General features: G+C 49.4%; 1 protein-coding gene across 1 annotated transcript; it reads right to left on the reverse strand.

The window, feature by feature from the left end:
- Positions 1-7,560: 7,560 nt before the first annotated feature.
- On the reverse strand, positions 7,561-48,627 carry Vwa5b1 (von Willebrand factor A domain containing 5B1). The gene is made up of 21 exons (XM_051173662.1): positions 48,463-48,627; positions 46,406-46,549; positions 44,559-44,829; positions 41,892-42,037; positions 40,932-41,063; positions 40,335-40,459; positions 35,915-36,091; positions 30,809-30,919; positions 28,557-28,759; positions 27,992-28,106; positions 27,484-27,669; positions 25,248-25,419; positions 23,787-23,977; positions 18,802-19,003; positions 18,247-18,561; positions 15,780-15,917; positions 12,666-12,800; positions 11,421-11,495; positions 10,677-10,743; positions 9,745-9,862; positions 7,561-8,290 (listed from the first exon to the last, which is right to left on the reverse strand). Exons 1-21 carry the CDS (start codon positions 48,599-48,601, stop codon positions 7,781-7,783), a joined length of 3,672 nt encoding a protein of 1,223 aa, XP_051029619.1. The 5' UTR covers positions 48,602-48,627; the 3' UTR covers positions 7,561-7,780.
- Between the last annotated feature and the right edge of the window lie 22,556 nt (positions 48,628-71,183).

Consider the following 71,183-nt stretch of genomic DNA (forward strand, 5'->3'; position numbering starts at 1 on the left):
ATGACTCTTAGTGACCAAAAAAAAAAAAAAAAAAGTGAGTCCTCCCAGTCCATGTGAGAGATCTTGTATGTCAGTCAGACTGAGTTTGGATTTTCCCTCCAGAGGCAGTGGGAGCCATAGAGGGTGTTTGAGGTTTCCCTGGTGGCAGTTTGGAGGCTGGATACAAAACTATCATCTGCAGGCAGGGAGAATAGGTAGCATAGGAGTGCAGGGATGTGAGCAGAGTGAGGTGACTGTGGGTGGAGATCTGTCAGGGAAGAGAGAAGGATGGTACACATAGGAGAGTCAGGCTCTCCACTGTTAGCATTCCATCTGTCCCTTCCTTTTCTACCCTTACATTGGTGACGTTTCATATGTACAAGTCATCATACTCCATGTGCAAAGTCATGGGACTTAGATCTTTCAGATCCCTTCTTGAGTGAGTGATAAAGAGGCTGTCCCCAAACTGATCACTGCCGGCAGATAGTGCTTAAACGGGTGCTACGGGAATTACAGAAGCTCTGCCTGGAGGACAGACAGTCCGATGGAGGAGACAGAGAGCTCTATTTGAGAAAGCCCCTGTCTGATGGAAGACATAGGAGCCCTGCCCTTGGAAGGCCTCCAGTCTGATGGGAGCAGGATGGTACACAGCACTGGACAGGTACACTTGTCCTGAAGGATTTCCCTGACTATAGAAAGCTGGGAGGTTCCAGTCCAATGGAGGAGACAGACTCTCCCTATCCTGTCCCCAGTGAAATATGAAGTTGCTATTGAGAAGATCTAGGAAGCTCGTCTGAAAGAAGCAGGCATTGCACGAGCTTGTGGGGAGTGGTGCAAATATGGTGGAGGAGGGAAATAGGGGTGGGCCAAGCAGGCAAGGACCACATGGCCGCAATGTCTTTTCCGGGCATACGTGAGCCGGCTTGGGGTCTGAACGCACAGCTGAGTACATACTGACTGTCAGGGGACTTCTGGGCTGCTACGAAGTGCTCCCCCTACCCCTGCCAGAGACCTTTGCCAGGAACAGCTTGGGTTGCTGGCCTCCATCCCTGTGCTTGCTCCTCAGTTCCCACATCCAGGCTGGTACCGGGGCCCTGGACCCACAGCAGTGCGCACCCACAGCGCCCTCTGCTGGATGTCAGGATGACACTACCAACTTGAATGTCACAGGGCCCCCTGCCTTCCTGCTGCGGAGGCCCAGGTTCTGAACCCACTGGTGCTGGGTACACAGGGAATGGGTTAGGACCTGGGAAAATGTGTGTCTGCTCTCCAGAAGGTCTGAGGCTTTTCTGGGACCAGTTTGTTTTAGGATGGATGGCTGAGAACGCCAAAATAAACAAACTCCCTACTATCCCCTGAGCTGGGTTTAAGAGTGGGTTCTGGCCAACATCCTAGGTATCTGGGATAGGAAAGGACCCCTTGCCATCACATGTCACTAAGATGACTCAGGGTTCATTGTACAATAGAGGATGTGCTGCCCTTTCTTCCAAGCTGGACTTAGGATGTGTGTGGACTGGGTGTTCCCGGGAGAGGGGCGGGGGGTGGGGTGAGTGCAGATGGTTTTCCAGTAGAGTGATGGAGTGGGCTGGAATCCACTTGGCAGATCAGGGTGAGGGTGATCTGAGAGTCCCCGGCAGCTCAGGCTGTGGAGTGAGTGACAGGGCAACAATGCCCTGTAGACAACAGGCTGTCTCAGGAGAGGGACACAGCAGACCCAGAATCCAGGGTGTGGCCACTTCCTGGAGATAGCCCAGGAGTCCCTATTATCCATCAGGACATCCCTTGCAGTGTGAGGGGCTGGGAGGTCCTTACTGCCCTCCTGGCCTTTACAGGAGGGTCCCAAAGGCAGAGGTGGGGTAACAGGGGCTTCAAGTGGAAGTGGGACAGTGTGGGTCTCACTGAAAGGTGGCTCATGGCTGGCCAGCAGGGTGCTGGTGACTACTTTAGCTCAGCCTGCTGGCATCCCACACTGTCTGCAGAGACTGGTGGTGCCTTATAGCGATGTTTTTGGGGAGGGGCTGATGGGAATTCTTATTTTAGGCAACCATTTCCCCTGTAACCTGCAAAGGGGTAGTATTGATCCCATTTCCCGTCGCCATGACCAAAACACCTGCCGGGAAGTGGGGGAGTTCTCTTTGGCTTTCAGTTCCAAGGGTATACAGTTGATGGTGGTGAGTGGTTTTCATCACTCTGGATCCCAGAATTAGGATGAGGGTCTAAAGCCATGGCAGTAGCCTGAGCAGCAACTTCTCTTAACAGTGATGTTCCACCTTTCTGTTTCATCCCAGTTGGATGTGGCTGGTGCCTTGAAAAACCACAAAGGAAGTGATGGCCCCAGGTGGCCCTCCAGTGATCTGGAGGGTTAATACTCCCACAGGAGAGGGGGTGGGGAGGCTTGGGAGCTCTTCCTTCTAAGGTCCTTCCTTCCCTGAGGTTATAGAAAAGATAAACAATTGCCTGGGGAGCATTCAGGGGCATAGCTTCACCCCAGGGACTTCCCCTTTGTCATCCATGCCCCTGTATGTAAACCCCAATATACTCATTGGCTCATTGAACTGGGCTTACAAACTCCCCCCTTTCCCTATCTGGGGGGGGTGAATATATATTTCTGGGATCCCCAATTAAACCGTGTGTGCGCGCACGCACAATTTATACATATTTCTGGCTTGGCTTCTGAGGAAGCAAATTCTATTTAACCATGACTGTCCAGTTTTAAAATATCCTGGTGACCTTTCAGTCCCAGGCAAACCTAGACCATTCACTGGTCACTCTGAGACACCCTCGCCAAGACAGATGCAGCTCACCAAGGAAGATGAACTCGTCCCTGTCCTGCTAGTTTGGGCTCTGAGAACAGAAACAGGAGACACAAGTATAATCTTGTCACATTGACAGTTTTTATGAGCCAAGAGCCTGTAGGAGGACAGCAGCCACCACGGCAAAGCAGCAATTCCTTTGAAAATAGATACATACACACAATCCCAGGGTAGGGATGGCTAAGTGTTGGTGGAATTAGACAGCTGGTATCTAGGACCTCTGCAAGCATCAAAGTAACAGGCTACCCCAGGCAAGACAGTAATGCATGTCCTAAGAAGCAGGAAGTGCCCCAGGCACTGTGGGTCATTGGGGCAAGCAGAGAAAAACACAGGGCAGCATGTGATAGGCACTTGAGGCTCTGACACGGACAAGCACCGGCCATGCCACTTGAGCCAAAGCCACCTGAGCAAACAGTTGAAATTATACCACATGTTACCACATGAACGCACGGAGGCAGGTGATTTGCCCTATAGAAGCAGCTTGTAAGCCCTGGACAACTGGATCAAGTCCCTGGGAGAATTTCAGCGTCACCTGGAGACTTCTCACTATCAGGTCACCTGGGGAGCCAGTGCTGGTATGTGAGGCTAGAGTCACCAGGCCAGGGCAGAGGTGGGCACAGCAGAGCACTCCCCAGCAGGGAATTGCAGTATTGGCTGGGCAAGGTTACAAAGTCCATGGCCTGGGGACAGATCTCTGTGGATCAGCTTACTCAGTTGTGCAATGTCACCTATGCCCCTGTTATTTTTGGTTGCACTGTGGAGCCAGCCATGTTACGATGGAGGGGTGTGACTCTGCCTCTGCTGTCCTTAGTTCATGCTATGAGATTTCTCCCAGGTGCCGAGGCAATGGACACATGCCCCATGCCTTCCCTGACCCACCCCAGGGCACTGAGGAAGGATGATACACTTCTGCCTGGGGTTACTCTGAGAGGCTACAGTGTGTCCAGAAGTGAGGCAGGATTTAGAACCCCAAATGACAAGTGCTGGGGTGTCAAGCTGATTCCAGCCAGGCAAGGATATGGGCTAGTCAGTCTCTGGGGAGGGACCACCATGCTCAGGTGGAGCAGACCCTTTTTTATACTCTATCCTTTAAGGGTTCCCGCCAAGGCGGAGGGTGGAGGCAGTAGCCAGTAGAGGAATCCTGGCCCTCAGATGAAGATGTCAGTAGGGGAGCAGGCAGAATTTAGAGGAAACTTCTAGAAACCTTTATTGATGGGTGAACCAGCAAGCAGGAGGATGGTGGAGGTGGTGGCAGGGCTTGCTTTTTCACTCATCCAAAGAGAAGATGAAAATTACCAGCAGTTGGTATTGGCAGTGGCTGCGCCATTCATCAGCCACAACCATGCCAGCTCAGGTCAGGTCACCATGGACACTCATTTTGCTTTCAGGAAGGGGACTGATTGGAAACCAAGACCATATATTTACAAGTGCAGTGTGAACAGTACTGAGTGTGCGCCTGAGCTTCCCCGCTCTCTGGAGTTGGGCTCCTCAGCTGAGGAGCCTTAGAGACACGGTCTGCCTGTGGCAGGAGGCAAGTCCAAAGGGCATTCTGTTGCAGGCATTCCCTGCTCCACCAGGAAACAAAATCCATGGTGGGTGCTCTGCTCTGGCTCTTACCGTGGCTAGCTAGCTCATACCATCAAGAATATTCCCGTGCTCAGAGATCTACTGATTAGTGTCAGCAGCGCCCAGACTGTGCTCAGCTGAGGCTTTGCTCACACACGGCAAGACCATGGGCTGGAGAATGGTCAGTCAAGACAAACCCAGCCCTGAACCAAGGTGTGCCAGAGGGGTCATGGGAAGTCTTCCAACACTCCTTGCCAAACTCCAAAGGATTGGCATCCGGTGCGCTCACAGGGACACTTCACTGCAAGCATTCCATAAAGGTTGTTTGGATATTAGTACCAACTCCAGGAAATGCCCAAAGATCAGAGTTTTTTTTTTTTTTTTTTTTTTTTCAATTGGCAATTGGGTACTTTTGAAAGAGCTGCATGCTGGGTGACCTCCTTGGAAAGTGGTGGTGCCATTAACCAATGTGCTTTCTTGACTGCATAAGGCTGTTTTCTGGGGGTTTTCCCCAGTGTGTTCGACACACAGAAGTTTCTTGTAGGTGAGCAACAAGCTTGGAAATGTGCATCTAATAGAATCCTGTCATTCTACAAACAAACAAACAAACAAACAAACAAACAAATCAGGGCCTTGGAGGAAGACAGAAATTCGCCACAAGTCACACAGCGCAGTGGTGGCTGGGTTGGGTCCAACCCACAGGTTCCTCAATTCTTGGCCCATGCTTTACCACTAAAGGCAGTGTAGAGGCTGGATGGACAGTCTCAGTGGGCAGTTCTTCACACAGTGAGGGCATCAGTGTCCCTTTGACATGACCTTGAAAGCAAAGCAGGCTTAACAAATGAGCTGAATTCATATTCACATATCGTAGGAATAGCACTGTACCCCTTGATCTTTGTACCACTTTAGTTTTTATGCACATACTCAGTACTTAGGGCTCTTTTCCTTAAGGTCAAACCCTTTGGCCATGTGCTTGAGCCAGGCAGTGGGTTACTGAGGCTGCACATCATCTAAATACCACTGGAGCAGTTTCTTTTTCGGACACTCCCTCCCCACCCCCCCCAGTCCTTGGGTTATTGATACCAAGGGATCTAGATGTTCCTTGATACTGTGGAGCTGGGAGAGGGAGTCCAGGGTTACAGAGGTCAGTGGTGATGTGTGACGTATGCATCAAACAAACCATTGAGCTCTGGCTGCAGATGCTTGGGCATGTCTTTCTAGGCATCTCATAGTGCTAATTCCATGCTGGGTGAGAGCTGGACTGCTCTAAGCCATAGCCACGGTCCTTTCCAGGTTCCGAGGTCCCAGGATCAAACTCATGGGCAGATGCTGGCTAGGCAGTTCAATTTCCTCATTGCTAGAGGAAGAGAGACACCTGGGGCGCAAACACATGTCCAAAGCTACACGGAAGTCCAGCAAAGCCATGTTTACCAAGAGGGAATTTGGGAATGTTAGCCAGAAGAAGCACATGAGCTCTAGAATGCTAAGAGTCACTGTCAGTGGGAGCATCGAGACTGAGATCTGAGTCTACTTGTTCTGACTCACAGTCTGACCGTTTCTCCTCTCATGATGACCAAATAGGGGATACTACCCTGGCTGTCCTGGAGGATTGAGGGCTGCTGGCTTTGTAGGGAAAGTAGTGGGAGTTTTGGTGGAACAGGAGAGTTGACAAGTCTCTCCTCATTATCGCCTTGGGCCCTCAGGCAAGGCAATCTACATTCCTGTCCCTCTTGGTCATACTGATATTAAGCCAATGGCCAAGGTTTCGTTCCACCCTGAGGCCAGTCTGTTTTCTCCCCAGAGGGTGAATTAGAAGCTGACAGTCAGTGAAATAGGGACTTGCCTCTTCAAAAGGGTTGTTCAGAAAGGGATGGGCCCTCTGGGAAGTTGCAGCAGTGTAACCAGAGGCAAGGCAGGGCATGAGGGCAGGGAGCAAGCACCCAGATCTTGTTGGGCCTGTCGTCTCTGTCCCTTCACTCAGCTGGTGTTCTGGGGAAGCATCCCTACTTCTAGCTCCTTAGAATCCCTACTTCTAGCTCCTTAGAATCTCCTTGGAGCTGTCACGTGGCTCACATCCCATAATCTGTGAGTTGGTTTAATCAAGATTTGTCTCACTGAAAAGGAGACATAGGACTTCATATCAGGGTCTTAGGGACACTTTTTGGAGACATATATGAGGTGTTAAGACCTTAGAAAGAGGGGATTTATAGGGCCCACAGATCCTGTCTAGGGTCCCGGGCTAGTGTCCTTGGTGAGATCCACACTTCTGGGGAAGTGTGAAGGGGGAGGGGTGGTGCCTAGACAGTCAGACATTGGTCCACAGGTATCACCTGGTGCTCCTGGATTGAGGGAACCTGCACAGCTCCTGCTTTGATGTTTCAAGACCCTTTTATTCCCTCCCATCTCCAGACACACTGCAGCCAAACCTGTTGTTCTGCTGCAGTCAACTTTTCTCTCTGCCTGATAATGTGGTGTGGTCACATGGACAGAGACCACACTATCCCAGAATGCTACGCACACAGAGGCACTCTATCACCTCCTTACCAATGGATGGAGTCACTTCATCCAACAATGGAAGTCATGCAAATTATTTAAGTCTGGTTTCTTCACTGACTCCTGTGAGCTCGCCTATTCTAGACTAGATCTGCAGACTGCAGCTGCTACAGTCTACTGTTTTGGCTGGAAGGGAGCCTATCTCCCCATGGTCGTGTCCACATCTTCTTAGATAGGAAGCCAAACTTAGTACCAACCATGTAGTATGCAACTACTAGGAAGAATCTTTTGCAAAGTCATGGGAGGGATAGTTCTTTAGTTGGCTTCCCAGTGGGATTTGGAGCCCCTGGACTGTTACCATGGAGACACAAACCTATCCCACAATGCAATAAACAGAGGAGGTTTCTTGGTGCCTGAAGCAAGCATGTGGTTCTGGCTGTTTATCTTTGATGGATTTTCTTATCTACCTTTTTACTGGAGAGGGGCATTGCATTCCCAAGTGCATGCTAACATGGTATTTCTCTGGGGAAAACTCAACTCTTCTCCCTGCTCCCCCCCCCCCCCCCCGTGTATGTGTGTGTGTGTGTGTGTGTGTGTGTGTGTGTGTGTGTGTGTGTGTGTGTGTTTCTCTTGCCATGCCCCAGTATCAGCAAGTTCTGGAGCTGCCTGAAGGTCTAAATGAAAAGGGATATTGGGTCCATTAAAAAAATCTAGTAAATGGCGGTATTTCACCCTCTTGTTTTGTAGATGGGAAACTAAGGCCCTGGTGGGGCAGTAACTGATCTACAGTTAGTAGATGGTAGCAAGGTTGGGATTGAATTCAGGCCTGCCCACTGCCAGTCCAAGGCTCTTTCTAGTAACACTATATTGGCTACAGCTTTCAAAAAGTTCCCCTACCAACCCAAATGGCCCATCCTTCTCCCTGTCCCCTACACATAATTGGGGTTGTAACAGAGCATATTGAACTCCAGGTTCTCATTCCAGTGTCGCAGAAGCACGAACAGCTGGCGAGCTGTGGCCTTGAGTGTGTTTGGTGTGCGGCCCTCGGGCACCTCCTGCTGCTCCAGCCACGAGCTGGCCTTAGCAGCTACCAGCTCCCACTCAATGAAGTAGGAAGCTGAGTTGTGTTCCAGCCACGCCAGTGCCACCACGGTGGCCCACAGCTTTCCTGTGTGCTCCAACAGTGCACTTGGCTCCAGGCCTGAGCTGCCTCCAGCTTCAGACTCTAGGGGGTTGTCATCACAGGCTGGGGGTGGAGATGACAGACTGATGTAATGCTGTGGACTCTGGGGGCTCTTTGAATTGTGCCGGTGGGTGGTGAGGGACATTCGGAGGCAGATGAAGGGTGAGGTCCACTTAAGTTTCTCCATGGGGACCTGGATGACCTCGCAGAAGGCTTGGTTGAGCAAAAAGGCTCCCGAGGCCAGCTGCAGAGACACCTGTGGACGGAGAAGCATCACAGTCGGCCCCAAACCTCTCAGGCCGTGGAGTCCCAGACCACATGAAATCCAGAGCCACACAGTCTGCCCTTTCATCTCCTCCTGCCCACTCTGCCTATTTTGGGACACCCCAAGTCAACTGGGCATGGCCTCATTTTATTCCTTTAGCATCAGGGGCCAATTATTCTCCAAGCCAAACTCACTCACTTTCCTGGTTCCAAACCTGCCTCTTACCCTGTGGGGCTCTGCTTGGCCACTGCGATTGCGCAGGCCTGTCTAGAGGACTCTTGTCTGCTCACCTCTGTCCCTGCAGGTGTACTGGTCACTCTCCAAGTCCTAACAGGCTTGGCAGCCCGCTGCCTGCCTCCTCACCTGTCCCCTGCTCCCTCTCACTTTCCTCCTCCATAGCCATCCATCTGCCTTGCACTCAGAGGGACCTCCTTTTACGAAGCCTAGCTCGTGCATGCATTCTCGGAAGACCCAGATCAGTTTTCTATTAGACCAAGTCCAGTGTGTGATTTATAAAGCCTTTCACTACCTGGGTCCACTTTCCTGAACTCTCACCCCTTAACTCCATTATGCAGATGCCAAGTTGTCTCCCCTCTTGGCCTTTGGTCATGGCTCCTCAAGATTCATGTCCTGGCTCAGCCATTGCCTTCTTCAGGAAGTCATACTCTATCCGGTCAGTAACCCCACCTCAGCCCTCAGGGTCATAGCTGTATTTCCCAACAAAGAAAACCTCCCACTGCTCCCAAGGGTTAGGATTGCCTGGTTCCTGGTCTGCCTTCCATGAGGCTTCATCCCAGGAACTACATGTATCTAACTCAAGGTCATCTCCTGGGGGTCTGCAATGAACCTGACTCAGTTAACACTGTCAGAGTGACTGTGTAAGTACTCATCTGCCTTGAACATTTGGGGATTCCGAATGACACCATGTACATATTTGGATGTGGAGGGATGGAGACATGAGGTGATGTACCCAAACTTTCACACACTGCATGGACCCCAAGCTCAGGGACACTCAGAGGTGGCAGGATCTGCTTGCCTTGTTCCTTGGCACCCCGGGCCACCTGCAGAGCCACTTTTGGAGCCTGGGCATGTCCTCAGAATGTGACTTTTACTCACTTTCAAGTCATTTCAAGGGTTATTTTTATGTACTGAGAACAGACACGTGGCTGATGTTGTAGGACACAAAGTCCTGTGACTTTTTAAGGCAAGGTCAGCAGAGTGCAGAAAAGCTTCTCCACACTGGCACTGGCTAAAACACACACCCCACGTGGGAACTCCTGACCACTCTGCCTTAGTGGCTGGCTGCTTAGATGGAGAGTTCTAGGAAGCTGGGATGGGGTGTTCTTTGGCTAGGAGAACTGAGATAAGAGCTCCTCCCTTTTGAAGAGTGGAAGGCGTGGCCAGGGGCTGAGCTAGGTGGGAGGGGTCTGAGGTCTGGAACTCACCAGTGGTATATAGTCGAAGCTCTGGCTCCCCGGAGTTGGCTCTGGAGTCTTGGTCAGTGATTTGCTGAGAAAGCCTTTGGCAGCTCGGGTTAGCAGCTTGGGCTTGTTGAGATTCAACCTGTGTAGACAAAAACAGGTTCTCTCTGGTCATCCAGACCTCTGGTGCCTGCCCAGCAGCCACTGAAAGGCAGAGCCAGAAGGACCCAACAGATGGCATCCCTCAATCTCCTCACTTGACAGCCAGGGAAATGGAGGCCCGGAAAAAGGGAATGTGTCCTGTTGATGCCTAACTTGTCTGTTTACAACAACAAGGCAATGAATAGGTCAGTGTTCTTCTATGGCCGTCTATGGATACCATGTCCATCCAAGTCGAGGGATGAGAACCTCCTAAGATGGTTGTGACAGTTGATACTGTCAACCTGACAGGATCTAGAATCATGAAGAGACCACTCTCCAAGCTAGCTAAGGAAGGATGACCCACCCCATGGGCCGCACCATTCCATGGACCTGGATCCTGGACTGAATGAAAAGGAAAATTTGAACCAAGCCCCAGCCTTCTTACTTCAGACATGATGTGACCAGCCGCCTCACACTTGTGAGGCCATGCCCACCACATTGTGATGGAGAGGGACTGTACCCTCAAACCAAACAAGCCCAAGGCAAACCCTCCACAAGTTGCTTTGCTTGGGTGATTTTTTTTTTTCCCCACAGCAAAGAAAAAAGTAACCGTTTCTTGGCCTTCCTTCCCATGAATGTTTATGTTCAAAGAGACCTTGGAAATGGTCAGGGTATTTAGGCAGCTTGAGATCCGGTACACTGTGGCAGCTTTAGGTGAAAGGGCTTTTTAGCACCCTTGAGGCAAGGGAGGCTGGCTCTGCCTTTGACAGGAAAAGGAAGGAAAGTGCCGTGTTCTGAGAGGAAGTTCTACTTACTTGGATCCAAAGAGAGCCTCAGGGACCTTCGTGGAGGGCAGGGCACTGGTGGACAGGTGAGGGGGACCTGGAGAGTCACAGAATGACAGACTGAGACTTAATAGGGGACTTGTCCACCGAGTCACCTCCCAGCTGGGGAAACAGGTTCTGAGTGAGTGGGGGCAGATGTCTATGTACAGATGGTGCCAGGATGTGAACTGATTGCCAAGCAGCTGCACCCCAGATGCAGTGGGCAAGGGTGACATGGGTAAGGGGTGGGTGCCATGGGCAAGGGTGACTTGGGTAAGGGGCAGGTGACATGGGTAAGGGGCAGGTGACATGGGTAAGGGGCAGGTGAGCCTATAGGGTTCTTGAAGGCAGACCCTGGCATCTTCTAGGAAGTGACTGTAGCAGATTCACACCAATTGCACCATTTCTGGAGTAGACACAGAGTTGATAACACTGCTAGAGGATGCCATGCTGGGTGTGACGGGACAGTAGCCCCTCAGCTAGGACTGGGGGGGGCCAACTCTAGGTCCAGCTCTATAACGGACTTGCTAAATTACATTGGGCAAATTGCTTTCCCCCTTTCAAGCCTCAGCTTCTTCATTTTTAAACTGGGGACAGTCCTGTCCATCTCTTGCTGGCTGTTCTGAGACATCAGTGAGCTTCTAGGCACTCCGTTGGTACTGAGATACCTCCCAGCCCCTAGCACACCACACATCCACCACCACAGTGAGAGGGTCAGTCCAGCTGCCTGCTTACCTTCTGCAGCAGTGTGCTTCTCGTGGCCAGGAGACAGGATTTTATTGAAGGTTGAAGTAGGGCTTTCTTCTAGGGCTGCAACAGAGGATGCCAGTGGGGTCTGAGCACCTTTCCCCTTCCCTTCTTCCTACCATGCTGGGCTCCAAGACCTAACACCCCCCCACTCACTAAGCAGTGGGCTCTTGGTAATGGGACTTTATCAGTTTACATTGTAAATTGGGGCTAAGGACATCTGTCTTACAGTGTCATTGGACGGAGTCAGGTAATGCTCAGTGCTTCACCAAGTGTGCAGCCGTGCACTCAGGGACCTCTTAGTGTGACCACTGACAGCCTTTGGTAGGGAACTGGGGGGGGGGCGTGGTAGAGTAAGAAGAGTTGAAGGACTGGAGATGGGGGACTTGAACAAAGCTTCAATGGAAGGCTCTGCCTGCTGAAGGCTGAGATGTAGAGAAGGAATGGTTAGACCTGAGAGTTCCAGAGACTCAATGACTGGGCTCAGCAGGTCCCCTGGGGCTTGGGCACAAAAAGACCAAGACATTGCTCTTAATTCTGTGCAGAGTCACTCTGGGCATCCAGTCTTTCTTTTACTATCTCTCTGTGGGTGTCTGGCTAGGGTCAGGGTGTGGCTTCTGGTGTCTTCCCCTTGTTCAGCAGAGGGCAGGATGTCTCCACTGTGTATGGAGGTTTGCAAGGGAAGGAAGGGGTCAGTATGAGTACGGGCTATCTGTGGACAGTCAGAAAGACCGGCATATATGAAAGATGCAGAGAAGCCAGTCTGGCAATCAGCTCAAGGTCACACAAAGGTCACGCATGCTGCAGTTCTGTGAGCTCCAGGCAATTGAGTGAAGGCTGAAAGGAGGGTTCTAGGAACCAGCAGATGGTGGGACCAGAACAGATCAAATGGCCTCTTTGGTCATGGCTTGCTCCTGCTCCTTAGGTTTTCCAGAACCCAGTGTCTGGGGGAACCAGGAGGCTGGAGGGACAGCAGCTGAGGGTGAGAGGGGCCGCTGTGCAGGAAGGCCTTGCAGGAAAGCCCTGCCTGCTGTTTCCTGCTTCCTGCGTCTGTACAAAGCTTTATACTGGAGTCATATCAAACCCCTGTGCCTACAGTAATCCTCCAGAACCCGAGAGGCCTGGCCTTGCCCTCTTCTAGCTCAGGGATCCAAGATGGCAGACTCAGAGAGGGCCCCTGAGGCCTTGGATGTAGGGGTGCCTGGACTTCTGAGCACATGAAATGGCATTTACCTAGGGTCTGGAATTTGCTGTCTCCTGCAGCTGAGGAGTGCTCTCTGAGCACTGACTGGGGCTTTCTACTGCCAGCAGATGAGACCCTCCACTGTCGGGTCAGGTTTCGGAAGCTCATCATTCGTAGTCTGGCACCTTCGAGGAGGACAAGGAAGGGTAGGGAATCAGGTGGGTGTGAATCTATTGGCTTCTGTCCTATCCCCAAGGCTGTCAGCAATGAAGAAATGGCCCTTTTTTAATTAACCCAAGGTAGGCAAGACTATGAGCCTTAGGACCAGAAAGATCTGGGTTTGAACTCCGGTCCCATCCCTCATTAGCTGGATAGGATGTGAACTCTGAGCCTTGGTTTCCCTATCTGGAGAATGGGGATAACAATCTCTAATCTCTGTCTTACCAGGTAAATATAACTGCTGACCTATTGTGAAACGGCCCATGTTTCACAATGGGCCCTCCCCCCATCCTACACAGATCCTTGAAGCCCCAGGCATTGCCAATGGAAGGCAGAAGGGCAAAGCCAACTCCCTAAAGTATGTTTAGAAGACCGCATTCTAGAGAACGTTAGTCTTCAAGTTGTTCCTTACAGATAAGAGCTGTGTTTCTGGGAAGTCAGCTTAGTCAGTAAAGTGTGCAAGCACTTGAGTTTGAGTCTCAGAAGCTTGGTGTGGGGTGCACACTTATCCCAGTGCTGGGGACGCAGAGGTAGGAGGATGCGGGATGTGGCCAGCTAGCCAGCTAGCCTTTTCACTGAGCTTCCAGCCAATGACATCATCTCAAACAAGCAGCACCGGAGGAACAACACCTGAGGTTGACCTCTGGCCTCCATATGTGGGCACACACACGTACGAATACAAACACACATACACCCACATGGTCACACACCTACAAATACACAAATAAGCATCAAATAATAGTCTCGTTGGGGAGTAGATTTGGAAAAGCTGCAGACCACAGTCCATTCCCCAGGTGTCTTGATGTGAACTAATACTTTAAGGGCTCTGAGACCTCCTGCAGTAAAGAAAGCTCCTAGCTTTATTTAACCCAGGGTCCTTGAATGCACTCCCTGACTTGATATTTTCTATTTTTTGCACTAGACAGCTATTTACAGGCTAAGAAATAGGGCTTTGGTTTCTCAGCACACATATGGGGACTGTTGGGTAGGGGCTTTGGGATTTGGGGTAAGAAGTGCCTGGGTTCTTGATCTCCCAGGCTGCACTATATACGTGCAGGCCATAGGGTCAGAGTTGGGTGAGGGGAGTAAGAGGCTTCCCTGAAGCAGGAGTGGGACTACAGCGGGGCCACAGCCTCTGGTCCAGCCTTGGCCGTCTGAGCTGGAAATAGGAGGTGGGAATGAGGGATCACTTTGGTAACAAGGATAAGGAAATGAGAGAGCAAGGGAGAAGAAGGGGAGGGGAGGGGTATGTTTTGTTTCTAAACTTCTTCCTGGAGGTCTGGTTAAGAAAAAAAGGAGAAGGAGGAGAAAAAGAAGAAGAAAGAATTGCAGTCTGATGCTGTAGCTCAGGGCACAGTGCTTGCCTAGTAAGCCAAGGTCCTGGTTCCATCCCCAGTAAGACCAGCAAACAAACAAACAAACAAACAAAAACAAACTACTACCTGACCAAGGACGAGGCCCAGCAAATGCCAAGAAAGTGGCGTTCAGAAATGAAAAACCATAGAGTTAAAAAAAAAAAGAAACAAAACAACAACAAAAATAAAACAAAACATGGAAATGCCCCCTTATACCAGTGGTTCTCAACTTGTGGATGGGGACCACTTTAGTTAGGCTGAAGTGACCCTTTCACAGGGGCCACTTATCAGATATCCACATTATGATTCATAACAGTAGCAAAATTACAGTTATGAAGTAGCAATGGAATGATTTTGTGGTGGTGGGGTCATTACAACATGAGGAACTGTATTAAAGGGTCACAGCATCAGGAAGGTTGAGAGGCACTGATCTACACAGACACACACAGAAATGTCACAGACACACACAGACATCACAGATACTACAGACACAGATACCACACAGCACACGCACACGCACACTCACGCTTGCCACTGTGTATGTGAGGGTCAGAGAATAACTTTCATAAACCATGTAGGTCCCAGGGACCACACGTAACTTCTCAGGTTTGGCATCAGGTGCCTTTACTTGCTGAGCCACCTTGCCAGTCCCAATACTTATTAAGAGACAGTATGGAGGCCTGGAGAACACAGACTGAACCAGGCCACGGGGATTCAAAGTATAACGCTGACCGTTCTGCTCTGTGAATTTAGGCCATGCTTCTAAACCTCCTCTGCCTCTGTGTTCCATCTGTAAAATGGAGCAATAATCACTTTGCAGAACCTGTTCTGGGTGTTAGATGATCTAAAATATGCTTTAGAACATGGATTGAGAGTAAGAACAAAAAAAGTTAGTCCTAGGGACTGACCTTGGGGCCTCCTACATTAGGCAAGCACTCTGCCATTGAGTTATATCCCTGGCTCTCTTTTTTGTTTTTTATTTTGAGACAAGGCCTTGCTAAATTGCCCAGGCTAGCCTGGGAGGCTGACTATGTGGCCCAGGTAGCCCTTGAACTGCAACCCTGTCAATCTTCTGTATAGAGAGAATGCCAGGCCTGTGTCACCAGGCTGGCCCGATGGATGATGGGAGCTCCCAGCAGTGGAACGCACTATATTATCAAATCAAACATTTAAATGTTCCCTAATGGAAAGACTGTTTCACACCCATATTTTGGAAAATATAGTATGTATTGGTGTGTCCTAACTCATGTAGCCTTGAATGTCACTTGCTTCCCCTGCTTGTAGACACTCATCAAGAGAAATGAAGACGAAACAGCAGGGAAGTGCAAGCTTTCTTTCCCTGTTGATGATCACTCTGACCCATCTGTACCTATTGTGCATCAATGTAGACATTTCGGGACTTTATCATTCATTGTGCCTCCTGAGGAAAACAAGATACAGGAAAAGGCATTTGCTCTTTTCCCCTTTGGTGGCCGAGCCACCGGTTTTTTGCTTTTGCTTTGCCTTGCGCTCCTGTGTGCAGGGCTGCCCTTTTGGGCATCTCCGCCCCTCTGGGCTGAAGTGCTCCACCCTTGCACATGCATGCCTTACCGGAGTTGGGGTACTTCACTACGGTGGGCAGGTACTGCCTCTTGTTTATGTCCACAGGCACGAAGGCCGTGTATTTGCTGATCACATTGCAGGCCTTACTGGTGTGCACAGCATTCACCTGGTATCGGTGATTAGACCCTGAGGAAGCAAGAGTGAGGGTCACTGTTTGGGATCAGGAAGTATTACTTGGAGACTCTAGAAGCTAAAAGGAGAGCTTGCCTAGCAGGTTTCATCTTTGGGATCATATATAGGTCTTGAAATCAAGGGCTTGTGAAAGTACTAATTAAAGGCATTCAGACAAAAACAAACAAATAAAAAACCTCACATCATTTCACAAAGATAAAGGATATCTTAATGTAAAAAAAATTAAGTCATCATCTTAGAATAAAAGATAGCTAATTTTAAATAACTTGCATTATTTAAAAGGTATTCTGTGTTGTCTGTATTTTATATTTGAATTTTATGGATGACTAATGGGAACCTTGTTATAGGACTTTGTGGGTTCCTGGACTACTACGATGTGGCTGGGAAGATGGCTCCACAGGTAAGAATGCTTGCTAAGAAAGAAGTTTGTGTCCCTAGCATACAACTGAAAAGCTAGGTATGAGCATGGCCACCTGTGACCCGGTGCTGGGGATGCAGGGATGGGGAGGCAGGACCACCTCAGGTTTAGTGAGAGACTCTTATCTAAAGGGAATAAGGTAGAAAGTGATAGAGCGAGTAACACACCCAGCATCCTCTTTGGGCCTCTGTATATATCTATCCAGCCCCTCTACTCCCACCCCTAACCAAATAGAGAGAGAGAGAGAGAGAGAGAGAGAGAGAGACAGAGAGAGACAGAGTGACAGAGAGAGAGAGAGATTGAAAACCAGGGAACAAGTCCATGTAGGGTCACATAGCAAGTTAATAAGGATCTGAGACTAGGATTTGGGATGACCTGCCCTGGAAGCTCAGGTCCTTTCTATCAAATAGTGAGCCCTCTTTATGGCTTGTTGCCTTCTGAGAGCTGTTCAGAAAGCCAGGGAAATGAGGGGCGGAGGAGAATTTATGGGAAGAAAAGAGTATCACGCATTACCCCGAAATACAAATGAAACATAAGACACATAGTATGTAAATGAAGAGTAAACTTAGAACAAAGGAATCATGTAACTCTTATTGGCCCTTATCTCTGTTCTCCAAGCCTGTTTCATCCAGCTCTCAATAGTCACATTCTGGGGAAAGGCTGCCCTAGTTCCTGAACTAAATTAGCTCTCAAATCATCCCTTTTACACATGGCTTGGACTCATGTGTTTCTGAGCAGCACTTAATTAATTATCTGTGTAATTGTTTGATTAATGCTGGCCTCTGTTAGCCAGTGCCAGGTGCTCCTGGGAAAGGATGGGCTTGCTTTGTTCTATGCCAGCCAAACTTCCGAGGCATCTACAGGGCCAAATACCTAGCCTGCCCCCCCCCCAGCTGCCTCCCCCGATGACTTTCAGAATGTCAATGGGCTGATGAGAAAGCACAGGAGCTCAGCTGGGTCTAGGGACCCTGTAGGAAAGCTTCTGTCTCGGAGGAGCCCCTATAACTCTGCAGAACTAGGCATTGGGCACTGCAGAGAAGTGCAGGGTGTGAGGGAGTATGGGGTGAGGGAGTGTAGGAGTAGAGGAGGCAGGAAAAGAGGAGGGTGTGTCACTAGGAGAGTGGGAGAGATGGAGGAGGCCAGGGCTGAGGAAGGCAGGGCACCTCAGGTTGAGGATGGAGCCACTAATGCCATTAAAAGTCAGGGAGATGTGTGGTGGAATGGAGGCCCTTGGAAACATCGAGTGGTAGGCAGAAAGCCTTGGCCACCCAAGGGTGTGCGAAGGTGGTAAGTGCTGGAGGCAGGAGGGGAAGAATTAATATTAGAGCCTTGAGCAGAATAGGGAACCCTCCTCTCTGCTTCTAAGACTGAGCAGGGCATGGGTGGGGCTTCCATGAAGAATGGTGGATCTAAGAGGCGGGCAGAGCGCTGTGCCCAGGAGGGCAGACTTCCAGGTTGTGGGAGGGGCTTTTATGAAGGGCAGGGACGAATGATTTTTTTTTGAGGGGGGGTGTCATTGGAAGGTACCGTGAAGAGGTTTGGGCATACACAGGGCAGTGGGCAGGGCACTGGAAGGCTAGAGGGAGGATCATATGGTATGGGCAAGGCTTTGGTGAAAGATGGGGTGGGCATTCAGGCAAGGGGGGGCATTGGGTAGAGCTGGTTGGTTAGGCAGCTAACCTAGGCAAATGGTTGGGTTGCTGGGACCCTCAGAACAAAGGCTTTGAGGGCTTTGGGGTGTGGGCAGTGGGTGGGGCACTAGGCTGCTAGGGGGCGGGACTTCGGGTGTGGGCAGAGCTTTGGGAAGGGATGGGGCGGGCCTTGGACCTAGAGAGGGACACAGTGCTGCTAAAGGACTGGCTTCTGGTAGGGAATACCACCCCCTCCACAATCCTGGGCACTCACCCAACTCGATCTCATCCTCACGCTCTGCCAGCTGCTCGAAGTCGCGGATGATGGCGCGTGCTGCCAGGTGGTGGAAGGTCTCGCTCCACATGTCTGCATCCTGCTCATCACCCCTCTGCAGGGCTGGTGGTTCCAGCTCAAAGCTCACCTCCCACTGCAGATGCTGGTTGTTGCACAGGCCTTTCACCAGGGCCTTGCCCAGCACAGGGCCTGGGGTGGCAGGCCTGCAGGGACTGACTTGCTCCTCTGACTCAGCCATGGGCTCCCAGTCTGAGGATGTCTCCCTCTCAAAGGTGGAGGGGTGATGGGGTGGCTCTGTGGATGGAAGGGCAAGAGGGCTGAACCTGAGGCCAGAGCCAGGGAGCCACCCACAAAGGACATCGCTCCCCTACTCCGTCGTGTCCCGTGCGCCCCCCCCCTTAGTAGAAGACAACTTCCTATTGGGCTATTGCAGCATAGACTGGGCTAGTCCCAGAGAGGTATCTCAGAGCAAGAGTGTCATCTGAAATTGGACCACAGCCTTCCTATCTCCTCAGACCTTGGACCTTGACTTACCTAGGTCCTCAGAGCTTCGGCTGTCAGGGACAGACTTAGGGCTGGAACCAGGATCCAGTTCCTTCATAGGGCTCCAGGAATGAGGCTCCGGGCCAGAGAACAGCATGGGTTGACAGCCTTGAGGCAGAAGGGAGGGCCTTCGGGCCCCTGGGCCGTGGATTCTGGGGCCCTGGCTCATGTCTTGGCCACTGTTGAGTAAGGGCTAAGGAGGAAAGCAGAGAGCAGGGGAAGGGAGGAAGGAGGGATGCAGTGGAGGAGGGGGGTGAGAGGAGGAGGCAAGAGAAATAGGAAGGGAAGCAGATGGAGAGAGAGGTGCATGAGGAGGAGGAAGGGGGGTGGGAAGGAAGGGAAAGGGGGAAGAGGAAGAGGAGGAAGGAAGATGGGAAGGAAGGAAAAGGGGGAGGAGGAAGAGGAGGAAGGGGGATGGGAAGGAAGGGAAAGGGGGATGAGGAAGAGGAGGAAGGGGATGAGGAAGAGGAGGAAGGGGGATGGGAAGGAAGGGAAAGGGGGATGAGGAAGAGGAGGAAGGGGGATGGGAAGGAAGGGAAAGGGGAGGAGGAGGAAGAGGAGGAAGGGGGATGAGGAAGAGGAGGAAGGGGGATGAGGAAGAGGAGGAAGGAGGATGGGAAGGAGGTGGTGAAAAGGGGAAGAGAAGGAGAAGAACGAGAAGAGAGGATGGAGAGGAGGAAGGGGGATGTGGAGGAGAGGGAGGACAAGAAGGAGGGAGAGGAGGGAGGGATGAGAAGAGGGGAAGAAAGAAGAGAAATGGAGGAGGTGAAGCCCATTGGCTGGTGGCTAGCCTCATTTTTCTGCCCCCCCCCCCAACGCTGCCCACTGCTCTCCTCTTTCTGCTCTGTAGTTCTTCCCAGGGTAATCCCCTCAGGGACCCAGGGACCCAGTCTCCACCACCCATGAGAAACAGAAACCAGAAAACTTTCAGGCCACGGGTCAGCTCCAAGGCGCAGAGAACCATGTGCCGTGGAGAATTCCAAAGCCACTTTCATTTTTGGCATAGAGCTTAAAACCTTTTTTATGTATAGTTAAAATTACCAACCCTTTCCCTTATGTCTTCACCATATGTTGTGCTTGAAAGGTCTTTCCTACCCCCACCTCTCAAAAATCTTCTACAAGTTTTGTTATTTTTGTTTGTGTGTTCTGAGTATTTGATTCATATGCAATTTATTTTCCTGTGAGGCGATGGGAACCAGATTTTACTTTGGAACTCGCTATATAGACCGAGCTGGCTTCAAACTCCAAATGGTGCAGATCTCAGCACTGTTTGCTGAATACAGTGGGCTCTCTGTGGTTCGTCAATTCGCTACACTATCCTTACAAAGCGTGCATGTGTGTTTGGTGATGTTTATTGGCTTTTCAGTCTGTTTTGATGATTTCATCTATCTGTTCTTGGGCTTGGTATAAACAAGCATCTGAAAGCCAAGGGGTAGATGGGAAATACCCTTGTACCATGTAGGATGGAGTTTTTTTTTTTTTTTTTTTTTTTTTTTTTAGAAAACACTCTTGGTATTGCTTGGGTTTCCTGGGAATTCAGGATCCTTTAAGTCCCACCCAACCACTGAATTATGTAAAAACATGTGTTTGTTAAAAGTGCATTTTAGTGCCACTGAGCATGTGTGGTCAGAGGACACACGTGAAAGGAGTTCTTCTGCTAAGTGGGACTCAGGAATCCACGAGGGAACAGCAGGCTAGGCTCACATGACCCCACTGAACGGCAGCCCAGTGCCAAGTGACTTTAGCCTTGGACCAGGGCTGCCCTGATTTGCATGACAGAGATGGTACATCCAGGGTGACTCATGCTAAGATCCCAGGAGCATTAATCAGCCAATCCAGACTGCTCTCCTCCTCATGACAAGCCCAGAAGCTACTCACAAAGAAACTTCTTCCAAACACAGGAAGACACCCCTTGCTCTTGCCTCATGTGACATTGCCCTAAGGGGAAGGTGGCATCGTACCTACTGCCCAGCCCATTTGTCCTCTTCTAGTGTGCTCAATAAACAATTATTCTTTTTCTGGTCTTAAACAGAAAAGAAAAAAAATATCTTCCATGTAATTGGAGAGAAAAGACAAATTAGAATAGTGGGGGTGTTCATCCACAAGTGTTTTGTATCTAACGTATCAATAAGCTAAGTGGAAATGTTCAGATTCATGGCAGCTAAGCTAAGTCACGGTTTTCCACATTAGAGATGGGTAAATATCTGGATGTTTGGTCTCAGTGTGTCAGGGTCTCTTATGGATGGTAAAGGGGAATGACAGTGGCACAAACTGGGACAACGGGTTGTCTATCACCAATTGAAATCCACGAGCTACCTGAGACAATGATTTTACTCTTACAAATTCAACCCTATGGGAGCCATATGGGTACAAGGGTCTATGTGCAAGGCACGTGTATTGGTTGCAGTATTGATGTCCTGAGTACAGTTCAGGTAACTAGCTGGGTGGGGTGGCAATGCCTTTAATCCTAGCACTTAGGTGGCAGGGGAACAGATCTCTGTGAATTTGAAGCCAGCTTGGTCTATATAGCAAGTTCCATGTTGGCCAGGGCTACAGTATGGTAGATCTATACAATGGAGTATCTCACAATACTGAATAAAAGGTTTTATGTTGTTGTTTTTTTTCCCACAGTGCTGTGAGAAGGTAGTTGAGAAAAATTACCTTAAATATTAAACTATGACAGATCTGTATCTCAATGACAATGAAGAGTAAACTTTGTGATCGTCAGCCTCAGAGAACTGTTGTTCATCAGAAAGAGTGGTTTTCCTGTATGTAAGCATGAATTCAGATGCCATTAAGAAGGCCAGTGAGATGTCTCGGTTGGTAAAGGTACTTGCCACCAACCCTGACATCCAGAGCTTGATCCCTTGGACCCACACTGTGGAAGGAGATCTGACTCCCAGGAATTGTCCTCTAACCTCCACAAGGGTTCAGAAGCATGCACACCCACTTGCCCACCCAAACGTGTACACAGCGGAGACAAATGTGATAAAAATTTATTTTAAAAAAGCATCAAGACACTATGTTGGAGGATAATTTGCATAAGCAGATATTAAAATATGCATGTGTTCTGTGTATACGTGTATGTGCATGGTATTTCTAGAAAGACATACTCGGAACCAAGTGCGCGTTGGTGTAGGGGAAGGAGACTTTCTTTGTACTTTATACCTAACTGAACTGTTTGAAAGATTTAATTCCAAATGTTGAGTAGTATGTATTACTTTTGTGATGGGAGAGGATTAAGCTAAAATGAATTTCCAGTTTCTGAGAACACGTACATGATCTGGCAGGAGAATGAGATGAGAAGACAAAATCACTTATCAGGTGTAATGTAATTTGGGGGGATATCCGTAAGCACTGGGGGGGGGTCTCTCCACACTATTAAGTATGTATTAGTAAGTATTGAGGTGTGCCTCCCATAGAAGGGGTATCTTCCTGTCTCCAGGTCAAGGACCTATAGTTCAAGGCATGAAAGAAAGGGATACTGGACACTTTTAGGGTAGTTCTCGGGGAGCAGGTGCCCAGTCGCAACTCCCTGACCCCTCCACTGACCTTACCGCCACCCACACTGGGTCAGAGAGAAATGGACTCTGCTACAGTTTCCATGGTAACAGAGGAGGCATTTACAAGCTAGCTTTTAGATTCTCCCAGCCAGAGTCTCTGGGGCAATCTACATACATACAGTGGAGTGCTGGTGAAATACAGGAGGAGAAAGCCAGGTAGGAGGGGAAAGAGATTTGAAAGATGGGACAAAGGAAGGTAGCTAGTTGCCTGGAGCACACAATGACTAGAGCTGCCATTGAAGAACACCGACTACAGCCAGACACGGGGCCAGGGCTGCATCTTGAATCCACTAAAGCCTGGAAGCCTTCTCCACCTGGAGTTTACTCTCACTCCACATCTGCTGGTGGATGGCGGATTCACCCATCCGCATACATTCTCCCCGTCTTGTAGATGAGGCGGTGGGGTTCAGAGGGGTTCAGAAATGCATGAGAAGAGTGCCTGGCTCCAAGACTAACCAACATATACCAAGGACATTGAGAGTCCCTGGAGAAGCACAGAGGAGAGGCCCCAGGGGCCAGGTGGTGTGTGGGCCATCATATGTGGAGATTGGGTGAGGATGTGGCGGGGTAGTGGGAAGGCACACTGGAGATGGTGGGATGCTGCTTTGACCCACATGCTTAGGACACATCTACATGGTTTCTGTCCTGAAGAAAATGATTAAGTAAGTGGTTTAGCACAGTGGTGTCAACTGGGTGGTTTTATCCCGCTGACCCTGGAGACATTCTGTCATGCCTAGGACCAATCTCTATGGCAGAGCCTTGACAACAGCAATGCTGAGGGGGTTGAGGGCTGACCTAACAGAACACTGATGACCTTTTCTGTGGTGGCTCTGACTCCTATTTCCTTTGCCTTTGGTCCAGTCATGGAAGGACCAGCAGTGTGATAGAAGGAAAGCAAAGATCCCGAGGGTCAGGGCTTCCTGGGTCAAATCCACAGGCTGACCATGTGGTTCTGGTTAAGCCTGCTTACTTCTCTGACCTTCGGTTGCCACATCTGTACCAAGTGAGGGCAGATGGTCTCCAAACTCTCTCCTCTCCCAGGTACCAAAAAACCTAATGACAAGAGTCTATATGGCTGCCCTGTGCCAATGGGGAAGTGCTGTATACAGGAGCTGACTGTATACTGACTAGTGGGTGTCATGATTAGGAAGGCATTGGGAGTTGGCAGACGAAGGTCCAGCTAAGGATGGAGGGGTGACTTACTAAGCCAAGGATGACCTGTTTGAGAGGTCATCAATAAATATGCTTCAAATGAAAACTAACATCACAGCTTGGCATTAGCTGGATCTGGACTTTGATTTCTACCTGCTACTCAATGTTCTTGTGCAATAAGCACCCATCTTTGTTGTTATGTGTGAGCCATAGCCAACCCAAGTTCCTCCCATCCCCTCCCACCCTACTCTGCCTAGGTACCTGCAGGTCAATCTGCCAACGCTGGCTCTCTGAGCTGCTCTCATTGGCAAGGTCTTGCTCCTTGGCTTTTCGCAGTGGGAGTCTCTTGGCAGTCCCAGTAGGGTCACTGGCTGTGGTGGCTCTTGGGCAGGCCTTTTGGCTGGAGATCTGGTTGGTGCTGTATGCCCTCCGTCTCCTAGAGACATTCAGACCTGGGCAAGGGTAATAAGAGAGGAGTTATCAGGGTGGAGGTAGTAGGGAAAGAAAGGGGCTAACATGCCATTGTCTGGCTTTGAAATGTCTTAAATTTCCATTTTCTTACAGAAATATGTGCGTGTGTTTCCCTTAGCATCCAAAGCCTTTCTAGGTCTATCTTTCCACAACTGTCCTTGTGTAATCTTTCTCAATTGTTTTCCATTCTACTCATTTTAAATGGGTTCTGTGGATCCAAACTCTGGCCCTCTTGCTGGTATAGTGAGTGCTTGGCTCACTGAGCCTTTTCCCCAGCCCCAATCTTACAAGTTTTGCTTTTATTTGCATTTAATTCATGTTGAACTTATTCACCACTATGGGATGCTTCATGCACGTGCCTGTCATCTTTGTGCTAATCTCCTCTATATCATTCTAGTTTTAGTATATGTGCCACTGAGGTGAGCAGCCCATTGTATTCTTTTGACAGAATCTCTCACTGACTGGAGCTCACTGATAAGCTAGATTTGCCAGCATGCCCCTGGATCCTCCAGTCTCCATCTCCCAACACTGGGCTTTAGCTAGGAATCCACACTCACGCTTTCCCAATGAGCACCTCCCCAGTGCCCTGTGGTCCCCTTTTAGAGATGCTGTGTGGTCAGTGGAAACTGGAATAGATGAGTAGCCAATGACCAGTGCTTTCTATATGCCATGCCTCCATGGCATTGCCCGAGTGCTTCTGCTAGCAGGCACTTCCTCTCCCTTCCCACAGCTAAGAATCAGTCCTTAGTTGTCTATGATCTTGGGCAGAAATGCTTTCCTCTCTCTGTGGGGACAGTTGTGGTCTCTGTTCCTCTGCTTTATCAGAGTTAAGGTCACTTCTGCCTTTGTGTCTAAAGGGGGTATCTTGGAGGGCAGGTGCCAGGTGGGAGCCGCCCTATTGCCCCCACTATTCTCCTTGTCAAATAATCACTAAATGCTCTTTGAAAATGGTTTTAACTCAACAGAGGCACATAGGTCTAGGTTGACCCCCTCTTTAGCATCCAAAGCTTAGTCAGTTGTTGAGAGTCTGTAGACTCTGTCTCCTTATTTATACCATGGCTATCATCACATCCACACCCACTGCTGCTAACTGATCTGTACAGTGGATATCATCCTGCCCAACCCCAGCTGCTAACTGGTCCCAGAGATAATTTTTATCAAATGGGTAACACATAGTAAATGCTCAGCGTAAGGTAGCAATCATTAAGGCTTCCATGGAAAACGGAACAGAACAGAAAGCAGAGGACCAACCACGATGGGTGGGGGAGTCTCCATTGCATGGTTGGGCATCTTTGGCCTGCTCCGGGTTGAAGATTTTGGCACAGTTTGCACTGTCTGGGCCAAGTCCCTCATCCTGAGAGTGGTAAAAAACGGAGCTGCTGGACTCCTGAGCGTGCAGCATGCCGTACTTTCGCCTTTTGTCCTAGACACAGGAGAGGGAGGGAGGGCGAGAGTGAAGTTAGACTCCGCAAGGACTTCCGTGGGCAGCAAAGGGTGTGTGGTCAGGCTTGGGTAGGAGTTCACCTCTGAGGACCTAGAAAAATAAGGAAGGAGTGCTTGCTTGCTTGTTTGGAGCTGGTTGAACATAGTGCTGGATGTTGTGGCTCACATCTGTGATCCTAGAACTCAGGAACTATGGTACAAGGCTAGCCTGAGCTACATGGTGAGTTCCAGGCCAGCCTGGGCTACAAAGTACAATTCTGTCTCAACAACACAACATAAAAACAAAAATGAGAGAGAGAGAATAAGAAAAGAATTTATTCTTATATTATGGTGATAGTTAAAATCATTGACCTTGTCCACTGAAAAATTTTTAAAAATGTAATTCTAAACTTCATTCTTGTCTCCTAACAGATGAACTATGCATCTTTTCATCCTGCTCTCCATCACACACACACACACACACACTCTCTCTCTCTCTCTCCCTCTCTCTCTTTCTCTCTCTCTCTCTCTCTCACACACACACACAGCACAATTTTGAAAGTCATGCTTTATAAAAACCAGACCGAACACATTTATCAGTATCTTGAATTTTGTAGTTAAACATTCTTCCTGCTAACCATTGTCTTTAACACTCAGCTGTATAACATTCCACTGCCTTTCAATGTGAAGCATTTGGAAGCATTTGCTTCATGGCTGTTTGTCTTTACCACCATATGATCTGACGTCATAACTCTATTACATTGCTGTTATGCCTCTGGGGCAGCACCTAGGAGTGACGTTTCTGGACTGCACGTATTTCTAATTTCACAAGCTATTTCTAGATTGCCTTCCAGGAGGGCAATGTCCAGTCACACTTCCATCAACAGCATATGAAGGTGCTGTTTACCCAACATCTGCCAATAATAGGCAACAACATGGCCAGCCTCATGGGTGAAGAAAACAGAACTTTGAAAAATGATGTGTGCTTGTCTTTGTATGTTTGTATCTGTTCATATACATGAGAATGCACATGCGTGGGTCTGTGTGTGGAAGCCAGAGGCCAACGTTGGATGTCATCCTCAGCATCACTCATTGCTGCCTACCTCCTTGAGACAGGATCTTGGTGTCCTAGAGTTTGTCATTAGACTCAAGCCCTGGGGATGGGTCCTCCTGTCCCCACCTTCCCAGCTCTAGGATGACAAGCAGCCACAATGCTTCCTGAATATGTGGGTTCTGGGGAGAAATTCGCTTCCTCACACCCGTGAGGCTGAGCAGGAACTTTGCCTTGCGTCAGGAATTTCACCAGCCCAAGAGAATGAATGGATGACTTTGTTGGGTTCCTCTGTGGAATGTGTATTCATAATCTTTCAGGGCTCCATGTATAATGAGAATTAAATACAGCATGGACCATGGGGGGGGGGACGGACAGTATTTTGTTTAGAATTTTCTATGCATAGTTGAATAACCTACCTTTCATTACACATTTATGTTAAACATTAAAAATTCTGGGCATTTCATATAGTATTCCAATTATTCTTAGAAACACATTCCATACATGGCCTGTATCCCAGTACAAAAACATTTCAATAGACTGAACGGAGGCTTTCTAGTCTAGTCAGTCAGGTGAACCCTAGGCAGCTGGACATGTTCCTCTCTGCTCCTTTGGCCTTATCTAGGAGCTCAGCCATGCTATTCTCCTTCATGGCTTCCCTCTTTCATTTTCATTATTATTTTTAAAATACATGTCTGCTATACAAGCGAGTAAGCATGTATATTCCTGTGTGTGTGGGTGCACATGTGCACACATGCACGTAAAGGCCAGAAGATAAGTGCATGCCACTGTACCTAGCATTTCTACACAGGGGATTGAACTCAGGTCCTCTTGCTAGCACAGGAAGCACTCTACTGACTGAGCCACACCCCCAGCTCTTAATGTACTAAGTTCATTTTATACTTAGCCACTTTAGGCATTGAGTTTGCAATTCCTTAAAAACCAACCATGTTGAGTAATGGGAGAGGGGCGAGGAGGCAGCTCCTCAATCTCCCACACATCTGGGGTACTCACAGATCTGGAATTGGAAATGTACAAGGAGGCATCGCACACAATGCCGTATCCCATCAGGCGTTCCCCAGGGAATAGGGAGCTGGTGCTGACAGGTGAGATCAGGACCTCTGTGGTCTCAGGGAAGACCCACTCCACGGTCACGTCACTCAGCATTGGGGCCATGGCCTTCTTCAAGGATTTGATCATCTGTTGGGGAAGGTCAGACAGAGTACATGAGGTGTGAGGAGGATGTGGGGAGATGAGGAGACAAAAAGATGGAGAGAATGTGAGCTTGAGGGGAGGAAGGCACAACAGGCTTGGGGTAGCTGGTCTAGCAGTGGACGAACCTCTGAACTCCTTAGACTCTTGGAAGCTTAGCATTTTGAAAAGGAGATCAAAGTGTGGCTGTCATTAGCTCAATGGTCCACTGCAGAGCTCATATTTGGGGTGACATCTCAACCTCACCCTCTGGCCTCTCTGGGCTGCTGATGCTGCAGGATTGGGAGATACTGGAGGCCCTTCTGTGTACCTTTGGTTGTAGCCGCTCCCCCTCCGTCAGGAACTCCGCACTGCCCTTGGATACAGACGCCAGCCCTTTGACCAGTCGGTAGCAGACACTGGGTCCAATTCCAAAACTATAACACCTGGAGGACAGAAACGGGGGGGGGGGGGTAAGTCTGTATCATTGTACCCAGTGGGGTAAGAGACAGAGTATGGTCCAGCAGAGGCAGCTTAAAGATGACCTTGTCTTTAGTCAAAGCCTGGGGAAGAGGAAGAGCTATTGTGGGGACACACACACACACACACACACACACACACACACACACACACTACAATCAACTCCCAGTCAGTACTGACAGCAGTATCTCCTTAAGCTGCACTTGGACTTGCATGCTGAGCTGTGGACAGCTCACCCCTCCTCATCTTATGAGAGAGAAAAAGCAGCAAACGTGGAAAGCATCGCTCAGCAACCCAGAAACAAGGCATTCTGGGAAATGTAGGTGCTATCTTTTCCCTCTGACATTGCACATTTTGTTCTGGTTTGGGTTCCCCCAACCACAGGCAGCTTGGGGTAACCTGCATGCTGGGCTAACCTGGTAGAAGAGGCGTGATTCCTCACCAGCTCCAGAACCTTCCCTGTGTTGCTCACAGCCCCATCTGTGATCAGGAAGAGGAGCCTTGGGTGACCCTGGTGCACTGGCTGCCGGAGGATCCACTTGAGAGGAGAGAGGATGTTGGTGCTACCCATGTCAGCTTGTATTCTTTGGATGCAGTCACATGCCATGGCCAAGTTCTCCTGCAAGGAAGACAACAGCAGGGCAGACAGGTCCTAGGTTCACCACGTGGCATGGAGTCTCTAAGTGGCCCCCTGAGGGTGAACTCTGTTCTCTGGCTCTTAGTTCAGCCACACCCCTGCTCACCCATGGGGAACATAGTCAGCCACTAATGTAATTCATCCCCTGTCAATGTCTAAAATGTCACCATTTGCAGAATAATGACAATACTGTCCTTCCTAGACTCTTTTTTAGAAATATGAGCACCCCCTGAAAAATGTGTAATTTTGAACTCACCTCCTCAGCACAAACAAAGCTCCTTGCCTGGTAAGGGAAGCAGGTGACATGGAGGGAAGGTCACAGTACTGGGCATCCTCAGACATGAACACTGAATCCGACTCTGGCACTGACTCCCACAGTGCTTTGAGAAGATGCTTCCTTCCCCAGCTCTGACTTCAGATTCCCCACCTCCTGGACCAGCCTTGTGGGGACTGGCTTGCCAAGTACTACTGGCATCAGGTAGATGGTTTAGCAGTAGGAGTAGAGTCTCTGTGGATACCATCTCCTGTCCCTGTCTCTGGAAGAGTATCTTTCTGTATCTATGTTTGGAGGGACTTAGAAGGAATGGCCAATACTGAGGCTGGGGTGTAGTTCTGTTGGTAGTGTGCTCACCTAGCATACAGGCAAGCTCCGAGTCCTGCTCCCAACTCCACATAGACAAGGTGTGGTGGGACATGCCTGTAACCCACTCCAAAAGTAGGGGCAGGATGACCGGTATATCAAGATCCATCAAGATCTATATATATAACTATATATAGTGAGTTGGAATCAGCCTAGACTATGCAAAACCCTGTTTTTAAAAAGAATAGCAGCAACGGTCAATACTGTCAATACTAAGACTTATGATAGATATGTGGCTTTGAAATTCATCCCCAGGGGACAGGCAAAGATGCATGGGAAATCTATAAGCAAAAATGACTAAGTAGAAAAAAGTGGGGGGGGGGCTATGAAAAGGCTAGCTTCTAGGCTTCATAAATAAACCAAGGCTGTCTGTGTCGTGGGCCAGGCAGTCATTAACATGATGTCACAGATGGAAATTTCCTGGCATGACAATATGTTCATGATAGGCTAGGAAAGTAGGTCGTGTCACAGTATGGAAGACCTCGTCCCTGTCTTGAAAATGTGTGTAAATTCACAGAAGGTGACCTGGAAATAGCACTTCTTTATCCTATTGTTTTTGTTTTTGTCTGATGGATGTCATCACAGGCGATTTAAATGTTTTTGTTTTCTAGATTTTTGATTATCTAGATCTAAAAACTAGCAACCAACAGGTATTCGTATTCTTGCTTGTTGAGACAGGGTGTTATGCAGCCCAGGCTAGCCTCAAACTCATGATGTAGCTGAGGCTGACCTTGAACTCCTGATCCTCCTACTTCCACTTTCCCAGTGCTGGGATCACAGACATGTGCCACCACCCCTGGCTCAACGTGCATTTTGCTTTTATGTTAAAAAAAAAAAAATCTATCCATCCACCCTTTACTTTTAGTAGTAAGTAGCCAATGCTGTCCCTCCCCTTCCTCCTTCCTCACACGCCTCCTCTTTCCCCCTCCTCTCAGCTCTGGGTAGGATGCTCCAGAGTTGGTGCTGGGGTCAGAGTCATTTTGTTCCAAATAGCACCTAAGCCTTAGACTTGTAAGGACCCCTGCAGCCACTTGGCCATTTAATTGTTCTTCTGTCTGTCACCATTCATTTCTGTAGCTCAGCCTTGGATGCACCCATGGTCTTCAAGAGACAGAGGTTGTGGTGAATGGCAGGCCATGGGTGTGATAGATGTGTCCCCTGTCCTCTGTCCCTACTCTCCGTGCCCATGTCCTCACAGACTTTATTGTAATGGGAAGAGGGTGTCTGAAGGCATCAGCAAACATGGCTGCTGGCCCAGCTGTGGTCTGAGCTCTCCCTGGGTAGGCAGCCCCTGAGGTTGTCCCCAGCATGACCTCTTTGCTGTTCCCTTCCTCCTCCTCTGCTCACCACTACCCATTCCCCACACAGGACAAGACTTTTCCGCTCCTTACCTCATTGTAGATCTGACTGGAAGTAAAGATTGTCTTAAATGTGGATCCAAAACCAATGATATTGAAGAGACAGGCCGGCTTGAGGCTCTTAAGGGCCACCAACATGGCCTCCTGCCAGGCAAAAAAAGGATCCTCAGGACTCAGACAGGGACTACTGCCACTCTGTCATCACACATCAGTGCTGCCATTTCCAGCATGGAGTCATCTCCACAGGGACCTGTCACCCTATTTGCACCCAGCACTCTTTCTCTATGTATCGTAAAAATCTGTCGTTCTTGACCGGAGGCTGACCCATCAAAGCTATCAGCATATGACTCCTCATCCACATAGCAGGCCTGACTCATCAAAACCACTCTGCAGTGGCCTCGGAGTTCCTTGTCACCTCTTGCTGACTTTGAGAGGTCAGAGGAGCGGGGTCTGCCCATTCTCCTCTGCCAAAACAAACTTGACCTTGAGGGGAGGTCACATTGTTGATCCAATGGTGTTTGGCTCTCATCCAAGGCCCCTGCAACAGCATCACCCTGTCACTAACCAGTGACAGCTCCCCTAGGAGGTCTCCTGGCTAGCATTTGTTGGATGCAAACGATGCGTTTCAAGTGTGTCGCCTTGCTATTGAGCCCCAGCAGCAGGCCCACTGTTATCCCCACTCTACAGATGAGAAGATGGACACGCAGAGGGGGCACATGATTGGTTGAAAGCATCTAGTTAGTAAACAGTGCAGCCAGGATTCAATCATGCCTCTTGGCCTCCCGAGTATGAACATTAGAGATCCCTATCTTCTGTAGCTACACACCACCAGGAGATCTGGATAAAAGCGCTAAACAGAATCGTGTGGGGCTGGAGAGATTAAGAGTATTTTCTCTAAAAACACGAGGGCCCAAGTTCACATCCCCATTACCCAAATAATAAGCTGAGTGGGTGCCTGTAACCCTAGTATAGGTGGGTGGCGGCAGGAGGATCCTGACAACAGGCTGGCCAGCCAACCGAGATGAGAAGGTGGGCTTCGAGTTCAAGGAGAGACCTGTATTGAAGGCACAAGGTAGAGAATGATGGAGGAAAGGTAGCCAGGGCTCTGCTCTGCTTTCTACATGCATGAACTTGTATTCTCACATACATGCAACACACACACACATGCCAAAGGAAGGAGGAAAGAAAGACACACGCACACACACACACAAGGAAGGAAGGAAGGAAGGAAGGAAGACAGAGAGAGGGAAAATAGGTGAAACAATGATGCTGGGCGTGGTGGCACATGTCACTGGTCAGCCGGGGCTATGTAGGAACTTGTAGTCCAAACTGGGCTACATATCTCAACTCTACAGCAACACACAGAAAGGAAGCAAGCAAGGGAGGAAAGAGGTGATGGGGGGAGGGAAAAGCGACAGCGACGACCAGCTACTACTATATGCTACCACCGTGTTAAGCAATTTCAATTAACAATCACATTTATCTCCGTGGGTTTGAGGCCAGCCTGGTCTACAGAGGGAGTTCCAGGACAGCCGGGGCTACACAGAGAAACCCTGTCTCGAAAAACAAAAACACAGAAACCAAACAAAATCAAACAAATACAAACCAACTTTAGTCACTGTTGCAAGAATTAGAGCGCAGTGGGTCAGCGGCACACTTGAAATGGAGACCCCCACCTCCCCATTGTTCACTTGACTTTGGGTCCGCCTGAGCCTCAGTGTGGCCCAGAGAAATAATGAGTGGGTTATCCACCCAGTGAGTTCGGCTTCAGTACTAATGCCTCTACTTCGTAGAGAAGTGGGTGGAGGTTCAGGAGACCTGAGGCGTTGTTCTGGGTCTCAAAACTTGCCTGTGTGGCTTTGACTTTCACAAACCCAGCTCTAGGCCTGGCAGGATGGCACCTGCTGCCAATCCCTAGGACCCATACGGTGGAAGGAGAGAAATGAATCCCACAAGTTGTCCACTGGTATCCACACACACCCCGAAATGTTCACACAAAGGAAATGTAATAAAAAGAAAAAAATAATCCCCCAATACAGCTCTGAAGTCTTCATTTGTGTTGGCTATGCCTCAGCACAGAGGCAGAAATGAAAGATCTCCCCTTTACCCCCGTGTAGTGTATTTATGCTCCCCATTCCCCGGCTGCTCAGCATAGTTTCAGGGAACCAGTCTGTAATACTCTGGAATATGGAAGCCAACACTGCCAGCTGATTCCAGCAACTGCCACAACACACAACCTTCTAAGTGCCACAGCCATGTAGCCCTCTTCTGTCCCCCTCTGCAAACACATTAAATGCTTCCATTAATGTCCCCACTGCCTCCCTGCACTGCCTGTGTCAATACATTTTGTGTCTCTACGAAAGAAGTCAATATCTGCTGTTTTTCATTAGCCACTAATGCATATTCCTGCTGGCAGGGGACTCTGCTGATCCGTACAGATCATCTCGACTCACACCTATTAGAATTTTAAAGCCCTGCTTTTGGCAGCAAGTGGCTGAAGACTGAGACCAGCTGCCGGAAATTAAATTGCCTGAACTTTCCCCTTTGGCGTGGGCTGTTTGGATTTCTACTCCTTTCCTCCTAAGCCTCACTTTCCCTAAAACTTCTACCCAATGGACCATAATGAATGACTTAATATCTCCACCCCCCTTGGCAAGGCTTTCCCCGAGTAATTTCTGTGCCTTTTTCTGGAAGGGTCACGCTCAGCTGGGTGGATTGCATGGGCGTGGAGCCATTTGTGAAGAGATGACCTTGAGCCCAGAGAATGGAACTAGAAAAAAGCAAGGGGAGGCTCCACAGGGAGAGGGGACTGAAGGAAGGACCAGAGAAAGTCACTGTCAGAGATTTCTGAAGCGGTAAAGGTGGAGAGGGCTTCAGCTAATGAAGTGGATTCCTGCTCATAAACAATTTCATTTTTAATGGTAATAACTCCCTGGAGTGCTTGTGTGAGGACTCAGAGACAGTCCAGGCTTAGCAGGGGTGAGAGGGTGTTGGGGAAGGGTCAGTCGATTACTGATGACTTCCTGGGCTGAGGAGAAGGAACAAGAGGGCCACATGACATACATTTGCCCTGCCCGAATCAATCCTTTCTTCTCACTTCATAAAAAGGATGAATGAAGTCCACAACTGAGAATCTGTTTGTCCAAAGCCGCATAGCAATTGTGACAGAATCGATTCTAGACCCTGGGATTTCTCCTTTAACCATGCCATGAAGCAGAAATGACTTACTCAAATAAGAGAGCTTTGTAAAACCATGGCTCACCCCTTATAAGCAGTGTGTGAGAAATGGGCACAGATCTGGAAGGTTCAGGCCCCTCCACCAGCCCTGTGATACTCAGAAAAACATTTCACTCCTTAAGGATTCAGTTTCTTTGCCTCAGAAATGAAGGGGAGGGTATGAAATCCTTTCCAAATACTATTTTAGGTTTATAATGCTGGGACACTCTTAGGTAATCAAGGGAGTGTCTCAACACGGGTGTGGACCGGTATATGGAGCCCCCCTATCTGGAAGTACACTTCAGCACTCCAGATCTCGGACAGCTCCCCACTCTCCTCCAGAGTAGGAGGTCCGCTGCCAGCCTCACATCCATGTGTCAAGATGCTTCCAGAAGGCTCCTGGCTCTCATTTATGATGCTTCTGCCATTGTTTAAGACTAGGTGGGACTAAGAGGACTAGGAGATTGCTGGCCTCATGGAATCTACCTAAGTTCTCCTTGCTGAGTCTGTTGCTCTGGGGCAAGCTAACGGGGGAAAGGACGGAATCTCCAATGATAGGAGAGCCCTCTCTTTTCTGGTTCCCCCTCTTTCTTTCTCCTGAGCTACAGTTCATTCCTCAATCCAATAAGTAGAATGAGGGGTTTTATGTGGAAGTGCAGAGCTAGGCCACGTGAGGACAGTTGAGGATGCGACAGTCCTTTCCCTTAATGAGTTCATAACTCTAGATGGGAAGACAGACACCTGCAGAAGTCACAATAAAAAGCAACACTGGATAATTCCATAACAAGCTCAATGATTTCCTGTCAAGGAAGAGGGGCTTCGTGGTGGATGAGGAGGGCTCTGTCATTCTTATGCATCTATCTATCTATCTATCTATCTATCTATCTATCTATCTATCACCTATCTATCCGAATATCTATTTTTTGGAGCTTTCTAAGCAGGGAAACCAAGCCAAACTCCCAGGCCTTCTGACTGGCTATTAAGTCAGCATGTCACACTTGACTGTGAGTTCTGTGAGAGTATTGAACGTGTTGGCATTTTGAGTTTATATTCTCATAAGATGGCTACATGCAGGGCTTTGCCCACCATTAGTAATTAGGAAAAAGAAAATAATATTTTCATTTTAATGTATGTGTGTGCATATGCTCATGGAAACCGTATACAACTTTGGGTGCTGTTCTCAAGGTCTACCACTGAGACGGGACAGGCTTGCTAGGCTGACTGGCCAGTGAGCCTGGAAATATTTTTCAGGCATGAATTCTGGGAATCTAATTCAGGTCCTTCCAAGCACTTTACTGAGTTGACTACCTACCCAGAGAAAATCCAATATTTTCTATTGGGTTCTACTAATATATGCCAGGGACCATATCTAGTGACGATGATGCTGGATGGGGGTGGGGGTGGGGAACAGCCAGGCAGCCACTGGTTTGCTCACAGATTATGTGAGTTGTGTGATCTTGGGTAGGTGACTACAACTCTCAAGAACCATGCGCTCATGTGGACACAGTGACATCAGGATCAACCTCTTAGGATAATTGGACTAAACACCAAGACACACTCTGAGGGGCTAACCCGGTATCCCATACATCCCAGGCTCCTAGCAATGTACACGACCCCCCCCCCCGTGTGCTCCTTCCCAGTCAGGACCTGGGGGAGTGCTTAATCCAGTGCAGGCTTACAGCACAAGTTAGCAGAAAGGAAAGGGCCCCACACCTTGTAAACGGCCAACTTCTCTGCCTATGTCTGTCCCCATCACTTCAAGGGGTTTATTTTGGGAACAAATTGAGTTTAGGTGTCTCTGCTTAAACTGATTTTGGACAAGTGGCTTCTTGGAACAGAAAGTCCTCTGGAAGCCAGGCAGAGAGGAGCACAGCTAATGTACTTGAGTCCTGGCTCCTGGGGACAGGGTCCTGCACACAGTACCTTGACACACTGGATGCTGGCCTGTCTCATGCTGCTGCTCCTGTCAATGAGGAAGATGAACTCCCCGTGGGTCTTCCTCAGATTGGGCTGCACAGACTGGAGGTCAGGACAGAAGTTGAGCATGATGACGGAGTGGTGGGGAATGTCTTTGTGGAGACGCTTCCGGATGACTTCTGTCTGGAGGAGAAGGGAACACTCTCGAATTTGGTGGGGTGTAGCTGTTTCCTCCTAACAAACATGTCTTCCCATAGGAGGGAGGCACCCTAAGACTCAGGAAGGAGATTAAATTTATATGACTTGGGAAATCAATACAAGTCACAGGTCTTGGGGTGGGAGTGGGGTTTCCTGAAACCTACAGGACTCACAAGGTTCTAGAGGCAGCCCAAACTGCTGGGAAGGGTGGGGGGCTCTTCAGTGTGCCTAAGTTGTCTAGGGAGCTCCAGGGATGCAGCTTCCTTGAGTCATTGCTCATGATTGGTTGGGCTGCTTACGGCGGCAGCTGCTTTTCAGTCAACCAGGTCCCTATTAGTGACCCTATACATACATACTGGTTCACTAATTCACACTTGGGATGGAATCACTTTAGCCCATTGTTGGTGGCCTAGCTTGGGTGTACAGACACTTGTTAACATCACTCCAGAAAAGGTCATACAACACTTGAGCAATTGAGGAAACCTGGGGACTCATGCTAGCCCCCTTACCACTCACCAAGAACCAGCTAGGTCCAACTTACACTCTATGCCCAAAGCTTCCAGGCTGGCTGTCCCTGGCTTCTGTGCTTGCTCAAAGATTACAGGCAGCGGCACAGCTTTGCCTGTTCTGAGTTTGAACCCCAACTCTGACACCATCTGACCATGTGGTATTAGCTAAGTCCTTCCTCTCGGTGTCTCCTCACATGTACAGTGGGGTGCAAACATGGACCTCTCCCAGTGGTGGTGAGGATGAGTTACATTAGCACATAATCGGAGAACCCCCTCACTGAGTAATGGTAAGCCCCTCTCTGGCTCACCTTGGTCAAGAGCTTGGTTCCTTCTGCTTACTGATCCCTCCTGCTGGTAAATTGTTACTTCTCCTTCACATTTTTTCCCTTCCATGTGAATATTCTTGCTCAGTTTTCCCATGCATGAAATGAGCATGTGTGCATGCCTCATGAAGTTGTCATGTTGATGTGATGCCGTACCTGTGACAATGGCTGACTGGCAGAGTCAGTGCCATTATTGTTGCTGTGGCTGCCTTTGCCTGTCCTGGGGGATTCTGGCACCTCTCATACTGAATGCAGCATTTGCTCTGCTCTCTGCTCCCCTCAAGCTACTGTGCTGCATCCGCTGCATCCTGGTCTGGTCCCTTTTTATCTCCAGGGATTCCCATGGTGTTCAGTTAGATGGATCAGTGACAATGAAGAAGGACAGTGGCTTCAGTACTTCTCTCTCTCTCTCTCTCTCTCTCTCTCTCTCTCTCTCTGTGTGTGTGTGTGTGTGCGCCCACGCATGTGCATCGTGGAGGTCAGAAGTCATCTTTGAGTGTCTTCCTCAGTTGCCCTCCACCTTAGTTTTTTGAGACAGGATCTGTTACTGAACCCCATCTTTGCCTCCTCAGTGCTGGGACCACAGGCCTCTGTGTGCCTGGCTTGTATGTGGGTCTGTTGAGGGGACTCAGACTCCATGCTTATATGGCAGGCACTTTATTGTAAACCTTCCACCAGCTCACTTCCTACTCTCATTTGTTTTCCCATGATGCATTGTTCCTGTTGTTGCTGTTGTATGTGTACAAGCGTACAAGGCTGTACACGTGCAGGTCAGAGGGTAACTTGCAGAAATCAGTTTTCTACCTTTACCACGTTGGTTCTGGTGATTAAAATTAGCTTTTCCAGCAGGTGCCTTTCTCCTCTGGCCTTTTATTTTTATTCTGGCTTGGGGCCTGCCCCAGGCTACACGCCTCTGCAGAGTCCTTCTTCTGACTCTCGGCTCGCCTAATTCCGAACTGGATCTATATTTCCTCCACCTGCACTTCCCCCATCGCAGGATGTCTGCGTCCACACATCTCTCTGTGTCTGTTTCTCATTCTCCCCTTGTCCCTTCTCCATCTTAACTGTGGGCCTCTGCACTCATCCTGTGCTCATTCCAAAGACAGAGCCATTGTCCTCAGCGGTCCCCTATTCCAGACCCCGCCCAGCCCATTCTTCAGCACAGGCTCACACTCCTTACCTAACAGGCACTTAGACTCAGTCTATGTCTCTGTGGCATTGCCCAAGTTTGGGGCAGGCTTTTCTCTTGCCTCCGCAGACACTTCTTGCTGGCTCATTTTTCTTCCCTGTGCTCCATGTACACAGCAGCAGCCAGCAACAGCTTCCCACATACTCTAAGCCTAGTAACAACACTGTGCATTATGAAGCCCTAGGTGTCCATCCACTACTCAGCTCTGAATGTTTCAGCCGCATGCATCCTGCTATTCTGCTTGCCGTTCTGGAGCAGGTGCTCTATGCCCGCTCCTCTCCCTGCGGGCCTTCTGCTGCCGGATCTTGTTCTCAAATGGGCATTTTGACACCTGGCTAAAGAGTGCCTGGCATCATATTATTCGGGTCTACTTCTCACATGTCCTCAACTCTTCTCCCAGCCAATCTTGCTCACTTGCTGGCCTTCCTGTGCTAGGATAAGCTCCTTGAGGAAAGGAATGTGACCTTTCCAGGGCTGTCTCCCTAGTACCAAGGAAGAGCCTGGTGTCAGTTGGGCGTTCAGTGTTTGCTGAATGAAGAAAGGAGACACTGGATCTTTCTCTCTCTCCAACCCCTGCCCCCTCTCTGTGTGCATAGTCTCTACTGACCTCTCTGTGCACCTTTTGGTTAGTTTGTTTAAGTCTCTGTTTCTCTTTGGCCCCGTGTCTCCTCCATTCTGTGTCTTGCCCTTTCTTTGCTAAGGTCAGCTATTGACAGTTCATCCTTCCTAGGTGATGCTCGAGTTCTAGATGTCCCTGACCTGACCTCTTTCCCACCTGTGGGTCCTACTCTTCCTCTGACGCAGAGCCCTCTTTGCCAACATGCCACTACCCAGCTTGGCTTATTGGATGTCAGAGCCCAAAGCGGAAACAGCTCTGCCAGCCACAGGAGCTCCTTCCAGCAACCCAATTCTGCCTTTCAGAGGGACGGATGGGTGCTTGGCTCCAGATTCCCTAATGGCTTCTTAAGCTGCCATTATCCAATTACAATAAACTCATCACTTCTGAGCAGCTTCCTCTTAGTCGTTGACATTCTCAGAACTCTGTGAGGATACAGGCTATTTGTATAACTAACCCAAGGTAGCAAATTAATTCTCATTTGCCACAGTGGTCCCAGAGATAATTGATTTAAGGTCTGGCAGGCAGGCCAGCCATCTCCAAGCCTGGGCAGCAGGATAGGGCAGCGTTACCCTCTCCACACCATCATTTGTTCTGGGAGCTTGGTGGCACTTCTGGTATGCCATGCTTGCCATCGCCTTTGAGACCTAGCTCAACTTCTGTTTCCAGCAAATTCATCTGCAAGGCAGTGTCCCCACCTCTGTAAGCATAACGATGACACTAGGCTCCCTAGGCCCCCTCCAGTCCCCCCACGTCCAGCAGGGGTTTCCGCTGGGGTCTCCCACAGTGGGGATGGCGCAAGCACCTTTGCTGTCCATTTCCCATCTCACTGCCCTGTACCAGAAGGGCAGTGAGAAGGTGACAGACAGTTAAGTGCAGGTGCACTGCACCTCACTCTAGGAGGTCCTCTAGCCCAGATATCCCCGGATCTAACTCTAGAGATAACACTGGGCACCAGACCCCAGACTACTTAGCAGCAAACGAGCTGTTAGAAAGCGACGTGTCATCACGCTGAAATTTGACATGCAGGGTGTGCGCTGTGTGGGGAGATCACGGGGCTCACCATGTGGCTGCTCATTCTGCACCCTGTCCCTGCCCTCCTGTAGTCAGTGCCTCTTTACCCTTCAGTGTGGGGCTTGCGGAAAGGCAGAGGGAAAGGACCTTTCACTTGCTTTCCTCGCCCTTCTTCCATCCATTTTACAGCAGACAGTGAGGACTCCAGATGGAAGAAGACCAGGGAGCCAATTTAGCAGACGGAGGCCTGGGAGGTGAAGAGGGAGCTGTCGGGTCAGACTGGCCTGGAGCAATAAGACCAAGATGGCACCTGTAGTTAACTGCAAGTCTTGCCAGGCTTAGGGATGCTGGGAGAGACTAGGAGAAGCTGACCTGGCAGGGGCAATGGATGGGATGACTGCTGCATTAGGAAATCCTTTCCTGCCTGCCCTGTGGTGTCTGGGACCCCAGCAGGAAACACCTCTTACTTCTTGTCCAGACTCTGCCACCAGCACGTGTAACCTCAGGGGAGTCATGCCCTCTGCTTCGGGCTCGGAGGGCTCAGTGGTTCAGTGAGACCCAGTGCCCAGTGGCTCACCTTCCGCTCGGCGCTGCTGTCCTTCCTCGTCCTCCTAATGAAGTCTGCTTTTCCCTTCAAGTGCTGCTCAAACTCCCGCAGTGTCATGTCGCCTTTCTCCACCAGGACGTGTGGCATGTGGGGCTCTGCATGGACAAGATCAGCACTCAGCGTTTGCCTGGGTGTGAGGGCAAGTGGGGCTGTGGTCTAGGGGTGATTTCTTCATGGGTGTGGGTGTGGGTTCTTTACTGGAGGAGAGGGTGACATCTCTGGATACGTGAAGCAGTAGGGGCCAGGGGAAGACTCCTTAGTGGAAGAAGCCTAGCACCACCTTCTGTCCATGGGCCTCAGTTTACCCTTACATAAAATGGACTTGGGCTGAGCCAAATGCTTGAAGGAGGCAAGGAATGACTCCAAGAGTTTATAAAGTGCTCAGCCAACCTAGGGGTTCAAGGCTCCCCAGGCAGATGACAGCTAGGGCTGGGAATATGCCTGCTAGAGACAGATTTCCCTGGGGGCAAGTTTCTGGTCTGTTTGCCCACCTCCCACACACCCCAATTCTTGCCCTGGCTAGATGTCTTCCACGAGGGTAGGAGAGCCCCTAATGGGGTACCATACCACTGGGGTGGAGAAGGATCTCCACTGGCCGGTCAAAGGTGTGTTTGTTAGCCAAGGTGATGATGATGCTCTTGGCTGAGTGTGCAAATGGGGCAGCATCTGCACGGATTTCATGCGTGGGACTCTCCACCCCTGAGTATCACAGAAAGACAGAACAGAGGAGGGGCAGATTTAGGAGCGCAAGAGAGAAAGGAGCTCAGACGGGAGGGTGAGACCTGGGCTGTTGAGATGATTGGCAGGCTGGCCCCAACATGGACTCCTGTCTTCATTGTGAGCATGTATGCCCTCCTCAGCTTCCTCATAGTGTAGACTGTCGTAGATGATGCTCAGTGGTCCTTCCTTTCCTGACCACAGGCTCTAGCTTACTCCTGAGATGCAGGGTGTACCCCAATGCTGCTAAGCAACCAGAAAGAGCTCAAAGCTCCATGGGTGGAGCAGTTTTGGTGGTGCATCTCCACATTTCCGTAAACACTCACTGATAAGAAACCATACCTGTACCCTTGAAACCAAAGCTGGCTGGGAGGAGAGCCACCCAACCTCAGTTCTCAGCCCTGGCTGCATGTTGAAATTACAAAGGGAATTTTACAATGGTCCATAACCAGAATGCACCCCAGAATCTCTGGGGGTGGGGACTAGGCTGCAGGAGGGTTTGAATACTCCCCAGGAGGGAACCAGAGCTCAGTTTTATAGCCTTGGCCTTCTGGAGAAGGTTGAGCTACCTACCACTCTCCAAAAGGTATTTCCCCCAGGGAAGTCATAGGATAGGGCTGGGGTAACTTGAAAGATGTCCCAGGGAGAGGTTTATCTTGGACCAGCTTGCCCATCTAGCTCTGAGTGGTTACGCTTGACTTCTATCTGGAGTAGGTAGTCTTAGTGACCTCTTGCCTGGAGGCTTTGGGCCTGAAGCCGTATCTACTCCAGTCTTCTTTGTCTCTTTAGGCCTGGATAGCTCCCTCTCACCTGCAAGCAGACATGGCCCACGGATCTCCAACTGAAAGCTGAATTCATATTCCATTGGGTTGGTCACCTCTGTATCCAGGAGAGTGGCCAGACACAGTCCATTCCAGGAGTCTGTGGTCTGGATGCCAAAGCAGTGTGGGTCTTTGCTAGAAAGGTGTATGGAGGGGGAGGAAGATGGAGGGGAGGAGGAGGAAGATGAAGGGAGAAGGAGGAAGAGGAGGGGGAGGAGGAAGATGAGGAGGGGGAGGAAGAAGAGAAGGGGGAGGAAGAGGAGGGGAAGGAAGAAGGGGAGGAGGTTGTGGAGGGGGAGGTAGATGGAGGGGAAGGAGGAAAAGGAGGGAAGAAGGAAGAAGCCCAGACAGAGGAGAGCCAGCACAAGACGACTCTGAGTCTCAGATAGCTCAGCCTCCTCCCATCCCCAGACCTCTATCATCTCAATCAGTCTGACTCCAAAGAGACACTATAACTGCTGCTGAGGAGTACCTGGGATGGGTCAAAATCCAGGCATGGGTTCCCAGTGCCTCAGCCCTCATCATTCTTACCACAAACCCAGGAGGAGGACATCAGCACCCAACGCTTCCTATATGAGGATCTGAGGCAAACAGGGGAAACTCACTCATGGGTCTATGGCTAAGACTTGGCAGAGCTGGCATCCTGGCCCAGGTTTGCCTGGTTCTGGTATGAAAGGACTTGCCGTGCCACACTGCCTTGTGTCTATGATCTATCACGCATCTCAGTGACCCCCTTAATGATTTTCACTTATTCTGCTTCTAAGCTCCGTCCACATGGCTGTCACTCAAAGTGCCTGCTGTTTACTTGATGCCACATAGGGCTAGCCGTTGCCATGCACTTACTTCTTTTCCATGCTCACTAGTGTTACCACCAACACTCATACCCTTACTGTGTTGTATCTCCTTCGGCCTTACAAAGAACATTTCTTTGGGTCCCCAGGTAAAGTGCACACACTGATTGTAGTCATACTGCTTTCCTGGCTTGTAGTGTAAATCCCATTATCCTGGCAAGGAGTGGGAGCCCCTTCTTTCCCATGCCCTGGCAAATACTGCCATCAGCGGGCTTTCTAGTTTTCCTTGTGTCCAATTTGGGCAGCTGTGAGGTTCATGGGTGGGAGGGGGTTGATACTGATGTCTTCAGAGCATCAATGTCAACTCCACCAGGTGGAATGAGGGGCTAGCTCACTGGGGATCTCTGGTCTACTAAAGTCCAGAGTGCTCCAGCAAGATCCTGCCTTTCAAATCCACGCCATCGCCCCATGGGCGGCACTTGTAAAGTGACATGCGGGCTAATGGTACCTGCCCAGGTCAGCTTTGCTACCTGCACCTGGAGTCTTCAAGACCTACACGATCTGTCCCACCATCCCGTGAGCCCTGCTCCTCATCTTTCACTGCACGATAGCTGTTTTCAGCCCGACACTAGCCAATCAAACCTGCTGCAGCCTCGGGGCCTTTGTACACTCCGCCTTAGGGCTCCTCTAGAATACATTCCCATAGCTTCCTGAGCAGTAGAGCATTTATATAGCAAGTGTAAGGGTCTGGCTTCCACCCCCAGCAGCTCAGGAGGGGGGGAGGAGGAGAGGGAAGAGGAAGAGAAAAGGAGGAGAAAAGAGAGGGGAGGAGGAAGATCATAGCCACTGTTTAATCTTGGCCTCTTCTATAAGACAGTAGCCACACCATCCTGTTCTCTTCCCCCACCCCACCCCCTCACCACACACAGTTAACACTTGTTTTCAGAGATAACGGTCTCAGAGCAGGTTCCTCTCAGGCCATGGCTCTCCCTCCCTTCCCACACTGTAGGACACCCCCCCATTGCCCAGCTGGAAGCACTAGTGGCCCTTTGCTGCCTGGGGGAGGTCCAGAGTATGCAGGGCTATCCTAGCCTATCACCCGTTGCCTGTGTCAGTTCCTCCCTAGGGCTCTGTCCTCACTGTCATGCTGTCGATGAAGCCTGAGCCTGGTCTGGTCTCTGGATACCCAGGACAGGACCCCTTCTTCATCTTCCTAGCCCAGAGAACTTCTCTCAAGGCAGTTTTTATGAAATTATGCATTCAAGCCACATTCATAAAGAAATCATTTGACTGCTGAGTGATAATAATGATCTCTTCCCTTCGGATTGTTGTTGTTTGGGGACAGGACCTCACTATCTAGTTCTGGAACTCACAATGTAGGCTAGGCTGGCTTCAAACTCACAAAGACTCATCTGCCTGCCTCTGCCTCCTGCATGCGGGGAGGAAAGGTGCATGTCATCAAGCCTGGCTCCCCTCAAAGTTTGCTTGTTTCTTTTTGTTTTTTGAGATGGAGTTTCTCTGTGTAACAGCTCTGGCTGTCCTGGAACTCACAGAGATCTGTCTGCCTCTGTCTCCCAAGTGCTGGGAGGTGTGAGTTACCACTGCAAGTTTCCAAACAGCATGACTCATGTTGTTTCATCCCTTCTCTATCCCTAACACTTAGTTCTAGGGTTAACCATATAGTAGGTACTCAGAAAAATCCCTCTGAAATGCACTGAAAAATAACCCGGAAGCCTTGCACTTCTGCCAGTACCAGAATGGGCATTTCTGGCAGACTGTTCTGAAAGTAAACGAGCCCCAAAGCACCCCCCCATCTCCTTCCTGTTGCCCCTGACCCAGTTGTGGTCTGGGAAGGGTCTCCTTACCCTTGAGCCTGTTGGCTGGAGGAGCCAGAGCTGTGGGAACAGAACTGAGGCACTGTGGGGGCACAGACAGCCGGCAGAAGGACTCTCACAGCCCCGCTGGGCAGCGTGGGGAGTTCCGAGGAGGTGCTGATGAAGATGGTGACGTTCTCCATGGGCGCAATGGTCCCCAGGTTGACCACGAACAGAATCCGCTCCAGGTCCTCATCCAAGGCCACCTTTCCCGGTGCGCAGGAATGAGGGGCGATGGGAATTCCCTCTTGTGGAATGTTCCCTAAGTGCCAGGTTGGCGTCAGGTGCAGTGCAGACCTTGTCTTTGACCCCCTCCCCTCTAAGCTTGCTGTGGGAGTAGCCTTGAGCAGCCCCCTTTTGCTGATGGGGAAACTGAGTCCCACCATGGAGCTTGCCTAAGCTGCACAGACAATTATTAAGTCATTGGCTGGGTCCTGTGCCCTCATGGGTCTGACCGGAAGCTATGAATTTCCATTAGAAGATTCAGGGCCACAGAGAGCACCCACCAGAGTATCACATGCCCACCCCACACCAGCTGGAGCACTCCTGCATCTGCTCATGGGCTTTGCTTTGATGTGAAAGGCTCAAAGTGCCACTGGACTAATCTTACCCACCCATCATCCCCCCTCATGAGAGCCACCCGAGTCCCCAGTCAGGACTCCCTCCCCCTCTTCTAACACCATCAGGACCTTTCCAAGCACAGCCACTTTTGATGTCCCATCATGGTCATTCCTGGGAAGGTTCTAGCAATTTTCCCAGGCCATGAAAGATCACCACACACACACACACACACACACACACACACACACACACACACACACAGAGAAGGTGCTGTCATGAATGCTGGTTTAAAAATCAGTGTACATCTGGACACTCAGGTTAACACCTTCAGTTTCATCTGACAGCCAATGGTCCAGTTTGCTTACATTATGTGCTTCTCCTAAGATGCTGTGTGACCTTGATGACCTTGAGTCTGCCACCATCTCTTCTCTTTCTGAGCCTCAGCTTCCTTACTTGCAGGAATCAGCAGCTATGCTGGCAGGAACTTACTGTGGCCTAAGTTCTTGGTATGCACCGTTTTAGCCCTGAGTGGGTCTGATTACTTACTCTGTCTTCCAGGTGTCTGTGTGTGTGTGTTTGTGTGGGTGTGTGTGAGTGTGTGTGTGCATGCGCACTTGAGCACTCATGCACATCTGTCCACAGGTGCACACACTCACGAGTACATCAAGGCCAGAGGGGATTTGGGGTGCCTCCCTGCATTTTGTTTCCCACTCTTCCCTTGAGGCAGGGGCCTCTTGCTTGGAGCATGAGGATTTTTGGCTAAGCTGGTTCATCAGTAAGCCCCAAGGAAATTCCCATCTCTGTGTCTGTCCCAGTCTCTGTTCCCACCCAGTGCTGGGGTCTTAAGGTCAGACAGCCATACCCAGATTTTATTTGGATACTCGGGATCTGAACTCAGGTCTTTATGCTGTGCAGCAAGCTCTCTTACTATCAAGCTGTCTTCCCAGTCCTCAGACATGTCTTTTTTTTTTTAATCTAAGCTCACATCACTCATGAAAAATAGGATGAAAAATTGGATAGCCCCTGGAGTGACTCACTCCACACATCTCCTGAGCCAGAGTGATCTGGAACCTGCCCTCTTTGGATCCTCATGGCACCTTGAATGTGACAATGAAGCTGAGGTCCTTAGAAGTACATGATAGTCTCAAGGTCATACAATTCCAGCTGCAGTTCAGCACCCTCCCCCATGTCCCATGCTGCCTCACCATGTGCCTGAGGCTCTGGCTGAGGAGGCTCCTTCCAAGCCAGCCTCACCATGCTCTGTGGGGACTTCTTACCTGTGACAGTTGCAGACTGAATATCCAAGTGACTTCTGTCCAACTTGGCTTTGTCTTTGATCTGTATGGTCACAACACGATCAGCAATGACAGCCTCAAAACCAACCACTGTGGTATACTCATCCAATGGATATACGAAGAGACCTGGCAGAGTGGGACCCAGGGTCACAGGTGTTCCGTCCCATCCTACACGCCCAACTCCCAGAAGGGAGTCAGCCTTGGATCTGCCAGGGTTGTACATAGACTGTACTCACTGCCCCTGAGGGGACATGGTAGACCTGGGCTGGGATCGGGCAGGTGAGGGCAACAGCCCACAGTGTGAAAAAGTGCATCTGCATCTAATTCCCAACAGCTCTTAACTCTTGGATGGTGTGAGCTTCTGGGGCCGGAAAGTTCAGTTTTCAAGGAAAATAAAAACTTGGGCTGCTGTGTAGGCTGTGTCTAGGCTTAGCAGTGTATGTCTGGGTGGTGAGTTTGGTCCATGATTACTGGCTTGCCACTGGCATGGTCAATGGGTGGGGCTGTGGAAGAGCTAGAGAAGGGTTCAAATCCAGGCCTTTCTTGTTTCTTAACCCTGCTACATTGGACAGGACACACATCTCTAAGTCTGGTAACCCCATCTACAGCAAGCCTCATGGTACCATTTTTTAAGCGATGTACCACACAATAGGTGTCACACATTTTTATATCCTTATGTTTCCTGAGGTTCTAGGGATTGGACTCGTGGCCTTTCACAATGTAAGCAAGTGATCTACCGCTGAGTTACAATGCCACTCCTTTTGTTACTTTTTTTTATTTTGAGACAGGGTCTCACTAAGCTGCCTGGGATAGCTTTGAACTTGCTACACAGCCTAGCCAAACCTTGCATTTTTAATCTTTTTGCATTAGCCTCTGGAGTAGCTGGGATTACCAGCTAGCATCAACATGTCTTGCTATCATTTTAGAGCCAAACTTCTTCTCTGTGAAGAATATGCTAGTCACCTGAAGGTGTTGTTGGCCTTTGGATGTGAATTTGTTTAGGAAGAGCCTGACATTCCGCATTTCTAGTCTGTTTCTAAGTGATGCTGAGCTTGAAGGCCTCATTTCAACTCCTCTCTAATGTGGAAACAGCTCAGTGCTGGGATCATGGTGAAACCTCCACAAACCCTGACTTTCCTGTCCTCCAGTGCCTCGGTTTCCTTATCTATAAAATGGAACTCTTTCCCCTGCAAAAGGGAAGCTGAGGGGCCTGTCTTGAAGCTTTTGGGTTTTGTCTCCAGGCTCCCCAAGTAGGCCCTGTTTTCGGTCTCCAACTCTAGGCCCTGTCAGTCAGAAGAACAAGGGCATTTGCTCAGCCCAAATCCCCAAGGATAAAGTACCCATGTGGGTTCCTTTCAGGTAATGTGGCCCCAAGGGTGGCACCAGAGTGGGGGCGGAGTCTGGGGTCGGGGCTGGGAGAATGGGCTAGCCATTAGGAGACTCCATCGCCCTGAATAAGAAGGGAATCCAGGTTGGATGTAGTGACATATGCCTGCCATACCAGCACTTGGCAGGCAAGGCAGGAGGGGTGCTGAGGCCAGCTAGGACTGCACAGCGAGTACCAGGCTGCCAGAGCTACACAGCGATACCCTGCCTAAAAAAATTAAACAAACAAGCCAAAAGCCACCCAACCAATAAGTAAACAAGCAGAGGGAAAAGGGGTTAGGGGAGATACTCCTGCCCACAGTTAATCCCTGGCCAACCTCTGCCAGTCCCTTGCTTGGGGGAAGGAGAGGTGTCTGCAGCCAGCCCCTGCCCTTTACCCAGACTACTCTCCAGTGATTTCCACCCACACAGCTCTTCTTCAGGTATTGTTTCTTTATCAATCCCTCCCTACAGACCTTCAAATCATGACTCCCCTTGGCTTTTAACTCCTTCACTTTCAAACCTGCATAGCGGTCCTGGGAATCTCACTTTATAGATGAGGGAGCAGAACAGAAAGTCACACACTTGGCCAGTAGTCAGCCAGTAAACCACCGGACAAGGAAGGGCTCCACAGGGTGTGGGGCTGTGGATCCAGGAATTCCACATGGGGTTACCTTGGAAGGGCTGAGTCTCCAGGTTGCCGTAGGTAAGGGAGGCTGTGAGACCCAGGGCATAGCCACTGACGTAGGAAGTGATATCAGATGCAGCGAGAGGCAGGGCTGCCCCCGTGACACAGTTCAGCAAGCCAGGCATTCTGTTGGCTCCTCAGCTCAGGGCCTGCAGGAGACAGGGCAATTGGGTACATGAAGAGAGCCCATAACCCTCCAAGGCTAATCTCAACTGAATGCCCTAGAGCCTGTGATCTTCATTTACAACAGGGACTTCAGAGTTAGTGAGTATCCTGAGAGAAGGCCTACAGTCTGTCCCCACTCCCATCTTTTATCTAGGAACTTTCTCCTCCTCCTCCAGAATGGTAGAGGCCAAAGCATCTGTGCCCATCATCCTTCATCCCTCCCTCTTAGCCCATCTTTTCTCAGGTGTTATATTCTAATCAGTTCACCTGAACATCTTGGTTATTTTGTAACTGTTTTCTGAACACCGATGTGGACAGGACCTAATTTTTTTCTCCACTGACCTCCCAGTGCCAACTAAGTGAAAAGAATAACAAATTGCTTCATCCTTTTAACCTCTAGCCCTTCTGGGTGCCAAGTCTTCAGGACCGGAACGGAGATGTGACACGGCTCTGAGGCTCTGAGGACCTCCCACATAGCCAGATGCTTCTGACTGGTGGGGAGCAAAGGGAATAGGGTCACATGTTGGAGGTGGGGTTCTCTCTGGGTTTCCCTCTCTATGTCTGAGCCAGGCAAAGCTTCCATGGCTGGTGAACTTTTACCATCTGATAGCACTATTTGTTAAGTGCTGATTCCTCTGCCCCTTCTCGGAAGGTTGTGCCTCCGGCCTTGGTCCTATTGATGTCCCTAGTGAGTTCGTCGGGTGCTCCCCCATGGCCTGGCCAGCATCATCTTTTTAATTACCTTCTCTCTTGTGGCTGGAGCCCAGACAGCTCTGGCCAGGCTTATCTCCTGGCAGGCTGACTGATAACTGGAGGCAGAGAGCTGGGAGCACACTGCTGTTCCAGGGTTTTGCTTTCTGTCCCGGTGGCCAGAGCAGAGGCTGGCCTCTTGCAGGAGCCAAAGATGACGGACTTCATTTCCCGAGTGAACTGTATCCCACGCTATCTGAGGCACTCCCTCCTCCTTCTTCCCCGCTCACTACTGTTCAGAATGTTGATGGGGAAAGCAAAGGCACACTAGATGTGTGGTGAACTTGGGTTTAAGATTTGGTGCATTCTGGGATAGAGAGTGATGGGGGCTGCTTGTCCAGCCCACTCCTCCTATACTGAGCCTCACCCATAGAGTGGGTGTGGATGGGAGATTCTGGGAACCAAGGCCAGACTGACTCAAAAGAGACTGACTTGATGCTGGCCCACAGTAAGGCCAATGATTGACAAATGGGACCGATGAGATTTAAAAGCTTCTGTACAGCAAAGGAAGTAATTATGTGAAGGGATGATCAACAGAATGGGAGGAAATCTCCACCCATCTGGTAGAGAAGGCTAGTAAATCAAAACTAAACAAGAAATACAATGAGCCAATTGATAAATGACTTAAGGAAATGAACAGTTCTCAAAAGGTGAAATACAGATGGCCAAAACATTAAAAAAAAAAAAAAAAACCTTCAACCTCACTAGCCACCGGAGAAATGCAAGCCAAAACCATGCCAGGAGTCCATCCTATCCCCCAGAATGGTAGTCATATAGAAAAATGTGGCATGTAACATGCTGGGAACATTTAAATTCATCAAGGGGAATGAAGTCACGTCATTTGCAGGAAAACAGATGCAGCCAGGAATAATCACATTACAGAAAGACAGATGCCATGTTCCCTTTCACTTGGGGATACATACTATCACATATATGTACATGTGTATGCTCGCTCGTGTATTGTGAAAGTGGAAGCAAAGTTGTCAACGGAGGACAAAGGGCACCAATGGAAGGAAAAGAGGCAAGACAAAAAGGACGGACAGAAGTATGTAGGTGCTCAACAGTATACACATGTACAATAGCTTGGAAAGAAGAAGCTCCCTGGAGTGATAGATTTTAAACGCCAAGGGCCCTTATTCATGCACATTTTCCAGCACTGATACATTTCTACTGTGTTCCAGATCCTCTATAGCCTCCGAGGAGACAAAGACAAGACACGGCTTTATCTCAGAGAGTTTATAATCTTGTAGCAGATGAAACCAGTGAGTAAGAAGATGCAGCAAATGACAGCGAGGATTTATGAAGCGATGACAATGCGCCAAGCACAAACATTGTCTTGTCTTGCTTACTTGGCAGAACTGATAAGGTGTTAAGCTTTTGCTGACAGGACACTGAGCCCTGGAGAGAGAGCAATGTTTGGTCCTAGGTGTGAGTTTGGTGGTGTCTGAAGGATGTAATGACACAATGGGTACCATGTCTGCTGTTCTTTCGGAAGGAACCTGGGGTCGTTGGAGAATGGTTATGTAGGGTGTCTTTTTTCCCGGCTCCTTTTCCAGCCTGGGCCTCCAGCGGGGAGTAGGTTCTAGTCAATCCTGAGAAACAGGGACAAGCCCTCCTACACATCTCCAGATCTGTGTGAGAGACCCTGGCTTGGCCTGAGTTTGGAATCTAGAATAGACTGAACATTCAGTATGTCAAGGTGTGATAGTCAATATCTTGACTAGGTTAATTTTAGGTGGGGGAGACCAACTCTTAAAAGTGGGTGGCACCGTTTCCCAAGCGTGGGTCCCAGGACAGATGCAAAGAAGAAAGTTGGCTTCACATGAGTACTCAAGGCTTTTGATCTACACAGAAACTTCTAGGCCAGCTAGGGCCAGTGACACCCTGTCTCAAAACAAACAAAATTCTTAAGAGAGGCCGAGGAAGGCAGGAAGGAGGGTTCTAGAGAAGGATGCTCTGAGTTATCATTAGTTTGCTGTTTCACGTTCCCTGAGAGGTAGATGGAATGATGAGAATGGCGTGGGGTGCGAGACCAGTTTTCCCTGGATCTCATGCTGGATGAGCTCTCCATATGAATTCTGTGTGGCTTTCTAGGGCATCAAAAGTGGCCTCTGGTGGCTTAGAAATGCTGAATCTCAAATGATGGCCTTCTGCCTGGTCGGGACATTACTTGTATTTATGTCTGGCTCAATAAATATTTATAAAGTAAAAATGAATGAGTGAATATCAGCTGCCACAAGGACATTAAAGGACACTTGGTGCCGGGCTTCTGCAGGGGAACAAGGCAGGTGTGACTATAGACATTAGTGCAAGAGACAGATGGTAAGACTGCGCATCTAGAATCTGACCCGTTCTTGTCATTGCCACAGCTGCCACCCCACGGCTACCTACAGTCTATTCTCAATGGAGCTATTAGAACAATGCTTTGAAGGCAAGGAGCCAGTCCTGTGACTGCCATGGTTCAAATCCTCTGATGTGTTCCATGCATCTTAAGGCCCTACAAACTGGTTTTCCTTGTGACCCACCCCTTCCCCATGATTTCTTCTCTCCAGCTCTTCTATATTTGGTCCTTTGCACTGGCTATCCATACAGCTAGAAACAGTCTCCTTCTAGATATCTACATGGCTTGCTCCCCTTTCGGGCCTTTGCTTAGGCAGGCATATACTCAGAGAAGCCCCTGAGAAGCTTCATTTAACCTTGCAACCCCTTCTCTCCACCTTTTCCGGCAGGACTTACTTGGCTTTCTCTTTGTGCCTTCTGTGGTTGTCTCGCCCGCACATTACAGATAACTGTTTATTCTGGCTATTGTTTAGCATGTTTCCCTTCCGCATGGCAAGGCCAGAGCCTGGTTTTCTCATTGCCAAATCCCAAACCCCTTGAACCAGACTTGCACCGATAAAGCGGTGGGGAAATATCATTATCAATTCATTCACAATCATAATCTCAAGCTGGCCCTTGGTCCTCATGAGGGAGAAAAGTGGCTACTAGATTCCTCAGTGTCTCTCCTCTGAGGAACGCTTGAAGTTGAAGTCATTAAGTTTAATTCTTGTGTGTGTCATGGAGTCCTTAAGCCTCCCTTTCCTCCTACAGCAAGGTCCCACTCTCTTGTAACAGCCTATCATTTCATAGAGAGGATGCTCTACCGGCTCCCGGCCATGGTCCACCTCACCGAGTCCCCCATAGTGCTATTACAGCCACCACTCCTTGCATCCCATTCAGCTGAACTCTGGATTAGGATGTACCTAACCTGTACTCTCTGCAGGATAGGCTGCTCTATCCCTGGGCTGGTACCTCAGTGGTTGGTGGAGATGGATGCCTTGCTCTTACTGTTCTGAGAATACCACTCATGTCATATAAAACAAAACAAAACAAAACAAAACACTCTCTGAGGGAACCCCAATGCCTTTGGGCTATTCCCTCTTTCTATTGCTTTCTGTGTTCAAGGACCCAATCACATATTTCAAGACCCCTGACTCAGAGCCTCTCTTTCCAGCCCTGCTGCCATCCTGGCTCCATTAACATCTCTGGGGACACTGTATCTGCTCCTGCATTCATCTTGACCTAGCATCCTTTGCTCTTTCCTTCTTGCTTTGTCTCCACTTTCAGCTTCAGACTGCACTGGTGACTGCTCTGGGCTACTACTCACAGCTTCCCAGACTGCCCTGCAGAGTCCCGTCCTTAGTGCACACACCTGTTCAAATATATATTTTGTGTATATATTTTGTGTCTAACGTGTCTCTGCACTCTCTCCTAGAGTATGACTCTACCAGGGTGGGATTCTGTTTTAGCTTGTTTGCTGTTGTATCTGTTACCTAGAGAACAGTGTCGGCACACAGCAGATGCTCGGTGAATGGAAGAAGCCCACTCGGAGTGCCTTGAACATATAATTTGGCAACGTGTCTTAGCGGCAGCTATTCTTTCCTTAAAATCTCCTATTATGATTTATTTACCGTGTGTGCGCATGACACAGCATGCCTGTGGAAGCCAGGAAACAACTTGAGGGAGTCTCTTCTCACACCTTGTGAATGCCAGGTATTAAACTCAGCTGGTCCAGTTTGGCCGCAACCATCTTTTACTCTCTGGGACACCTTGCCAGCCCCGTTCTATCCCTTCTTTTATAGACAAAACACCAAAGTTCAGAGAGATGAGAGGACGTGTTCAAGATCCCATAGCTGGGAAGTGACGGTGTTTGGAGCTGAGCCCGAGCAGCAGGACTATGGAGTTCACATGCTTAACCATGGAGATAAGCTGCTTTCTGTATTAAGGTTTCCTCTAAGCCTTGATGTGTCTATTTGAGTGTTCTCACATCTCTGCTGCTCCCTATCCTGATGCTTCTCACTGCTCTACTCTGGACCACCTCTATAACCACATACGTGGTCCTTCAACCCAGCCCTTTTCTTTGGGATCCTCTTTATCACCGTACAAATGAGTGTATACATACACACATGTGCACACATACCTCCATTTCTCCTGAATTGGCTTCCATTGCCATTGTCCAATGGGGCAAGCCAAATTCCTTGTACATTCTTCAAGGCTTTCTCTCTGGCCCTCATCTCTGACCAGCGTCACCTCCAGCCAAGTCCTGTATATCAATCTTCCCCTCAGACATTCTGATCTCACTGAGGCCCAAACAGGCTGGGCTTTTTTTTTTTTTTTGCCACCCTGGAGTCTTTTTTTCAGAGCTAATGGTTGCCACCTTCTCTGCCCTTCAAAGTCCCATTCACCATGCAAGGCCTATTATCCTGTTCCCTCTTTCATTCCTGTCTCTCTCCATGTGTGTGTACATGTGTGTGTGAAGTATGTTAATTTGTTTATCTGTATGACATGTGTGTATCTGTATGGTGTATGTGCGTGTGCAATGGAATATGTATAGAGTGTGTATATGTGGTATGTGTGTGTGTGTGTATCCGTATGGAGTGTGTGTGTCTGTGTATGGAGTGTGTGATATTTGTGTGGAGTGTGTGTGTATCTGTATGGTGTGTGTATGTGCATGGAATATGTATATATGTATAAAGTGTGTCTGTGTGTGTATATGTGTATATTTGTATGGAGTGTGTATATGGGTATCTGTGTGGAGTGTGTGTATGTGTTTGAGGGAGAGTTGTATCTATTTGGAGTATGTGTATGTATGCATATCTATATTGAATATGTGTATATGTATCTGTATGGAGTGTGTGTGTTTGTGTGTGTGTGTCTGTGTCTATGTGTCTGTGTATGGAGTGTATGTGTGCAGATCCATGTCCATGTGTGTGGAGGCCAGAGTCAACCTCAGATATTGTTTCCAAGGACACCTTCTACCTTATTTTTTGAGACAAGTTCTCCCACTGTTACCCGAACTTATTGATTTGACTAGGTTGGCTGGCTAGTGGGAGACCTGGGCACCCACCTGTCTGCACTCTCTCAGGACTGGCATTGCAAATATACACCACCATGCTTGCACATTCTCTTACATGGGTTCCGGGAATCAATACTAGGTCCCCCTGATTACACGGCAAACACTCTACTGGCTGAGCTGTCCTGTGAGCCCCACTCTTATCCATCTGCTGTTGTCTCCATGGCTTCCACATCCCATGGTCCCTCGTCTATCACATCCCACATTCTCAGGCACGGCAACCGTCCATCTATCAAGTATAGACTGATGAGTTCTCTAAGAGCATTGGCTGTGACCTCTCTGCCTCTGTCCTAATGTTCTCTGCCAGGCTTGGATTCTTTGAAAGATCTCTCATAGGTGTACCTTAAGGCCCTGTGTGTTTACTGACACTATTACAGTTCACATCTATGTACCATTTTACAAGTTCAGACCTAGTATGTCAGAGCTCTCCAGAGGCCAACCTTAATGGGCACCAGCCCCCTCCCTTCCGAAGCCCATTATTGTCCTTGTCCTGAGCTGCTGCTTCTCAGTTTGTGCTGAGGATGGGAGACACAACAGAGACAGAAAGGAGCAGGCAGAAGACTTCTGGAATCTGCATCTCCAGCTATCACAGGCATGATGGGGAGCACTGACATCAGGGCACCTGGGGCCCAGAGGTGTCCACACCCCTTGCTACAGGATGTTGGCATTGTAAAAAGAGATTTAGAAAGGGCTGGGGCTAGAGTGTGTTGGAAGAGCACTTGCCCAGTATATATGCAGGCTCTTTGATTCCTTGCACTGCCCCCAAAGGAAAAAGCAAGCACAGAGACAAGAATCTCCCGGTGTGGCCTGTGTTCAGAGCAGTGCTGGAGCCCTGCTGGGAGGTTGAAGCCCAGAGAGCTGTGAACAAAGTAATAGGCCCAACAGCAGTGCTGGTCTGGTGCTGTGTGACTTGAATATTTGAGTTAACACTCAGCTTTCTCCACACCTGCAGAGTAGGGACATTGCCAGGGTTCTCCGCCAGTTAGGGTTCTGTTTAACTGGTAGCAACTCAACCCATTACGGTCTCAGACATGGTCATTTGGCTCTATCTTGGCATTCTGGAAGCCTTGCACCCCAACCTGGTCAGATTTCCCGGACTCCAGATCATGTTCCAAAGGGGTGGAACGCTTTGGCAGAGTGGGCTCAGCCAGGCTTGTACTAGACAGAGTACAAACTCATCACTTGAGTCTGCACTAAATCCCACCCTTACCTCAGTCTGGGTTTCCATTTCTTCTATTATGTCTAAAAAGCCCTTTCACTTCTTTAGGGATCTCAAGTCCCAATCATAGACTGGCAACCCAATCCTTCCATCAAAGTGGACTGCAGTCGGTATGTTCCCAGAGTCTGAGTCAATTGTACCAAGCTTCTAGAATTCTAGGGTTCTCACATTCTGGTTTCCATCCTTTTAAGTGTCCCGATTCCAGGATCATACACCCATGTGTCAGATCTCCACCTCTATTGCATTTATCTTATCCTGCAGCTCATCAAAACCTCCCACTGTTACTCTGAGTCTTCTGGTGTCGTTGGCTTAACCTGGTTCCTGGAGGGAATCTCAGCTGTTTTCAAGGCCCACCTCAAAGGTTCCACGGAACCCTCCAAGTCCTTCCTGCAGAGGGAGCCAGCAATTCTCCTGCCTTGTATTTCATTTGGGTGTGCTGTGTTTTGTCAGCAGACGCATATGACATGCCTGATGAAGGCCAGGCCCAGTGGACATCTAGGGACAAGACAGACATGGTCCTTGTTCTCATACTTTGTGTCCTCTTCCTCAGTCACTCAACCAGGACTCATTCCCCTAGAACTGGAGGCAGGGACTCTGTCTAAAGGCACAGGCAGGGCTTTTCTGGACAGGATCTCAACAGCACAAGAAATAATTGCAAGCACTGACCAACAGAATTACACAAAACAATCAGCAAAGACAACCTACATGAAGGGAAAACATCTTTGCCAATTACACACCAGACAGGAGAATTAATATCTAGGATATATAAAGAGCCGAAGAAATAAACACTAAAAACTAAATGAGCCAATCAGTACACAGGCTAATGAACTGAACAGACAGTTCTCATGAGAAGAAACACAAATGGCCAATAAACAGTTGAAGACACATTCAACACTCTTAGTTGCCAGGGAAATGCAAATTAAAACTGTTTTGAGACTGTCTCATCCTAGTCAGAATGGCTGTCATCAAAAGGACAAATGACTGCAAACTCTGGGGACGATATGGAAAGAGAAGGACCCTTCATGGCTCCTGGGACTAAGCCTGCATAGGCACTATGGAAATCAATACAACTGTGTCCTCAAGAAAAAATAAATGAAAAGGACCCAGGTTAACACATCACAGAGACACTTGCACGCCTATATTGATTGCTACACTATTCATACCAGCTGAATGTCCACCGGCAGATGAATAAGATGTTGGTGCATAATAATCTCAGATGTTATGTAGCTTATAAAGAATAGTGAAATCACGAATTTGTAGGAAAATGGGTGGAGCAGGAAAAAAAAATCATGATGGTAAATGAAATAAGCCAGACTCAGAAAGACAAAGGCCTCATCTTCCCACATATGCAGAACCTAGACTTAAAGTTACATATGGGTGTGTATAGGTGTGTGTGTGTGTGTGTGTGTGTGTGTGTTTCTGGATGTATGGGTGGAGGGGAAGGGGATTATGAGAGGTGGGAAGAGATATTAATGGAGGTGGGAAATCGAGTGCCTGCGGGATATGAAAGCAGCAAGAGGCTGGATATGGGGAGCATGCGCAAGAGGCAGTGGGGGGAGGGGAACAATGAGGACAAAGTACAGACAGACGCATCCGCGTGAAGATGCCTAGATGCAGCCCATTATTTTGTATGTGAGTCTACCAAATTAACTAAGTACTGAAGTGATCACTGCCTTCCCCCTCAGTGTGGGACCCATAGTTGATACTGAACAGTGAATGGGCAGGGTGTGGTGTCACATACCTGTAACCCCAATTCTTTGGAGACTAAGGAGGAAAGACCATAGTTTGAGGTCAGCCTGAACCACATACGAAGACCCTACAGTGAACAGACATAGTAAATGAATGCCATGTACTCTATTTGTGGACTAGTGAATAGGATAGACTATATCATCTAAGGGTGAGACTAAGGTCTTGGCTGTGGACTCATCTATAACAGTAGGGAAAATTCAGAGCAGGTGGTATCTGAAAAGTCCAGGAGAAAGAGGGTCTCCATCAACATTCTTAGCTACTTGGAGGTGTGGCTTAAGTGCAAGCAAACATTGCTGGCTGGCAGGCGGCCTGCTCCCTGGGGCCCCAGGGAGGTTGCGTTGCTGAAGTCTTTTCAAACAAGGCCACATGTTGCTAAGAAAATTGGATTCTGTATCCACAAATTCAGTTTAAGCCACCCTTCTGTGGTGCCTTTAAAGGTGAATTAACCCCTCCCCCCAGCCCCAGCTGCCATTGTCCCAGGAGCCCTGCACTAAATGGATTCTTACCTGGATTCCAGCTGGTGACTGCTTTATCCTTTTCTTAGGATGCTATCCTACTCACTCACCCACTTAGACTCTACCTGGGTCCCTGAGCTTCTGGCATTTCCTATGGTGACCCTGATCACTCACAGCTCCCCACCCCCATCCCTGATCTGTACCCAGGCATCCTGGGGCTCTTGCCTACATGTCTTGGCATCAGACTATGTTCATTGTTTTAGCTTCCCTCTGAGATCCTAGATCAGTTAGTGACAAGCTGTGAGGCCTTTCTCCACCACAGACTGCCCCTTCATATGGCACAGGGGGGCCATCTGGGTGGCAGAGAACACTGGACAGGCACTAAAAGCCACCAGCCTGAGTGCCAGCTCTGCCACCTACTCATTATAGACCCCAGACTGGACTCCTGCTATCACAAAATTGACTTGACCAGGCCTTTGGGGGCCATACACAGCATAGAGCGTGGGCCATGGAGAGTGGAGGGTTACTGGTTCAGTATCTGTCTTTGCCTAATGTTTCTAAAAGTGTAAGGCCTAGGGGTAGGAACCAGAGATGTCATTCCAGCATACAGAATAATGCCTGAAACTGTTAAAAAAAATGTAACAATGATACCCAGGCACAATGCCAGCTATAACCCTGAAAACTTTCTATAAGTAGGTGTGGGTAACTCTCAGGCCAAGCCAGGGAAACAGGCATGGCTACTACTCTAGCACCCCCTTTTTACAGGCAAGCAGATTGGGACCTAATATGGTTCCATCCCCTGCCAAAAGTCACACACCCTTGGATGGTGGGGCTCTGGTTTGGGTGACCACTTCCTGAAGCATATCACTCCTCAATGTGTGCTTACAGAATAGTGAATCAGCGGGGCCTGGACAGAATGACCCCCACCCAGCTGTGCCTCGGCCAGGGGACATCTAATAGGAGAGTGAACACCATGCTTTCTTCCTTAGTGGGCAGCCCTGGGTCTGAGGGACTTTTGGAGACACAGCACAGGTCAGGCCAGAAGCCATGCCCTGCATTGCATCCCTACCACACTGTCCTTAAGAGGCCTCCAAACTCCAATCAGACAGCTATGGGGTTGAGCACTGCATTAATCTCTGAGCCTGGATTATCACTGTGATTCCTTGGGACTCTCTAAGTATGAGCATGGCTTTGTTTTGACTTAGAGATGATTGGAGTAAATACAAGAGAAGTTAAGAAACCCACCTGGTCAGAGAGTTAGTAGTAGGTGATGATGTGGGAACAGAACCCTGGCAGTGCCATGTCCCTGTGTTTCCGACAATGTCACAGCAACACCCAGAGCTATGGGATCCCTTAGCCCTTTCTTTGAGAGGCCCGAGTACCAACTGGAGATATTAGCAATGGAGACTAAGCCAAGCAGAGTCATAGGTGAGAGAGTAGGCAGCTGCCCAGGCTCCTGCTCAGTTGGCCTGGGAGCCAAAAGGTCCTGTCTTAGATCCCTGACAGAATTCAGCTTAAAGCCAGGCTCTGGTGTGTGCTACCCAGTGACATGATTCATTCTGTCACTTGGCTAAGTCTCTGCTTTCTGACCTGTGGGAAGGGCACAGTACTCAAGCCTGCTGCCGGTGTCTTCAGGAGGAAGTTAAGGGCCTGGGGATACACTCACACCTATACACAGTGACCAGCTCATAATCTTGTGTGTGTGTGTCTGTGTGTGTGTTGTTGGTTTTTGTTTTGTTTTGTTTTTGTATTTAGTATATAGTGCAGGCCTTGAACTCATGATCTGCCCTTCTGCCTTACCATTCTGAGGGCTGGACTTGGAGGTGTGCACCTTCATACCCAGATTTTTGGCTGACTTTTGAAGCATGTTGGTGGCTTCTTCCTGTATAGGGGGTATAGGAGGATGTGGCCAAGGTAGCCAAGCTCAGACCTCTAAAAGGGCTTGTGTGTGATCTTGTCAGCATGGGCTACCTCAGCACAGTCTTTGGTGGCTTAGAAGAGCAAAAATTATGTAATTAAAAGTTGTCCAGGGAGCTTTTAGCCTGTGACCAATTAACATTTTCAAATTCAGTAGTGAGTCATAAGAGCCCTGCTGTTCATTCATACCTCAAGCAATTTGTAATCAAGGCACTCCTGCATCATAAATGTTAAAGTGCTAAGAGCCAGGAGAGAGGAAAAACAAGAGACAAAAGCCAGTGGCTTTTCCATCTTAAAGGTCAGGGACCTGGGCTCAGATGGGAAGCAAAGAAGGGTTGAGTCTTCTGTTAAAACTAACCTGCTGCCCTGCTCAGCCTGGACCTGCAAAGGGTGGGGGTTTTACTCTGTTGGCCACGGGGAGTCTCATTGGCTGATTAGAGCTGAGAGCCAGTGGCTGGGGTTGCTATGGGGAGCTAAGACCCCTGGAAGCGACTATTTCAGGTTCCTCTCTCCACTCTGCCCTTTGACAGGCTTCCAAGTTCTTTTGGTTAAGCCTTACAGTGATCTCCATGCTGCTGAGGAGATCTAGGCTCTCCTTGTCATAGAGACTGGGCAGGCTGCATGCCCCTGTCCCCTTGAAAGCCTGAGGCATGACTCGCTATGCCCATGAGCTGTGCACAACTGAAGTACATCACTTCTGGACCGGAGGCTTTGAAAGCCACAATATTAAGAGACTAAGGTGTGGCAGAAGAGGACACTGACCAATGGGCTTTCTATGACATAAACTCCACAAAGACAGAGCCTTTATTGTCTCAGCAGTGTTCAGGAGAATGGCTAGCACCCAGTGGGTGGTCATGAAATGGTGACTAAACGAAGAGGGTGTGAGGTGTGGTGGTAGAGAGTGTGGAGCAAGCAACCCGATGCACAGAAGTTCCCGATTGATTCCAGCAACAGCTCACTTACCATTCACTTACTCAATTCTCAAGTGTTAAAGCAGACTGTAGAACGACTCCACCCCCCCCCCATAACTGGACCAGAGGTGGGCATTTGAATCCACTTAAAACAGTGGCTGGGGTTTACTGGAAATGGTGAAGAAAGTTTTCAGTTGGGATTTTACTTTGAAAAATTAAAAACTTGAGACTTGAGCTGGGCGTCGGTGGATCACTCCTTTAATCCCAGCAGGTGGATCTCTGTGAGTTCGAGGCTAACCTGGTCTACAGAGTGAGTTCCAGGACAACCTTCAAAGCTACACAGAGAAACCCTGTCTCAAAAAAAAACCAAAAAAAAAAAGAAAAGAAAAAAGAAAAAAAGAAAAAAAAAAAAAAAAGAAAAAAAGAAAAAGAAAAATTTAAAAACTTGAAAACGGAATCCTACATAGGGTCAAAATAAGATTATAACTGTGTATTAAAACTTTCAGTGAAGCTGGGTGGTGGTACTGGCACATGTCTTTAATCACAGCACTTAGAAGGCGGAGGCAGATGGATCTCTGAGTTCAAAGCCAGCCTGGTCTACAGAGCAAGTTCCAGGATAGTCAGGGCTACACAGAACAACCCTGTCTCAAAAAACTAAACCAAACCAACCAAGCAACCAACCAACCAAACAAACAAACAAACTCAAAACAAAAATACTAAAACAGAGTTGTGTAGAAAACAGAGTTTTCTAGAGAATTCTCTGTTAACTCACAGTGACTTTCTATATTTCACTGTTGTTGATTTCATCCTTTCCTGTCATTCATCGGCCTACTGTTCGGTTCTCCTTCGTCCATGGCCTTGTGTGGGACAAAAGACCCAACATCCCCTCTAGATCTCAATTGAATTTCATGGCTTCCATGAGATGTTGGTTCCACGGCGTAATCCTTTGGCTTTCTAAGGCCATTGCTTCTCCTGTGCAACAACCTCCATAGGTGCCAGCTGATGGGATGGAGCAAGGACAGGTGCTTGTGCTGATGGGATGGAGCAAGGACAGGTGCTTGTGCTGATGGGATGGAGCAAGGACAGGTGCTTGTGCTGATGGGATGGAGCAAGGACAGGTGCTTGTGCTGACCATTTGCTTAGGGACTCAGCTCCTCATTATACTTCTGAGATGTGGACTTTGTGCAAGTGTGTGTAGGGCCTGTGTGTGTGTGTGCATACATGTGAGGTGTGTGTGTTCATATGTGTATGAGTGTGTATGCATCTGTGTGGGTGCATATGTGTATGTGTGCATGTGGAGGTCAGAGTCAACTTTAGGTGTCATCCTTAGGAACACCATCTACCTCCTTTTGAGACAGGGTCTTTCACTGGCCTAGAGCTCACCAATTAGGCAAGACTGGCTGGCCAGCAAGTGCTATCGATCCACTGTCTCAGCTTCTCCAAAGCTGGGATTACAAGCACCTACCATGACATGTGGGATTTTTAAGTGGGTTCTAGGTATCAAATTCTAGTCCCTGTGTTAGTGAGTTTCCTACCCAGGCTCTGATGGGGACAACTTTAAGCCTAGACTCTGGCAAGTGTGCAGTCTCAGGCAATAGAGTAGGCAGAGGCCTGCACCTGCCTGAGCAAAGAGGTGGGGATACAATGTAACCCTGAATGACAGCCCCTTCCCTGTAGCTATATGCCTGCCCATTCCCAGTCCCTATGCCTGCCCATTCCCATTCTAGGCGTTCTCTAGCTCCCCTCTCTAGCCCTCTTTCTGTCACTGTCTCACAAGAAAAGCCTCTAAGAAGTCTCCAGGCAGGAGTTTGGTTCCCAGTGTGGTCACAGGCAGAGGGGGAATTCTCAGCCCATCACTGGTCTTCAGATTGGATACTAGACCAAGACCCTCCCACTTTCTCCAGATCCCATGGAGCACTCCAGAACCCTGATCCCTTAGACTCATCCACCAGGTTCATATATATATATATATATATATATATATATATATATATATATATATATATTCATTCCCATCCCTGCCATTAGTTCTGACTCTGTGCTCTGGCCTAGCCTCATTCCTTGACCCTGAGCCATGCCACCCATATCCAAGTTTCTATAAAGCTACCTGCCCTGGTGGGCTCTTTTAAGTCCCCCTCCTCCATGAAACTCACCTAGATTTCTCCTCAGAGGTTTGCTGAGCTGTATCTAAGAGCTGCCATTGGTGGAGTGGTCTGAACATCTCTAGAAGTAGCATGAAGGCCCATCTATTGTCACTTCTCTTACATACCCAGCCTACAGCACCTGCTAAGGAGATTCTGGGCCACCAGCCCCGCCTCCAGCCTCACTCTAAGAAAATGTCTTTGCCATCTGCTCTGTACCTTTGATTCTCTGGCTCTTTGGGGGTTCCCCACGATGCCTTTTTAACATCTGCAAAATGGAGATGAAATCAGACACCAGGGTAAGGGTCTAGCATAGTCATGAGCACAGTAGCCACTGGCCTCCTCTCCAGCTGCTAATTTTCTTTTACAAGTTAATTCCATGGGCCAGGAGACAGTGAGGTGAACATCCCTCACGCTCTTATCTCAAGCTGTCTTCCCTTGCCAACTCTCTGCGCTCTCTCTCTCTCTCAAAGTGGCCCAGCTTCTCCCAGCTGCAGATAATTCATGAATGTATGCAATGTCTTCTGTGCCCCCAGACTGTCTCGGCCCTTCATCACTTGCTTCTTGACCAGCTCCCAGGGCTCAAATTCAAGAGCCTTCTTATGGGCATTGGTTGACATAAGCTTAGGAAAGAGATTACCACTCTCTCCAACTTGAGTCCTCATTTCCTCGGGAACAGAAGCCCAACACCCAGTCAAGTCCCAGGCATCAGGTGGTGTCCAACCACTCAGTGGCTTTCAGTCTTGCCCCTTTTCCCCCCTGCCCTGCCTGATCATGCAAACTGACTCAACACTCTTGAGTTTTCTGCTCTTTCTCCTCTGATCTAAGCAGCCCAGCCACAGAAAAGACGCTTCCTGCCTCTCTTTTCCCATGGGGCCACATGCCTCTGTTGTTTCCTCCACACTTTTGTGCTAGCACCATTTTCTTTGGAAAGCCTTCTTAGTCTCTCACTGAAACACCCTTGACCCCAATCCCTTCCACAAATGTCAGCTCTATTGCTAGCTGAGTGCTCTGGAGGCTAAGGAGAGAAGATGAGGGCTTGTTATCAAGACCAAAAGACTTGTGTATCCCAGTGTGGTCCACTGACTCTGCTGATCCATTTCTACCCCCAACCCCGCCACTGCCAGAGTGTAGACTGACATTGCTTGGCCTTGACAAAGCCGCTTCCTCGGTTTGGCTGAATGAAGGGAGGTTGTGAGACCAAGAGAGTCTACAGGGCTTGGCCATTAGGTTCTGAAGCTAAGTCCTTGAGAGGGATCGGCAGGGAGGCCCTGTGAGAAACCATGGCATGCAGCAAAATCTGAACTGTGGAGAAGCCCAAGACCATGCTCTTTATCCAGGGCCCCCAGGTCCCCTTCCTCTGACTCTTTTCCCCAGGGTATCTATACAGATGGCCTCCCCAGGGCTACAGTCAACACCACCTGTCTGGCCATGAGAGAACAGCTAATCAGAGGAGGTGCTCTCTGGGAGGAGAACAGCTGTGAGAGGTGGAGGGCCAAAGCCTAAAGTTGGCCAGGTTAGTTGGGAACGGTATCTCGGGATCCCAGTGGGTACCCTGATCCCTTCTGAGCAGGGCATATTGTTGCCTTCCAGTTGTGTCTCTCCATAGCCCGGACAATTTGGCCCGCAGCCTAATGGCCAGTGACTAGGGAATATCCAGAGAGCACCATCCGGCCCAGGTTTTGGGATAGTGGCTCTGTTAGGGGGCCACAGGCCCCCAAGCTTCCCAACTCCTAAAGCTCGGGTGGGAGGATGGCTCCCAGCCCAAGCCACCCCAGCGCCAGGCAGCTTGGCTTGTCTGAAGGCAGAAAAGCAGTGGGCTCTACAGGTTACCCAGGGGGACACAGTTCCCACACTGCCATGAGCTGTGGACTATGACCTGAGCTGGGTTGGAAGGGACCAAGCACTGCCTCTGGAGATGAGTGAGCATCCCAAAGCTGAAGGACATTGCATTCATATGTCAGACTGTGGGGTCCTGCCCAGTCACGCATGGTCAGGCTTAACCCACAGTCTTGATCTTAATCCCCACACACGCTTAATTCCCTTCACATCACTCCTTAGAAAGCATGCTGCAATGCACTCCTGAAACGTGAACACGTTGCTATACATGTTCCACGACCCCATGAACTACTCATGTGGCTTGCCCCATGCATGTCACGTCACTGCTTCCAGAGACATCTCCTTCCAGAAGTGTGCCTCTGTATTTCAACCCAGGACATAACCCACATCCATCATGCACCCCTGGGCTCAGCCGCCAGTTTGACCCCAGTTAACCGCAGGAGTTCTGTGCCCTCGAGTGTCCCTCCTCCAAGTGAGAGAGCTGCAGACACCCCCCCCCCCGTGCCTTTTGACCTCTGCCCAGTTTCTGTGACTTGCTTGGACACAGAAAACAGACTTAAGTTCCAGCAGAGAAAGTGAAGAAGGGTAATGGGGAGGGGAGAGAGAGAGAGAGAGAGAGAGAGAGAGAGAGAGAGAGTTGCCTGTTGCTCTTCAGAGTGGAGGAGGGGCTACAGGGTTCTGGTCCCCCTAACTCCCGAGCCTCCTGTGCCACTGGCTGTGACAGGAACATCTTATAAAATACTAGGACTTCCTAGGACCTCCGGAGCTGCAGCAGGAGATATGAGGGGACTCCCAGCAGGGGCTTGACATGTTAGCAGAAATCCCCATTCACAGTGCCAAGTCCCCGGACCCCCGTCACCTCTCACTACCCAAGGCTGCCCCCTCTCTGTTCAGAACCTTCTTACCTCCAGGATTCCAGGGTGTGAGAGCTCAGAGAAGAATGCACACTCAGCCAGCAGCTGGGGAGACAGTCACACGCCAGGCACCCAGAGGGCAGCAGGCACGAGCCTGGAGCTTGGCAGCGAGGGTGGGCAGCCTGCAGAGCACTGATTGCCCTGGAGCCCTAGAGGACAGATTAGAAATGATGGGGACAGGGAGATGGTGGGAAGTGGTGGCAGGGATGGGAGGCTGAGACAGAGATAAAGAGAGACAGTGAAAAGAGAGAGAGACATAGGGAGGAGACGCTGAGAGAATTACACAGAGAGAACAGACACTAAAGAAGAAAAGGGAGAAGGGGGAGAAGAGGAGAGGAGGGGGGAGAGAGAGAGAGAGAGAGAGAGAGAGAGAGAGAGAGAGAGAGAGAGAGAGAGAGAGAGAGAGTGCCATGGGAGCAACATGTGGTTACAGCCTCACTTCTGATGCTGGGTCCTCCTGAGCCCCTCCCCACAGCGTGAGCACACAGCACACAGTCACTTTCATACAAACTCCCTGGGCATATGCACTCAATGCACACCCTCTGCTCGTAGGATGAGGTCCCTTGTCCTTGCACCGCAGGGCACTGGTTGCACCAACCCTTACCTTGTCCCAGAAGCAACATGTGTGAGGGCAAACACTTCCTTTCCCCACGATCGCAGCAGCTGCCTCCCTGTGCCCAAAGCTACTGGAGAAGGCTCCCAAGCTGGGCTTTGGTACCCAAGCCCAGTGCCTGGCTGCCCTGGCAGCTGGCTTGATCAATGCCAACATTGCGATGGCTGTTTAGGTGGCCTGCAGGAAGCAGAGCCATTTGTTTTGTCAGAGCGTAACCATGACAATCACCCCAGGCTCACACGGCTGTGCAGCCTTCCCCCACCCTGCGCCCTCCCTTCCCCCTTCTCCTGAGCACAGGAGGAAACAGGAGGCCACTTAGCTGGCTTGGCTAACTCCTGCAGGGGCTGATAGCAAATGCCTGGCTTCCAGGGACATCAGGCTTTTGGGCAGCGCCTTCCAGGGGGAATAAGTTGCCTCATCTTGAAGCAATGCAATGCTGGACATAGCTCCCAGGGTCCTGACTCTGGAGCTGACCTCCCCGAGATCCCAATGTTTTTCCTCAGCAAGTCCATGTGCGACAACTGATTCAAGCTGTCACTTTGTCATCCGCCCCCCCCAAGAGGCCATGATGCAGGCAAGCAGATGGCCCTGGATACTGTGGTCCCAGGCAGTAAGCAGATCTGCCAGTGTTTTTGGTTGAGTCCCAGGCCATCACTGGCTATCCAGGGCCAGGCCAATTAAGGGGGAAATTTCTAGGCAGCTCTAAGAAGTGGGACTTCTTGGGTAGAAATTTGAGTGACTGAGAGCCAAGGGTTTATTAAGATCAGGCCAGGTAGATCTAGAATCCCCATGGCCAGACAGGTAGAAATGCCAATTCTAAAATTCAAGCCCAAAAGCAAAGGTCCCAAAAGATGAGGAGACACAGGGTAAGCACTAATAATAACACAAGATATCCAGAGACGTAGGGTGGGGGCTGATGATGGCTATGCGTCTCAACTCATTTATTCCATAAGGACAACTCCAGGAAGAAAGGCTTTCTCCCAGTGTTATTGAGAAACTGCATAGAGAGTGGAGAGACTCACCCCAGGCACACAGATAAGCAACCACAGAGCAGGGCTGCACTGCTCACCCATCACACTCTCTGCTGGAAGCATTCCATTCTGTCCTATTGGCCTTTAGTAGATATCGCTAAGTGCCAGGCACCGTATGCAGAGCTGGGTGCACGGAGTTCTTACGAATACCTGGAGGCAGCTGCAACACTCATTTCATGAATGAACACAGAGAAGTGAAGTCTCTTGGTTGAAGGTGTGGAAAAAGTTGAGAGCCAGGATTCACACTTAGGTCTGTCTGTCCCTTCTGCCTTCCCCATCTGACCTTTTCCTGGACTTGGCTTAAAGAGGGTGGATTCTGGAGGTATATGCACTAGGGGTGGGCAGTATTCACTGTGGGTGCTCTGGTGTCATGGAATAGAGCTTTCACAGTTTTCTCCCCGTGGTCATAGATGGTGTGGTTTTGCCCAGAAGTCTTTGAGCCAATGATTACACAATTAGACAGCCACATTAGGATTCTGAGGGACTTTTATCAGACATGCCACATCAGGTATATACACGGGCAAACAAGAGAGCCTGCCTCAAACAGGAGAGCCAATAGTAGTGGTTGACCTGTGACCTGTGTCTTGTGACCTCCACATGTGTGCTGAGGTTGGCCCTGGTGTGCCTGCCTTCACTCACAGCCAGGGATGGACATATACAAAGATCAAAAAGAAAAAGAAATACCAGTCTCGAAATGGGTACTCCATTCTGCACACATGCACACCATCCTCCCACCCACCCAGCCACCCCAAGCCCGGAGTGCGTATCTCATGACGGTGCTAGCCTGACTGAGTGGCTAGCTCATGTCATGAGAATGACATGAGAGGTGGCCAGATGGGAGGTCAGAGTGGCCAACTGGTTGGGGACAAAAAGTGATCACCTTCAAAGTGTTTTCCAAAGTCTCCTCCTCTTGAAGGCTGCGACATTTCTTTTTCCCTCGTGTATTCACTTCCTGGAGCTCCACAAGGGATGGTCACAGTCTGGGTAGCTCAAAACATAGACATTTATTGTCGCAGAATTCTGGGGACTAGAGGACTGAAATCAAGACGACAGGTGTGCTCCCTCTAAAGGCTCCCTCCCCCCCCCCAACTTCTTTCTTGTCTTGTCTGGTGTTGGTTGGAATCCTGGCTAGCCCCTCATTCAGCAGCACACCACTCCAGTGTCTTCCTGTGTTTTCATATGGCCATTCCCTCTTTGTGTGTTTCAGCATGTCTGTCTCCTTTCTTTTTTAAAGAAAATTTTATAGTTGTTTATTTCTCTCTCTCTCTCTCTCTCTCTCTCTCTCTCTGTGTGTGTGTGTGTGTGTGTGTGTGTGTGTGTATACTTGTATTGGGTTCATGTGCCATGGTACATGAGTGGAGATCAGAGGGCAACTTGCAGAATCCAGTTTTCTCCTTTTGCCATGTGGGTCCCAGGGATCGAACTTAGATCATCAGGCTTGGCAGCAAGTGCCTTTACCCATGGAACCATCTCCCTGACCTTCCTTTCTCTTAAAACAATGCTGATCAGATGCACCCTGGGGCATGGCTTCATCTTGTCTAATATCCAAGCAAAGTCACATTCATAGGGACCAGAGGTTAGGACTTGAGCATCCCTTTCTGTGAGGGAAGTGACACAGTTCAACCCACAACATCCATTCAGAGGAATTAAAGAGATATAGACACCAAGGGGGCTGAACTATGTGTCACTGTACTACAGAAATTCAGAGAAGACTGGAGGCCAGGTGATACCACACACACCAGTTTAAGTGTGGCCTGATGCTGGACTGCTTGGGTTTAGCTGCTGACACCGACATTCTCTAGCTGTGTGCCTTAGGGAAATGGCTCACCCTCTCTGGGCAGCAATCTCCCCGCTGTTAATATTTGCAGAGCAGTTAAGATACCAGGACACTTCCTATGCACCATATGAGTGTTTGTTAAACACCAAATGTTCCTTCCACAAGTGCCACTGTTTGATAGGTGTAAACCCTGAGATGCTGAATGGGGAGGTACCTTCCCCTAGTCACCCAGTTGGACAGGGAGGGTTGTGAGGAATTCATTCTTCCTTCCTCCAAGTCTCCGTTTCCAACAAACCAAGGTAGTAGTAGCCTGGCAGGGCAGCAAGAGGGGTGGTAAGTGCAGAGGAGAAGTGGGGATCCCCAGAGAGAATTCCTTCTGCCTGGGCACACACCTCTTTCCCCACCCACCCTTTCCTTTCAGGACTGGAAGCCCTGCGCTTGTCTCTGCCCACACAAAGGAAGGGAGTCTGGGGAAATGTGTGATCAACAGAGACTCAGTGAGACAAATTAGTCCCTGGGGAGGCACCGTGGTGGGCCAGGGCAGGCTGGTGGAGGATTCATGGTAGGGCACCAGGGCCCACAGTGTGTGTGTGTGTGTGTGTGTGTGTGTGTGTGTGTGTGTGTATCTTTGAGTGTATGTGTGTCTGTGTGTCTATGTGTCTGTGTGTATGTCTTTGTGTCTGTCTTTGTGTATATGTATGTGACTTTGTGTGTGCATCAGTGTGTATGTATCTCTCTCTCTCTGTGTGTGTGTGTGTGTGTGTGTGTATCTTTGAGTGTATGTGTGTCTGTGTGTCTATGTGTCTGTGTGTATGTCTTTGTGTCTGTCTTTGTGTGTATGTATGTGACTTTGTGTGTGCATCAGTGTGTATCTCTCTCTCTCTCTCTCTCTCTCTCTCTCTCTCTCTGTGTGTGTGTGTGTGTGTGTGTGTGTGTGTAGTCCAGGGTAATGGTAAAGGGCTCTTCTAAAATACCCTGAGCGTGGAGCTGACAGCATAGACCGTGGCCCTTGGAGGCTGTGTTCTGGTATGGTTACTGAGGGCATCCGTGGAATGTGACTGTGGGGTCTGCAGGAGCCAAGATTCAAACTTGCAGGCAGCTGAACAGACAAAAGTCACATTTAGGGGACAGAAAAAAACTCATCAACTATCTTATCTGCAAGAGGAAATTGCATAAAAGGTTCTGATTCTTCACCCCTCCCTGTAGCCATGCTCTTTATAATGAGATTTAACAGTTCCTCATCTAAAGGTAAAAGATGCCTCCTACCCCTTCATCTTGAACTCAGCGACAGTGACAAACAATGGACTATGGGCACATATAACATAGCTAAAACCTCGTCGAGTACGTGCCCGATTAGGTTTGCTTTCTCAAGCTTCTCAGTCCGCTGTCAAAAGAACATATCCAGAGCGGGACTAAGCCACACCAGCCAAGCCCAGCTGACCGCAGCTGAGGTTGACTAGCCGAGTACACTTTGAGCAGTCTAGCCTCTCCAACCAAGCCCGGGCAGCATAGCCACCCAGCAGAGTCCAGCCATAATCCACTGAAATTACCTGATCTAGAGACTGCTGTAGTCACTGAGTTTGGAGTGGTTTGATAGGCAGCCCTTCCTGGTAATAGCTCACCGACACACTACCTTTTCAGAGCCTGCCGCCCATATTGCTTAGTTACATCTTCCCCCTTCTCCTGGCATCAACTCTGGCCTCCTAGCAGCTCCCTGCTTGGCCTTCCACCTCCAGTCTAATGGGTCCCAATCTAGTCTCCAAGCTGTGTCCTGTGTGAAGGTCACCTCCAACTGTCACCTTATCTCAGCCATCCCCAAACCTTTCAATGGCTA

Source organism: Phodopus roborovskii, unplaced genomic scaffold (genome assembly GCF_943737965.1).
Source record: "Phodopus roborovskii unplaced genomic scaffold, PHOROB, whole genome shotgun sequence".
Classification (NCBI taxonomy): Eukaryota; Metazoa; Chordata; class Mammalia; order Rodentia; family Cricetidae; genus Phodopus; species Phodopus roborovskii.

Coding starts and splice junctions, on each gene's coding strand:
- Vwa5b1 (XM_051173662.1), bottom strand. CDS start 48,601: ATGCCTGGCTTGCTGAACTGTGTCACGGGGGCAGCCCTGCCTCTCGCT. Junction 40,460..40,931: donor GATCCTTCTCCACCCCAGTG/GTATGGTACCCC, acceptor TTGTCCATGCAG/AGCCCCACATGCCACACGTC. Junction 8,291..9,744: donor GCTTCGACTATATACCACTG/GTGAGTTCCAGA, acceptor CTCCGTCCACAG/GTGTCTCTGCAGCTGGCCTC.